Genomic DNA, 72089 nt, shown 5'->3' on the forward strand with positions numbered 1-72089 from the left:
TGATGTGTGATAATATGAGTGCCATCAATATTTCTAAAAATTCAGTTTTGCACTCTAGGACAAAGCATATTGAAGTGAAATTTTACTCAATAAGAGAACATGTCCAAAAAGGGGATATTAGTATTCAATTTGTTAAATCTAAGGAGCAATTAGTAGGCATTTTCACAAAACCATTAGCTGAGGATAGATTCTGCATGCTTAGGACTTGTCTAGAAATTTTGAGTTATGATTCCTTATTTAAAAAATACTAATGTATTTACTGGAGCTTTTTGTCTCATAAATAGGTATGAGACAATTCTGGGCAGGTGATGAACATTTCCTTCAAATCAGCGTGTTTAAGGCTTGTTTCAAGTGAAAGTTAATCTGGGCCAACCCCAAAATCAGATCTAGAGTGGTCCAATGTGTTTCCTTAAATCCAACCATCTCTGGACCCATATATGAATGTTACATTTTTTTTGTTATTGTTTTTGGTGGGCTGTGTGTTTAATTTTTTTTGAAAGGATTTTTCATTTAATGTTCTTGATCCAAAAAAAGATTTTCAGTTTGAGGCTTTTCAAAATTTAATATTAATTTTCTATTTTAATTTTTAAATCAAATCAAATCTTTCTTTTATGAGGTCAAGTCTTTTCATATCATTTCAAAAGGTGATGCAGTTGCATAGTTTTAGAAATCCACTTTTGGATACGGTTACCAGCACTCCCTCTCTTTCCTCTATAACTTCTCCTCAAACCCTTCGGTTTCTTCCCTCTCACTCCACTGCTTCTCTTCCATCAAAAGCCTAAATCTAACTAAATGGGGGAAGAAAGTTATTGCTAAAAGAGCACCGCGTGAAAAGATCCATAAACTTCCAGGATATCCTAGACCATCAACTCGCTCTCAAGACACCACTTTCACTCCCTCACCTTCTCCTCCTATTTCTCCTCCTTGCACTGCTCTCATGGCGCGGACCAAGACCATGCCACATTTTTCAGCCCCTGACAAGCCGACGCCACCGCCTAAGGTAGCGCCAACCAAACCAACTTCCTCGAAACCTAGTTCATCCAAGGGTAAGCGTCCTGCTATTGAAGACCCTGTTCATGAGACAGCAAAATCTAAGCCAAGGTCTGTTCCTGTGCGTTCACAAAGAGGTAACCCTCATCTCCCTCTCAAATCTGTTAGAGAACCCGACATTGATCCTTTTGCTCACAAATCACATTTCATGACATCTCACTCAAACTATAACCCTCATCGTTTCAAATCAGCCATGAACCACGACTTTTATGACGGAGTTATTAAGTATCGTACTCTGTGTCCCTCTTTTCTTGTGGATTTACCTAGCTTGAAAAAGAAAGGATTTCCTTTTGTTGAAAATTTGGAATTTTTAGACTGGAATCACCTTTTCAAAATAAAAAAACCTATGTATCCTCTGTTAGTCAAAGAATTTTATACAAACATGACTTACCATGAAGGAAGTGTGCACTCTTATGTTAAGGGCAGAGACATTATTTTAAATAATGAAACTATCAGTGATTCGTTGAAGTACACTGATGTTGTGCCATGTGCTTATACATCTGTAAAGTGGGATGAAGGAGTTGGTATCTCTTATCATGATGCTTTGACTCACATCTGTGAACATGTTTCTTTAATTAATGGCATCACACCAACTCACAAAACCCTAGGATATGAACGTGCTCAATTACACAGAATTGTCAACCACATCTTACTTCCTCAAAGTGGTTCATATCAAATGGTTTCTTACACGGACACACTTGTTTTGTATGCCCTAATCACTAAAACAGAAATCTCTTTTGCCTATTTGATGGCTAGTGGTGCACGAAATTGCAATCACACTTTTGCAATCCCGCACAACTAACCAGCAAGTGCACTGGGTCGTCCAAGTAATACCTTGCGTGAGCAAGGGTCGATCCCACGGAGATTGTCGGCTTGAAGCAAGCTATGGTTATCTTGTAAATCTTAGTCAGGATATCAGAAATTATCAAGATTGATTGTAAAAAGCAAAAGAACATGAAATAAGTACTTGTTATGCAGTAATAGAGAATAGGTTGAGGTTTTGGAGATGCTCCATCTTCTGAATCTCTGCTTTCCTACTGTCTTCTTGATCAAACACGCAAGGCTCCTTCCATGGCAAGCTGTATGTAGGGTTTCACCGTTGTCAGTGGCTACCTCCCATCCTCTCATTGGAAATGTTCAACGCACCCTGTCACGGCACGGCTATCCATCTGTCGGTTCTCAATCAGGCCGGAATAGAATCTAGTGATTCTTTTGCGTCTGTCACTAACGCCCCGCCTTCAGGAGTTTGAAGCACGTCACAGTCATTCAGTCATTGAATCCTACTCAGAATACCACAGACAAGGTTTAGACCTTCCGGATTCTCTTGAATGCCGCCATCAGTTCTAGTTTATACCACGAAGATTCTGGTTAAGGAATCCAAGAGATATCTACTCAATCTAAGGTAGAACGGAGGTGGTTGTCAGGCACACGTTCATAGTTGAGAATATGATGAGTGTCACAGATCATCACATTCATCCGGGTTAAGAACAAGTGATATCTTAGAATGGAAGCAAGCATGATTGAATAAGAAATAGTAGTGATTGCATTAATCCATCAAGACACAGCAGAGCTCCTCACCCCCAACCATGGGGTTTAGAGACTCATGCCGTGGAAAGTATACAATGAAACGTGTAAAAATGTCATGAGGTACAGGAACAATGTCAAAAGGTCCTATTAATAGTAAACTAGTATCCTAAGGTTTACAGAATTGAGTAAATGACAGAAAAATCCACTTCCGGGCCCACTTGGTGTGTGCTTGGGCTGAGCAATGAAGCATTTTCGTGTAGAGACCTTTTCTGGAGTTAAACGCCAGCTTTCATGCCAGTTTGGGCGTTTAACTCCAAGTTTTATGCCAGTTCCGGCGTTTAACGCTGGAATTTCTGAGGCCGAATTGCTACACCGGTTTGGGCCATCAAATCTTGGGCAAAGTATGGACTATCATATATTGCTGGAAAGCCCAGGATGTCTACTTTCCAATGCCGTTGAGAGCGCGCCAATTGGGCTTCTGTAGCTCCAGAAAATCCACTTCGAGTGCAGGGAGGTCAGAATCCAACAGCATCTGCAGTCCTTTTTGGTCTCTGGATCAGATTTTTGCTCAGGACCCTCAATTTCAGCCAGAAAATACCTGAAATCACAGAAAAATACACAAACTCATAGTAAAGTCCAGAAAAGTGAATTTTAATTAAAAACTAATAAAAATATACTAAAAACTAACTGAATCATACTAAAAACATACTAAAAACAATGCCAAAAAGCGTATAAATTATCCGCTCATCACAACACCAAACTTAAATTGTTGCTTGTCCCCAAGCAACTGAAAATCAAAATAGGATAAAAAGAAGAGAATATACTATAGACTCCAAAATATCAAAGAAACATAGTTCCAATTAGATGAGCGGGACTAGTAGCTTTTTGCCTCCGAACAGTTTTGGCATCTCACTCTATCCTTTGAAGTTCAGAATGATTGGCATCTATGAGAACTCAGAACTCAGATAGTGTTATTGATTCTCCTAGTTAAGTGTAATGATTCTTGAACATAGCTAGTGTATGAGTCTTGGCTGTGGCCCAAAGCACTCTGTCTTCCAGTATTACCACCGGATACATACATGCCACAGACACATAATTGGGTGAACCTTTTTAGATTGTGACTCAGCTTTGCTAGAGTCCCCAATTAGAGGTGTCCAGGGTTCTTAAGCACACTCTTTTTACCTTGGTTCACAACTTTATTTCTTTCTTTTTCTTTCTTTTTCTTCTCTTTTTTTTTCGAAAATTTTTTTTCTCACTGCTTTTTCTTGCTTCAAGAATCAATTTGATGATTTTTCAGATCCTCAATAACAGTTCTCTTTCTCCTCATTCTTTCAAGAGCCAACAATTTTAACATTCTTAAAACAACAAATTCAAAAGACATATGCACTGTTCAAGCATTCATTCAGAAAACAAAAAGTATTGTCACCACATCAAACTAATTCAACTAGTTTCAGAGATAAATTTCGAAATCATGTACTTCTTGTTCTTTTGTGATTAAAGCATTTTTCATTTAAGAGAGGTGATGGATTCATAGGACATTCATAGCTTTTAAGGCATAAACTTTAAATTTTATTAATTAAGAACAAGACTCAAATATAGATATAAGATGAGACTAGAAATAGAAAAACAAGAACAAAAACGAAAAATAGGCTCCTAATGATAGAGGTTTTCACAGAGTTAGGACTCAACAACCTTGATTTTGAGAAGTGGATGCTCCCTCAGCTTGAGAGGAGAGCTTTTGGCGTTTCATCTCTTGGAGTTCACGCCCCTGCTTCTCTTGTTCCTTCAGCAATTTGCAGAGCATGCAGTTCTGATTCTGCTGTTCTTCCTTCAGTTGCTCCATAGTTTCTTGCAACTTGGTGATAGATGCTTCTAGGCTGGCCCAGTAGCCAATTTCAGGGAATTCAGGGAGGAACTCCTGCGCCCTCCTTTTGATAGAGTTGTCTTGCACTTGTCCTTCCATTGACTTCTTGGTGATTGGATGTTCAATGGGTATGAATTCATCTACTCCCATCTTCACCCCAGCCTCTTTACAGAGCAAGGAGATTAAGCTTGGGTAAGCCAGTTTGGCTTCAGTGGAATTTTTATTTGCAATTGTGTAGATCTCACAAGCAATCACATGATGAACCTCCACTTCTCTTCCAAGCATAATGCAATGAATCATCACTGCTCTCTTGATGGTGACCTCTGAACGGTTGCTAGTGGGCAATATGGAACGCCCAATAAAGTCTAGCCAACCTCTTGCAATTGGCTTGAGGTCTCCCCTCTTGAGTTGGTTTGGGACACCCTTTGAATTGGTTATCCACTTAGTTCCAGGGAGGCATATGTCCTCTAGAATTTGATCCAACCCTTTATCTACTCTCACCATCCTCCTATTAAAGGAGTCAGGATCATCTTGCAGTTGAGGTAACTTGAAGATTTCTCTTATTTTGTCCAGATGAAAGTACATAACTTTCCCTCTGACCATAGTTCTGTAGGTATGGTAAGCGGTTCCAGTCATTCTCTGCTTATCTGTCAGCCACAGATTTGAGTAGAATTCCTGAACCATGTTCCTTCCAACCTTTGTCTCAGGATTGGTTAGAACTTCCCATCCTCTGTTTCGAATTTGCTCTTGGATCCCCGGATATTCATCTTCTTTCAGATCAAATTTAACTTCCGGGATCACTGACCTCAGACCCATTATTTTGTGATAATGGTCTTCATGTTCTTTAGTTAAGAACTTCTCTTGATTCCAAAGATTCTTTGGATTAGTCTCTTTCTTTCCTCTTAAATTGGTTTGTTTTCCCTTAGGAGCCATGATCTTGATGAATCTTGGCTTAGTGATCACGGAAAAGCACACCAAACTTAGAGGTTTGCTTGTCCTCAAGCAAAAGAAAAGAGAGAAGAGAGGGGGAGGAAGAGAAAATTCGAATGGTGTGGTGGAATGAGGGAGCCAAACGTGTATTTATAAAGTGGGGAGGGGAGTTTTCGAAAAAAAGAGAGAAATTTGAAAGAAGATTTGAGAAGATTTGGAAAGAAATTGAGAGAAGGGTGAAATTTTTGAACAATGTTTGTAATTGATTTGAAATAAATTTGAAGAATGGTTTTGATTTTTGAAGATTTGAAAGTGAATGATGAATGATTGAAGTGTGATTTTGTAGAAAAGTATGGGTGAGAAAAGGAAAGTTTGAAAAAATTTGATTTGAAAACAAAATTGTGGTCCCCCCCCACCTTGCTGGCGTTAAACGCCCAGAATGGCACCCATTCTGGCGTTTAACGCCCATTTGGTGCCCCTTTTGGGCGTTTAACGCCCAGCCAGGTGCCTTGGCTGGCGTTAAACGCCAGAAATCCTTTATCACTGGGCGTTTTTCTGAACGCCCAGGATGCTGCACACCTGGCGTTAAACGCCCAGAATGGTGCCCATTCTGGCGTTTAACGCCCAAAATGGCACCATTCCTGGCGTTAAACGCCCAGAATGGTACCCATTCTGGCGTTTAACGCCCAAAATGTCCCTTACTGGCGTTTTTTCGCCAGTAAGCTCATTTTCTCTGCTTTTTGAGCTGAATCCTTCTGTAACTCTGTGAATTCCTTCATTTTTGATACTTGCCTCTGTAAGAACTAATCATATAACTTCCTAATGACTGGGTTGCCTCCCAGCAAGCGCTTCTTTACTGTCTTTAGCTGGACCTTTACTGAGAATCACTCAAGTCTCAGTTTTGAGCATTCCTGCTCAAAATTGCTCTCAAGATAATGCTTGATTCTCTGTCCATTAACAATGAACTTTTTGTCAGAATCAATATCTTGAAGCTCAACATATCCATATGGTGACACTCCTGTGATCACATACGGATCCCTCCACCGGGATTTGAGTTTTCCTGGGAATAATTTGAGCCTGGAGTTGAAGAGCAGAACTTTTTGTCCTGGCTCAAAGACTCTGGTTGACAATTTCTTGTCATGCCATTTCTTTGCCTTTTCCTTATAAATTTTTGCATTTTCAAAGGCATTGAGTCTGAACTCTTCTAGCTCATTTAGCTGAAGTAATCTCTTTTCTCCAGCTAACTGTGCATCCATGTTTAGGAATCTGGTTGCCCAGTAAGCTTTATGTTCCAGTTCCACAGGCAAATGACAGGCCTTCCTATACACCAGTTGGTATGGAGAAGTTCCTATAGGAGTCTTGAATGCTGTTCTGTATGCCCACAGAGCATCATCCAAGCTCTTTGCCCAATCCTTTCTTCGGGCTATCACAGTCCGTTCTAGGATTCTTTTTAGCTCTCTGTTAGAGACTTCAGCTTGCCCATTTGTCTGTGGATGATACGCAGTTGCCACTTTATGGCTGATTCCATATCTAACCATAGCAGAGTATAGCTGTTTATTGCAGAAATGAGTGCCCCCATCACTGATTAGTACTCTGGGAACACCAAACCTGCTGAAGATGTGTTTCTGGAGGAATTTTAGCACAGTCTTGGTATCATTAGTGGGTGTAGCAATTGCTTCTACCCACTTAGATACATAGTCTACTGCCACCAGAATGTAAGTGTTTGAGTATGATGGTGGGAATGGCCCCATGAAGTCAATTCCCCATACATCAAACAATTCTATCTCTAATATCCCTTGTTGAGGCATGGCATATCCGTGAGGCAAGTTACCAGCTCTTTGGCAACTGTCACAGTTACGCACAAACTCTCGAGAATCTTTATAGAGAGTAGGCCAGTAGAAGCCACATTGGAGGACTTTAGTGGCTGTTCGCTCACTTCCAAAATGCCCTCCATACTGTGATCCATGGCAATGCCATAGGATCCTTTGTGCTTCTTCTCTGGGTACACATCTGCGGATCACTCCGTCAGCACATCTCTTAAAGAGATATGGTTCATCCCAGAGGTAGTACTTGGCATCTGAAATTAATTTCTTTCTTTGCACTCTGCTGTACTCCTTGGGTATGAACCTCACAGCTTTATAGTTTGCAATATCTGCGAACCATGGAGCTTCCTGAATGGCAAAGAGTTGCTCATCTGGGAAAGTCTTAGAGATCTCAGTAGAAGGGAGGGACGCCCCATCTACTGGTTCTATTCGGGACAGATGATCAGCTACTTGGTTCTCTGTCCCTTTTCTGTCTCTTATTTCTATATCAAACTCTTGCAGAAGCAACACCCATCTGATAAGCCTGGGTTTTGAATCCTGCTTTGTGAGTAAGTATTTAAGAGCAGCATGGTCAGTGTACACAACCACCTTGGATCCTACTAGATAAGATCTAAACTTGTCAATAGCATAAACCACTGCAAGTAATTCTTTTTCTGTGGTTGTGTAATTCTTCTGTGCATCATTTAGAACACGGCTAGCATAATAAATGACATGCAGAAGTTTGTTATGCCTCTGTCCCAACACTGCACCAATGGCATGGTCACTGGCATCACACATTAATTCAAATGGTAATGCCCAATCTGGTGCAGAGATGACTGGTGCTGTGACCAGTTTAGCTTTCAGGGTCTCAAATGCCTGCAGACACTGTGTGTCAAACACAAATGGTGTGTCAGCAGCTAGCAGATTACTCAGAGATTTTGCAATTTTCGAAAAATCCTTTATAAACCTTCTGTAGAATCCTGCATGCCCCAGAAAGCTTCTGATTGCCTTAACATTGGCAGGTGGTGGTAATTTTTCAATTACCTCTACCTTTGCCTTATCTACCTCTATTCCCCTGCTTGAAATTTTATGCCCAAGGACAATTCCTTCAGTCACCATAAAGTGACATTTCTCCCAGTTTAAAACCAGGTTAGTCTCTTGGCACCTTTTCAGGACAAGTGATAGGTGGTTAAGACAGGAGCTGAATGAGTCTCCATATACTGAGAAGTCATCCATGAAGACTTCCAGAAATTTCTCTACCATATCTGAGAAGATAGAGAGCATGCACCTCTGAAAGGTTGCAGGTGCATTGCACAGACCAAAAGGCATCCTTCTGTAGGCAAACACGCCAGAAGGGCAAGTAAATGCTGTCTTCTCTTGGTCCTGAGGATCTACTGCAATTTGGTTGTAGCCTGAATAGCCATCCAAAAAGCAGTAGTAATCATGACCAGCTAGTCTTTCTAGCATTTGGTCTATGAATGGTAAAGGAAAATGATCCTTTCTGGTGGCTGTATTGAGCCTTCTGTAGTCAATACACATGCGCCACCCTGTGACTGTTCTTGTAGGAACCAGTTCATTTTTCTCATTATGAACCACTGTCATGCCTCCCTTTTTGGGAACAACTTGGACAGGGCTCACCCAGGGGCTATCAGAAATAGGATAAATAATCCCAGCCTCTAGTAATTTAGTGACCTCTTTCTGCACCACCTCCTTCATGGCTGGATTTAGCCTCCTCTGTGGTTGAACCACTGGTTTGGCATTATCCTCCAACAGGATCTTGTGCATGCATCTAGCTGGGCTAATGCCCTTAAGATCACTTATGGACCACCCAAGAGCTATCTTGTGTGTCCTTAGCACTTGAATCAGTGCTTCCTCTTCCTGTGGATTTAAAGCAGAGCTTATAATCACTGGAAAAGTGTCACCCTTTCCCAGAAATGCGTACTTCAGGGATGGTGGTAGAGGTTTGAGTTTAGGTTTGGGAGGTTTATCCTCCTCCTGAGGAATTTTCGAAAATTCCTTTGCTTCCTCTAGTTCTTCTTGATCAGGTTGAGCATCTTTGAAGATGTTCTCAAGCTCTGATTCTAGGCTTTCAGCCATATTGATCTCTTCTACCAGAGAGTCAATAATGTCAGCGCCCATGCAGTCATCTGGTGTGTCTGGATGCTGCATAGCTTTTACAGCATTCAACTTGAACTCATCCTCATTGACTCTGAGGGTTACTTCCCCTCTTTGTACATCAATGAGAGTTCGTCCAGTTGCTAGGAAAGGTCTTCCTAGAATGAGAGTTGCACTCTTGTGCTCCTCCATTTCCAGCACCACAAAGTCAGTTGGAAAAGCAAATGGCCCAACCTTGACAATCATGTCCTCTATTATGCCTGATGGGTGTTTAATGGAGCCATCAGCAAGTTGGAGGCATATTCTGGTTGGTTTGACTTCTCCAGCCAACCCAAGCTTTCTGATAGTAGATGCAGGTATTAGATTGATGCTTGCTCCAAGATCACATAGGGCTGTCTTGGTGCAAGCGCCTTCTAATGTGCATGGTATCATAAAGCTTCCAGGATCTTGAAGCTTTTCTGGTAAGCTTTTCAGAATGACTGCACTGCATTCTTCAGTGAGAAACACTTTTTCAGTTTCTCTCCAATCCTTCTTATGACTTAAGATCTCTTTCATGAACTTAGCATAAGAAGGTATTTGCTCAAGTGCCTCTGCAAACGGAATCTTTATTTCAAGAGTCCTTAGATAGTCTGCAAAGTGGGCAAATTGCTTATCCTGTTCCGCTTTGCGGAGTTTCTGAGGATAAGGCATTTTGGCTTGATATTCTTCAACCTTAGATGCTGCAGGTTTATTCCTTACAGAAGTGGTTGAAGAGGCCCTTTTAGAGGGATTACTGTCAGCACTCTCAGGTGTCTGATCCTCCTTTGGCGTCTGAACGCCAGGATTGGGTGGAAAATGGGCGTTAAACGCCAGCTTTTCCCCCTTTTCTGGCGTTTGAACGCCAATAACATTCCTCTCTGGGCTCTTACTGTCCTCAGAGGGATTTTGAACAGTGGGTTGGTTATCCTCTGTCAATTGTTCCTTGTTTGGCTTTTTGCTCTTTTGAGCAGTGTTATTCAGTGTCTTTCCACTCCTCAGTTGAACTGCTTGACATTCCTCTGTTATCTGTTTAGATATTTGCTGTTTTGCTTGATTCAACTGCAGTTCTATGCTCTTGTTAGCAACTTTAGTATCATGGAGCATTTCTTTAAATTCTGCTAACTGTTCAGTCATCAGGAGCAATTGTTGATTAAGCTCATTCATCTGTTCTTGAGGATTAGGATCAGTGACTAATGCCATGACTTCCTCCTTTGGAACGAATTCATTGCTAGAATATAAGTATTGGTTTCTAGCAACCGTGTCTATAAGCTCTTGAGCTTCTTCAATTGTCTTCCTCATGTGTATGGATCCACCAGCTGAGTGGTCTAAAGACATCTGAGCTTTTTCTGTAAGCCCATAGTAGAAGATGTCTAACTGTACCCACTCTGAAAACATTTCAGAGGGGCATTTTCTAAGCATACCTCTATACCTCTCCCAGGCATTATAAAGGGATTCATTATCCTCTTGTTTAAAGCCTTGGATGTTCAGCCTTAGCTGTGTCATCCTCTTTGGAGGGTAAAAATGATTCAGGAATTTGTCTGATAACTGTTTCCATGTCTTTATGCTTGCTGTAGGTTGGTTATTCAACCACCTTTTAGCTTGATCCTTTACAGCAAATGGAAACAGTAATAGTCTGTAGACATCCTGAGCTACCTCTTTATCATGTACTGTGTCAGCAATTTGTAAGAACTGTGCCAGAAACTCAGTAGGTTCTTCCTGTGGAAGACCGAAATACTGGCAATTTTGCTGCACTATGATAATGAGTTGAGGATTTAGCTCAAAGCTACTTGCTTTGATGGGAGGTGTACAGATGCTACTCCCATATGCAGCTGTAATGGGGTTAGCATATGACCCCAGAGTCCTTTTGAACTGATTAACCCCACTTAAGTCCATAATGGACAAGAGGGAAATGATAATAATTGCAAATGGATAAATTTTGTTTTTGTTTTTTTTTTTTTGAATAAACCGAAAAAAATAAAATAAAACAAAAGGAAAATAAAATAAAATTTCGAAAATCAAAAAGAAAATAAGATCAAAACAAATTGAGAACTGAATCAATTAGCTAATTAAAAAGATTTTGAAAACAGCAATTAAAAGATATGATTGAAAAAATTTTTATGAGAAAGATTTGATTTTTGAAAAGAGGAAAGAGAAAAACAACAAAAAGACACCAAACTTAAAATTTTAGAAAATCAAATACTAATTTTTTTCGAAAATTTTGAAAGGAAAAACACAAAGAGGACACCAAACTTAGAATTTTTATGAATCAAAAAGGGACTAAGAACATGCAAAATTCGAAAATCAAAAGAAAAACAAAAGCATGCAATTGACACCAAACTTAAAATATGAAACTAGACTCAACTAAAAGACTCTAAACCAACAAAATAAAACAGTCCTAATCTAAGCAACAAGATAAGCCGTCAGTTGTCCAAACTCGAACAATCCCCGGCAACGGCGCCAAAAACTTGGTGCACGAAATTGCAATCACACTTTTGCAATCCCGCACAACTAACCAGCAAGTGCACTGGGTCGTCCAAGTAATACCTTGCGTGAGCAAGGGTCGATCCCACGGAGATTGTCGGCTTGAAGCAAGCTATGGTTATCTTGTAAATCTTAGTCAGGATATCAGAAATTATCAAGATTGATTGTAAAAAGCAAAAGAACATGAAATAAGTACTTGTTATGCAGTAATAGAGAATAGGTTGAGGTTTTGGAGATGCTCCATCTTCTAAATCTCTGCTTTCCTACTGTCTTCTTCATCAAACACGCAAGGCTCCTTCCATGGCAAGCTGTATGTAGGGTTTCACCGTTGTCAGTGGCTACCTCCCATCCTCTCATTGGAAATGTTCAACGCACCCTGTCACGGCACGGCTATCCATCTGTCGGTTCTCAATCAGGCCGGAATAGAATCCAGTGATTCTTTTGCGTCTGTCACTAACGCCCCGCCTTCAGGAGTTTGAAGCACGTCACAGTCATTCAGTCATTGAATCCTACTCAGAATACCACAGACAAAGTTTAGACCTTCCGGATTCTCTTGAATGCCGCCATCAGTTCTAGCTTATACCACGAAGATTCTGGTTAAGGAATCCAAGAGATATCTACTCAATCTAAGGTAGAACGGAGGTGGTTGTCAGGCACACGTTCATAGTTGAGAATATGATGAGTGTCACAGATCATCACATTCATCCGGGTTAAGAACAAGTGATATCTTAAAATGGAAGCAAGCATGATTGAATAAGAAATAGTAGTGATTGCATTAATCCATCAAGACACAGCAGAGCTCCTCACCCCCAACCATGGGGTTTAGAGACTCATGCCGTGGAAAGTATACAATGAAACGTGTAAAAATGTCATGAGGTACAGGAACAATGTCAAAAGGTCCTATTAATAGTAAACTAGTATCCTAAGGTTTACAGAATTGAGTAAATGACAGAAAAATCCACTTCCGGGCCCACTTGGTGTGTGCTTGGGCTGAGCAATGAAGCATTTTCGTGTAGAGACCTTTTCTGGAGTTAAACGCCAGCTTTCATGCCAGTTTGGGCGTTTAACTCCAAGTTTTATGCCAGTTCCGGCGTTTAACGCTGGAATTTCTGAGGCCGAATTGCTACGCCGGTTTGGGCCATCAAATCTTGGGCAAAGTATGGACTATCATATATTGCTGGAAAGCCCAGGATGTTTACTTTCCAATGCCATTGAGAGCGCGCCAATTGAGCTTCTGTAGCTCCAGAAAATCCACTTCGAGTGCAGGGAGGTCAGAATCCAACAGCATCTGCAGTCCTTTTTGGTCTCTGGATCAGATTTTTGCTCAGGACCCTCAATTTCAGCCAGAAAATACCTGAAATCATAGAAAAACACACAAACTCATAGTAAAGTCCAGAAAAGTGAATTTTAATTAAAAACTAATAAAAATATACTAAAAACTAACTGAATCATACTAAAAACATACTAAAAACAATGACAAAAAGCGTATAAATTATCCGCTCATCAGCTAGATACATGTTTGATTCTGTGAGAAGTGAGAAAGGTAAAGCACTACCTTATGGCATGTTTTTAAATTACGTATTTGAACATTTTGGTGTTAACCTTTCAAATGAGGATTATGAAAACAGACATTCATACCTAAAAGGGGGTGGTTCAGTGAAACAGCAAAAAGTACTAACTCGATCTGAGAGAGTGGTTCTAGATGATGACGATGATGATGAGTTCATTCCGGATGACTCTCCTCCTCCTTCCACCGAAGGTACTTCCATCTCTATTGGGAAGCAATCCGCTCTGCTGAATGTAGTCAAGGATGTGGTCCAGGAGTTTGTCTCCCAATCAAATCATATGATTACCATGAGCAAGGAACAAAGGAAGCTAGCTAGCAAGCATGAGAATTTTCTCCGAAAATCAAGGGATAGAGTGGCTGTATTTATCAAGTTCAATGATAACCTGAACCAGGATGGAGATCAGGCCACTGAGGATGAGGAAGAAGCTGTTTCGGAGGGGAATGGTTCTGATGCCTAAGTTTTGTCTCATGAATACTGCTGTTGCTGTGGTCTCATTTTATCTCATGAACTCTGTTTATTTTGCTACTTTTGAACTGTTCTATCTCGGATGACTGTAATAACTCTAAACACTACTGCTTTTTTAGAATAGTTGAAACTTTGGACTGTAGTCTAACCTTTTCTTGCAGGGATTAAGGTGCTGTTTTAGTTAACTTTACTTATTTCCCACCCTTGATGACAAAAGGGGGAGTAATAGGTGCAATTCTGGAATACTGAATGCAAAATTGACTGAAGTTGCTTTTGATGACTGTTTTTGTGGATTTAGTTTGACTACTACAGATTTTAATAATCTTGACTTGCAAATGTTTGCAAATATTGTGAATAAGTATATAGCATATGTTTGGCTCCATATAAGCATATGTAAATAGGAACAAAGAGGAAAGCATAAATCCAGGGTGAGCTAATTCTGAAAAGGAAAGGGGGAGCAACATAAAAGCAAATAAGAAAAATCAAAGGGATTTTCTAAATCTACTCAAATTTGTTTCCTTTTGATTATTGCTTATATCATGTTTGTCATCAAGGGGGAGATTGTTGAGTTGAGAAATCAACTAAATTAATTAGTGATGACAAACATTATTTTTGGGCAAAATAAATAATTAGTGTTGATTAATTATAATTACTTATTACTAATTGTTTATTGTTGTAGGCCAAAATTCAACAGCCCAAATGGAATGAAAAGCAATCAGCAAGACTGGTGGGCTGGTCAAACAAGCAAAGCCAAAAAAAAACAAAGCCAAAATCAAACGGGTTGCTTAATGGATGTCTGATCCAAGCCCGAGTTGATTTCATTTCCCTCCATCTTGCTCTCACCAAAGCAACGCTCCTCTCTCTGTTGTCTTAGTCAAATCAAAGTTTCAGAATAGTAAGAAAGAGAAAGAGAAAGAGCTTCTTCCACACGCCATTCACAGAAGAAGAAAGAAAGAGAAAGATCAAGCTTGAGAGGCCGAAGTCTAATCATCCAGAATAAACCAAATCAAGCTTAGGTCAAGATTAAAGGTAAACTATTTCCTCTTCCATGCATCAGATCTTCTTTTCTTCTTCCCAACTCTCTGCAAGTCCAAAAATGGCATTCAAGGGAAAGTTGCCTTCAGCCCCAATCTGCTGTGTATCCACGGTCTTAAACATGACTTGGGGACCAAGTTGGTTTTCAAGGGTCCAGATTAAGTTGACCACTAGAAGAGTTTTGTGGTTGCTGCGTTACGGCTTTTGGCCAAGATGAAAGAGTCAGAAGAAAAAGTTTCTACTCTAAGGTTTAAGGAGAAAAAGTGAATCTGTGGGTTGGTGAAGCTCAAGGCTCAAGGTGTTGACCTTGGAAGAAGAACCAAGAAACATGCAAGGAGATAAAAGAAGTTGGGTGCTCACTCAGAAGACAAGGAGAGTTAACCAGAGTATTGAGGTTTTGTTCTGAGAAGTATTCTTTGAGAAAGTTCAACTAACTGGACAGTGTATCCTAATCAAAGGTGCATTCCACCAGTATGAAGAACTGAATCAGAGGCTTGCTAATCTGGTTTTCGCATAGAACAAAGACTGTTGATGAAGTCAATCTCCTTCATGTTTTATTGATTGTAATGTACTTTTCTATGTTTATCTTTCTGTAATTTCTTGTGAGAAAATGCATTGTGAGAAAGCTCAAGTAAAAGCCACGAGTGGAAAAAGGCTGAGTGATACACTTGAGAGAAAAGCCTAGAGTTATTTCTTGATTTCTTTAGGTTGGTTAAGTGTCTTGTATCTTGTACCTATTTGGTATCCCTTTCTTAGTTGAGTTAGCACTAAGAGTGAATAGTTAGGTGTTAGCATAGCCAATGTCAAGTTAGGTTAGAACTTGAGTGTGAAATCGGTGTATGTAATACTTTTAACTATAGTGAAAATTCCTCCATTGTTGTGGAGGAGACTGGACGTAGGTTGCATAGCACAAGGCAACCAAACCAGGATATATGCTGGTGTTAGATTTTCTCTTCTCTGCTGTGTTCTATTTTTCTGATGTTCATGAGACAAAAATAAATTGTCTCATAAATTTCCACTGCTGAGTACAAACAGAATCAGATTTGAAAGTTTTGTTTAAAAAGGGTTATAACAACTGCAAAAAGGAAGGCATAGATTCAACCCCCCCTTCTCTAAGCCTACCACAACCTTCAATATGATATGAGAAATGCAAGTGGCACGATTTATATAGTGCAAAGTGTGCCAATGACAGACTTTTGTCTCATCACTTTTCAGTCAAGTAAAGTTAAAATCTTCTTACTCTCCTCCTCCTCGCTGTTTTTGTCAATTTTCAACACACCACTGGCCAAATCTACTAGGAATTAGAAATATTACGGCAAAGATTAATAATTTTATTTTGCCAAATACATGACTAAATATTACAAAATTAATGTTTAGGTTGCAATACTTTGTTAGTTTAGCAAAGATGAAATGATATTTGCACCATCTTAAGAAAGCATTATTATGCTACAACGTAAACCACTATTCAACTCCCTAAAGGAAAATATTAGATTTGTCATTACATCATTAAACACATCATTACAGACAACCATATACTCCTACCATCAAAGCCTAACAACCAAGGTTCAGAAAACCGGACCGGTCATCAAACCGCTCTAGTCACTGGTTTACTGGTTCATTGGTCTAACCGGTTCAACTGGTGGTTCAACCAAAAAAACTATTTTAAAATAGAATAATAAATAAATTATAAATACACATCCAAGCTAAATCTATTTTTCCCCTAAGGTTAGAAGAACCTTGTGACTGACTATCGTTAGCACTACGGGAATTAGGATTAGCAGCATCATCATTCGAAATAGGAGGATCGACAGGCATGTTATCAGCAGTTGCTTCTTGATTAATACTATTTTTCATAACTGAAATTAATAACAGCCACAACACAATGAAATTAAAAACAGCCACAGCATCATCATTTAATACAACACAATTCTGCCTATTCAGCCATTCAACACAACACAATTCAACCTAGTGCCTACAGCATTCAGCCATTCAACACAACACAATTCTGCCTAGTGCATATATCATTCATCCATGAAAACAAAAACTGAAAAACCTCAATTCCCTGGAAAACACCAAAACACCAAAATTGCAAAGCAGCAAAACACCAAAACAATACAACATCAACATTAGGTGGAATCAGAACCATACATTCTAATTTCTAACATAGAAGATGAAAGCTTGAAAGTTGAAACAAAGAAGATGAAATAGGGGATTCACTCACCTGGGTGCTGACGAAGCTAAGACCAGCGACGACGAAGGGAGAGGCCAGCGAAGACGAAGCGGCGGTGCTAAGGAGCAGGCAACGGCGATGGCAGCCTGAGGACCACGGGGATGCTGGGAGCCTGGGAATGCTTCAGAAGGGGCTAGGCTGAGATGAATGAACAGACGAACTGGGGAAGAGACCACGCGACGGTGGTGGAGGGCACGACTAGCAAACCCCGGCGATAGCGGTGGCGACTGGGCTGGGGTTTTCGAATGCTTCAGAAGGGGCTAGGGTTCACCGTTCACGCCTAGAATCTGGAGTGAGACTGAGATCAATGAATGGAAGAAGAGACCACGCAACGATGGCGGCGGTCACGACCTGCAAACCCCGGTGACGGTGGTGGCGACTGGGCTGGGGTTTTCGAATGGTTCAGAGGGCTAGGGTAGGGTGTGAGAGTAAGAGACAATGAGAGTGTGAAACTGCGATTTGGGAATGGGGAAGAAGGGGGTTCCGAGTGGTAACGGATCGGGCGGGTCGGGTTTCAGTTTTTTTTATTTTTTAAAAAATCATTAAAAAGGCGCCGTTTAAGTTTTTTAGAAGAACCGGCCGGTCACCAATTCGGTCCAACCGGCCGGTTTTTAACCGGTTCACTGGTTTTTTTGCAGTTTTCTCCCCGCCGGTTAATACAGGAGGACCGGACTGCATGCATTGCCGGTTTGCAGTTAAACCGGTCGAACCGGCCGCTCCGGTCCGGTTTTCAAAACCTTGGGTGTATGAGTAGAATATGTGTAACTTGGTATTAATCCTCACTTGGAGGTGTTTGTTTTTAAAAACTGCAACTTAAGAACTGAGACTTAGTGTTATATTTAGTGGTCAGAAATTAAAATTTCACATAAAATTTTAGCGTTTTCAATCTTTTTGAAAAATAGGGACAGAAAAAACTAAAATTTATAGAATTAAAGGCTAAGATTTTAATAATATTTCTTTTTAAAAATATTTTCATTTAACATTTCAAATTCTAAATTTACCTTCCAATCTTCATAGAGGTAACTAAGTCCAATACATTTTATACTAAACACAATATAGAGACTTAATTTAATCTTAATCTTTTTATCCTTAATTTTTAATCTTTATCTCTTTGTTTCAGTCTTCCTTCCAAATACAGTTTTATGGATGAACTAAAGGCAAGTGGTTGAGTAGAGAAATGCCCCATAGTTGATCTGGCTAGTGAGAAGCCTCTAACATGCTTTCTAAGTCGAATCGGATACATGTCGATCACTTCGAAAAAAGACCCAATTTATGTGAACTAAATAGTAATTTTTGTTTTTGGACAAATAATAGTTAAGATTATTTGAGTGTCGATCGGTTAGAGTATCTCTTAGACTCTTATTGGGCCTCCCCGTGCCACAGGCATGTGATGATAACATCAAATGGGCCTTGAGCTTTTCTCTGTTGGATGTCTGAACTGCAATAATGTACTTAATCACATGTTTGGTCATTTTTAAATTGATCAGCTGCCTTGGACAAAAATGTTACTCATTCATAGTTCCATAAAACTTACCTTTTGCAAAATAAACCAACATTACCAAAATTTACATGGTTAATATTACGATTTGATTTTCATAGTCACTAATAATAATGCGATCCTGTCATCATAGTAATAACGTTATTGTTGCTTAGAGCCATCTATCCTTACATATAATGTATTAATAAGAAGAACAAGTTTGTATTCAACACTTAAACTTACAAGCTAATATAGTATTCAAAATGTGTCATGCATAAACTTATCATCAACGGAATTGGAAATGAAACAAAATTGACATAAACTTAGCTTGCCGTAATTCAAAATCAGAAGTGAACCAATAATTTGTCTCCTACTTGGTTTAAGTTATGAGATAAAAAATAAGCCAGAGATTGTGAGACAATAAAAGCGAGTCTCTAAGGCAGTATTTGTTTTATGTCTATGTTTATTTATTTAATTATTAAGATACAAATTTTCAAAGATACGTATACACACAAATGGACACAATAGACATTTATTTAGTGTCTCTAACAAATACTGAGACACGAAAGAATGAATATGGAGACTAACTTTTATGTTTTTTAGTTAATCTCTTTACAACCAAATAAATCTAATATTAAATTATTCTTTTGTGTCTATATCTTTTATGTATATTTATGTCTATGTCTCAATTTTGAGACACCAACACCGAACTCTTTCTTTAAACATCTTTTTGTCCTTGACTACTTTTTTTCTCTTAGCACAGTAACCAAATGTTAGAGGGAAAAAAATGAGATAAATAAAGTAACAAATAAAATCCAACTACTATATATCCATTGTTTTAAATTGTGTATCGCACATCTGCTAATATACGGTCACAATAATGTGAATAATAGTTAAGATATTAATAAATATTCTGTTACATATTAAATTATCTATCGATTTAAAACTCTAAACCGATCCTATATGTACTTGTCACTTCAGCCTATTACGTCGGTGCAAAACATAATGTTCTTTCACCAAAAAACTATCCTATATAGTTCTTAGGTGTATAATATCAAGCATTGACCCTTGTTTTATCCTTTCAATGGTCAAAGCCAAATGTTTTAGTTGATGAGGATTATTGAAGAAATCTTTATCTATCTATATATATGTATAGCTTCACAATTCATCATATCCATCAAAAGTATAATAAACACAAATAATTCATACACAAAATGAAGAATAACTTTGGTTCAAAGGCATCATTCTTACTACTATGTTTTCTTCTCATAACAAACTACTTGTATTCTTGTAGGGCACAACAATGTCGCCCTAGCGGCAGAATTGAAGGGAAAAAGCCCCCTCCAGGGCAATGCAACCAAGAAAACGATTCGGATTGTTGTAAACAAGGAAAGATGTACACAACATATGAATGTTCGCCACTGGTGACTACTCACACGAAGGCATACCTCACCCTTAATAGTTTCGAGAAGGACGGCGACGGTGGTGGCCCTTCAGAGTGCGACAATCAGTATCATTCAGATGATACGCCGGTTGTCGCACTCTCGACCGGATGGTTCAACCACAAGAGTAGGTGTCACAAGAAGATCACCATTCATGGGAATGGAAGAAGTGTTGAGGCAATGGTGGTGGATGAGTGTGACTCAACCATGGGTTGTGATGCTGACCATGATTACCAACCACCTTGCCCTAACAACATTGTTGATGCATCAAAGGCTGTGTGGGAAGCCTTAGGTGTCCCTAAGGATAATTGGGGTGGACTTGAAATTACATGGTCTGAATAATCCAATGCTTAATTTTATATATTAATAATATAATCATATATATAGTACTATGTTATATGTGGATATATATATATGTAATATGTGTATGTGTATGTAAATATGTTCATTCTTGTAATTTTGTAATTGCCTTTATGCATAATTTATACATTTTATAGTATGATATTGGGTAGATATAAACTTGTATATATATGTTACCGTCAATTATATATATATATATATATATATATATATATATATATATATATATATATATATATATATATATATATATATTATTGTACATGATCTAGAACATAGAATTGCTTTTTGTTTTTTGATATTGGCAATCACGACCATCAGTGTCTTCTATTGCAAATCAGCACAAATAATTGAAATTTGAAAAAATCATAAAATATTTTAGTCGAAATGATAGCAAATGAGAGAATTATCAAAGAATTTTTAGAAATCACAACTCACAAATAGATGCAATGCGAGTTTTTTTTTTGTCAAAAAATTGGCAGTGGTAGGCATATTGATCGATATTGAACCGGTAGGCCTTGTTGGTCTTTGAATCAGTGTATATCTCGCCATAGTTTCCTAACATAAACATATACAAAACGAACCTCAGTTAAATCGCAAATGAATCAAATTATTTATCACAAATGAACCAAGCAAGTGAATCTAAATGACCAACAATACTGAACCGATCACAATTCATGTGCTGAATAAAACATTAAGAAAAACTTTTTTGCATGCAAAAGAACTCAACAGAACACATAACAATCAGATGAATCAAAATAACCATTTCGATTGAATCGAACACCAATCATGTGCTGAATAAAACGTGATAAATATTCAATCATCAAGAAAAATATTTTCTGCATGCAAAAGGACTCAATTGAACACTTGACAATCAAATAAATCAACATGAACAACTCCACTGAACAGAACTCAATTCATATTTGAATAAAATGCAATAAACATCAATCAACAGGGAATAAAAAATTTGGCTTACCACAATATCCAGCGGCACACAGTATATTTGTTCTTGAAACCGGCAACCTTTTATTTGGTTGAGAATCATGCTATGTGCAGTGAACCAATGACCACTTACAGGAAGAAAATTTATGAGATATACGATATAAGAGTCTTTAGAAAAATCATTAATGTTAACGCAATAGTCAAAAAATTTACCGTATGCTTTCCACATATTGTTCGGCATTAGAGACATGAAATGATATCTAAGCCCTTCGAAATTCGCTACATGCTTCAAGGCGAATACGGTATCATATTCGTTGGAACTATCTTTAGTTTCTTTGACATGTGTCATCCAGTGATAATACTTCTCCATCAACTCTTCCGTGATTTCTTTCTCTTTCTTCGAAGTTTTGTATCTTTCAACGACTGTGTGACTCGACTCGGCACTTGTTGCGTCAGTAAATTTCAATGCTACCGCCACCCCAGCATCTACCACCGTGTCTGCCAATATTTCGAGTTGACTCACTGTCGGTTGAGGGGGGCACTTGGTTGAGATGCTGGAGGACTTATCCCAAAGCTAAATGAAGGTGCATAATCTTCCCATTGTTAAGGACAAGCAGCATTGCAAGACGACAGAGGAAAGTTTCAAGCAATTAAGAAAAAACAGTATATCATATAACACGAAAGCTAATAATTAAAAATTATATTAATTAAAACTTACACATTCAATGGAGGTTTTGGCTCCGCCTTTCTCGAAGAAGATTTCTCGTCGGCCTGCTTTTTGGGTTCCAAAGGGCAGTTGTAACAAACAGAAAATAATAAATTTTTGGATTCTGATGAACCACAATAGAGCATGTAATGAACTGAAATTTACACAGATCTAAACAAGCAATAAAACCTACCCATCAATGTGTGGTTGTTCTTCCAATTGATCTGCCGTCGGAGCTTCTTGGCACGGTTGCTGTTGCGGTTCCAAAAGGTTGCTGCATTAAACAGAAAAGAGTTCAATAATGACCCCAAATTATTATCCTATACCATTAAATCTAATAGAAAGAATTTTATGTGCAACTTACTCATTAACAGAAGCTTCTTGTGTTTGAAATTCGGAAAGGTCATTAGTAAAGTCATCTTTTATTAGCTCTTCCTTAAGAGAACTCGGAAGAGACACCGCAATAAGAGCTCTAAAGAATGTAAACAAGGAAGAAGTTAATGTTGAATAATTAGAATAGCTTCTAAGAAACCAAAATCTGCACATTAAAAAACTCATATTTTCAAAGGTTGAGAACAAGTTTCTTTTCGAATCGCAATTATTTAGAGGTCAGGTTCATGTGTAGCGCTACTGACAATTAAACAAAAATTTGGTCAATACTTCACTCAATACACCGACAAGCACAAACATGCATATTTTAATCAAATGAATCAAAATTGCCAACTCCACTGAACCAAACTCCATCGATGTTCTGAATAAAACGTGCTAATTATTCAAACAGCTAGAAAAATATTTCTACATGCAAAAGAACTCTACTGAACCAAACTACATTCATGTGTTGAAGAAACAAAATTAACCAAAAATTATTACCTAAATCTAAAAGACCAACGTAAATATTTCAACTTACACAACTGGAGTTTGGAATCTCTGTTTTTGATGGACTTTTTTTCTTCTAAAACTTTTACCAGGATTTTCGGAGTAGTTTTCCTAATAAAAAATATACCAAATTAAAATCATCAACCAAGATTAAAAGCAGAGGATTAAAAACACATCAAATTCATTTTTAGAATCCAATGAACCACACTTAAACCTAGAATAAACCAAATTTACCTGGCATTTGCCAGTGTATTTACAAACGGTGTGGAGCTCATTTGAGTTTCTAAAGGTTCGCTGTCCAAATTTACAGTCGGCAGTCTAAGAAAGAAAATCAATATTATTCAGTAAATCGAGTTACAAGAGGTTTTAGTAAAGTTAGCAAACAAAGAAAAAGAACTCGATATAAGAAACCGAATCTTACGTCTCAGAAAAATCATTTTGGGCCTCTGTGGAGTCAAAGTCATTCGGAGCAATATTCGTATTTCTAGCTCCATCATTTTTTCTCTTTGATGTCTTTTTTTAACAGCTCCAACATCTATCTTTTTCTTTTGGCAGTGCTGTCCTTTACTTGTTCACTTCTAAAAAATTATAAAATAAGTACCAAGGAACCTAAAATGAAAGCATTGATAACCGAAGATATGATTCCAGAAACTTACTCCTTTTCAGATTCAGTTTGGGTCTCTGATTCTGTCAGAACAATCTTGCTTGATTTGGTTTTTTTTTTTTTTTTGCCACCCTCTCTGGTTGTTTTCTTTTCATTGTGGGTGTTTTTTCGATTTCTTTTTCTCTTCAACACACACACAAACACATCAAATTTATACCGAAGACAAATATCACAGTCGTAATTTACTTAACAAGCACACAGAAATAATTTTCAGCAAATAGAAGCAAAATCAAACCAGATGAACATTATACAGTCACTGCACTGAACTAAAAACAATCAATTTTCAAACTTACTGGTTTTCAAAATCACTTGTGCTCTCCGAACCTGTCGGCACAAGCTTCTTTTTTTGCTTTGTTTTTCAACTACCTTCTATGATTGTTTTCTTTTTTGTCTCTCTTTTTTCAATATCTTCTTCTTCTTTGTGATACATAAGAACCAGTGCATAAGAAAAATTTTAAACAAATAGCAATGAACATCAGATAGAGCTAGCAATTAATTGAAAATAGGCATTTTCAAAACTTACTGATTTTTGGATTCAGTTGGGCTTTCCGAATCTATCGAACTGCTCTGGTTTTGAGATTCACTTATTGTTTCCAAATCCATCGGAACAATTTTGTGTTTTTTCACCAGCTTCTGTTGTCTTGTTCTTTTGGCCGGCGGTATTTTGTCGGATTCGGATTCGGAAAAAGTGTCTTCTTCCGAAGAAGAATCCACAACAACAACTTTCTTTTCTTCTTTCTTCCTTTCCCTTTTTCTTTCCCCTTCAGAAAAGCTGTTTTCTTCTCCACCTTCTTTTTTTTGTTTTTTCTTCCTTTATTTTCTTTTTATATAGAAGTCCCTAAAACACAAATTTATTTAGTTAGCAGAGTATATTAGAAGCATCTGAAATGAGCAAATAGCTAACAATAAGGTTACTCAAAATGAGCAAATACATTGAATCGAACACCATTCATGTGCTGAATAATACGTGATAAACATTCAATGATCAAGAAAAACATTTCTGCATGCACAATGACTCAACTGAACACACCAACAATCAAGTGAATCAAAATGAGAAACTTTACTAAATCAAACAAAATTCATGTACTGAATAAAATGTGATAAACATTCAACTATCAAGAAAAATATTTCTGCATGCATAAGGACTCAACTGTACACAATAACAATCAGGTGAATCAAAATGAGAAACTCCACTAAACTGAACAGCATTTATATGCTGAATAAAACGTGATAAAAATTTAATCATCAAGTCCATATAATTCTTGTTTAATTTACCATTGTGTCGATTGCTTTATGAACAATCTGGTCGAGCATCATCTTCTTTATCCAGTGGGCTACCCACGGTGGCTTGGGAGCATCAAGTGCATCAAAGCGAGGGAACTTGGTTTCATGGAAAGAAATTAGCATAAAAAAATACAATTATCAACGGACTGTTTCTTTTTCTTTCTCTTGTTTTTGATTCCCTTCCTCAAGAAGCTGAGCACATGATTTGCCTAATTCCACTGTCGGATGTTGTCCACACGAACGGCAGGTGGCTTATGGATCGGGGAGGCCTTGCTTACCGTCGTTGACAGCAAGAAGCACTTCTGTACGAAGATGACAAAAGTCCTTCAGAATTTCTGTCTGTTCTCCTCCCCTTCAACACTCATATCGAGGACAGACTTTGTCAAAGACGCCAACGTAGCACATTTGAAGATGTCGATTATCTCCTTGTCTACCGCATTCAGTCTGCCGTAATCAACCTTTTCAGGAAAACGATTCCCTACAATATTTTAATAGCAACAAATCAGTCAAAAAGGCTTAGTTTAATTTTCTGTACCCAAATAAACCGAAATTAAAGAAAGAAATGAACCGAAAATAAGCAGAAAGTGGAAAGTGTATTACCTCCGTGGTTTATGCCCAGCGCAGCTGCTACCTTGTGAAGTACTATGTATATTTTTCCATGGAGAGTTTTCAGGCATCCATAATAGTCAACATAACGAGCAACTAATTCTCTCAAGAGGCTGTGAGAGATATTCATTTCCGGGATATGTGCCAACGCACTAAATCCCATTTCTTCAACAATATCTTTCTTTTCCTGACTCATTTCCTTGAACACCTTCACTATTGCCTTTGTTTGGCATCTGCAATCATGATTTTTCAGCAAAGTTTCGAAACAGAATGTCATGATATATTTATAATACAAAATAGATTTTATTCGAATCAAAGCGGATAAATATATTCAATGTGTGCATATGCTTATGTTATAGCGCGGCTTCTCCTTCTTTGTCACCATTGTCTTCTTCATTTTTGCTGTTAGGACAAAAAAATTTGGTCAATACTTCACTCAATACACCAACAAGTACAAGCATGCATATTTTAGTCAAGTGAATGAAAATGTCCCAGCCCACTGAACCGAACTCTCTTGATGTACTGAATAAAACATGATAAATAATGAAACAACTAGAAAAGTATTTTTGCATGCAAAAGAACCTATCTGAACACACTAACAATAAAGTGAATCAAAATAACCAACTCTAGTACTCCACTGAACTGAACGTCATTCATCTGCTGAATAAAACGTGATAAACATTCAATCAGCAAAAAATTATTTTTGCATGCAAAAGGACCCAACTAAACACACTAACAATCAGGTGAATGAAAATAACCAACTCCACTGAACCGAACACCATTCATGTACTGAATAAAACGTGATAGACATTCAATCATCAAGAAAAATATTTTTGCATGCAAAAGGACTCAACTCAACACAATAACAATCAAGTGAATGAAAATGAGTAACTCCACTAAACCGAGCAACATTTATGTGCTGGATAAAACGTCATAAACATTCAATCATCAAGAATGGTATTTTTTTTATGCAAAAGAAGTCATCTAAACACACTAACAATCAAGTGAATCAAAACTAGCAACTCTACTGAAGTGAATGAAAATAAGATCACATTTCATTCCAAGCCCTAGGTATGCTATAAAAATGGAATTAGAATACGTCCATCTACTAAACGAAGCAACTCAATCTAGTAAACCTAAAATGCAATTAGGAGAAACGCGAGATTGCAAAATTTTAAATAAACAGTAGTTTTTCTCATACCTTTCGCAGTCTCTGTTGCTGTTTTCGTTCGTTGTTGCTTTTTCTTTCCGAAATCTTCTCGCGATTCTTCTCTAGTAGCAGTTTTCGCAGAGAACACGAGTGAAGTTTGAGTAATTTTAAGAGAGATTCGAACTTTTTCAGTAGCGGTTTCAATGTTGAAGAAAGAACATTTTTTCACAATGAAGCGCGAATGAATGTTAACGTTTCGTATGTTTGGGCGCGTGGAGGTCATGTTTCATTTAATGAGATTGAATTTTTTTAATATTAGGCCAATGAACTTGGATGAAAAATTATATAAATGTGTAGTATGTCTTATATCTAATATGGTTGATAAAGGTTTATATCTTTAAAAAAATATATGATAACCGGGGTCTGCTATTCTAATCTCTTCGGCTTCTTTGTTTTTATTTTTATTTTTGTAACAAATTAAAGACCGTTGAAATTGGCCTCAAGCATTCTTTTAACATGTAAGTTCACAATTGACGCAGTCGTCATCACCTAATCGCGGTTCAGTCTTTCACTCGTTCAAACCTTACAAACTGGAAAAACTGTTAAATTAATTTAATTAAAGTACGTAACAAATTCCGCTCTTCATGATAAGTGATAACGTATTTGATTGTCTTCCTCAACTCCATCCTCTTGTTTTAGCAATTTCCAATATTTTTCTCTTGACTAGTTTAATTTCCTCCTTGCTTTCTAACACGTGTATCATATGATGCTTTCATCAACTAATAAGGTTAAAAATAAAAGGTGTTTAAAATATAAAAAGATTAAGGTATAAAATTGAATTTTTTTTAAGTTATAAAAAGAGACATATAAATAATTATAAATAAACCAATTTTTTGGTAGTACAAAAAATGATGTCTAGCGATGACCAATTATTGACCCACAAGTAGATGTGACACCTAACGAAAGAATTATGAAAAAAACTTAATTAGTACTGAAAATGATAAAACTTACTTATTTGAGTTGTTTTACTTTTTTTTTTTTTAGATGAGGATAATAGATAACTAAATTTACAATACATGACTTGAAAAAAACCCAATTTACAAGAAAGATGAGAAAAAAAAGAAAGAGAAAAAAACATCCTCCATAATCTATAATACTTTTTTTTTGTCTGAAACTCTTTTCTCTTTTTAATGTTTTTCTTTTTTTTGACAAAATTATATTATTTCTAATAGTATTCATGAACACTAACATATCTTATAAATTATAGACATTTAATTTAAATGTTATAACATTAATTCAAAATTATATGAAAATTTTAGATTTTAAAATTTTAAATTTTAATTATGTAATACGTTTTTGAATAATTATCCAAAAATGTCTTCGAAATTTTTAATATTGAACATTTGAGTTTTTTAAGTTTCAAAATACATAAAACAATTCTTAATATTTATTTTTTTTAAAAGAATCCAGTCTCCTTTCAATTTAATTCTTATAATCAAATTCAAAATGACTATTTTAAAATTTTTAAATATTTTTAAGGATTATTTTGAGATTTTTAAATTCTTAGGAACAGTTTTATATTTTACTCTTCGAATCAAATTAAAGAGAGACTAGATCGTTTAACAAAAATAAATGTTAGAGACTGTTTTATCTATTTTAAAATCTATGAGACTAAAGTCTCTGATTTTAAAATGTCCAATGATTGATTTAGATAATTACTCTATATTTTTGTTTATATACAAGGATTTTTTAAATGATTTATGTTAATTAAATTTAATTGTTTTTATTTTTTAAAACCAAATTATTTTTATAAAAGGATTTTATTTTATTTATTTATTTTTATATGAGTTTAAAATTCTAGTGTTTGTGGATTTTTAGTGTTTATAAATACCAACAAAAATTTATTTTAATTTTTAAATATAATTTAATTTTTGCCTACTATAATGATTGGTCTTCCCAAATTTAAAAAATTTAACTCATGTAATACCTTAGTATCTATAAATAATGTTTAATAGAGTAACTCAGTCAAAGTTTCTTTAAAAAAAGTATGTGTTCACAATCAATTAGCAATTTTTTTATAGTCATCATAGCCATAGTAAAATTATAAGTAGCAGACCTTGTAAATATATTTTTAAAATTTATTTAAATCTATTGGATTTTTTGTTATGATAGAAGAGAATTATACAGAATTACAAAAGTGAGAATTAAAGAAGTGTGAATTCACTGTTTTCTTATATTAGAAGAAACTGATTATTGTATTCTATTCAGCCCTCTCAAACTCAAGGGAGGTATAGAAACTACCTTGAGTTTGGTCTTAAATTTTTCAAAAACAAGTAAAGACAGAGACTTAGTGCATATGTCAGCAACTTGTTTCATACTTGAGACATGTATAATGCATAATTTTTGTTGATTTACTCTGTCCATAACAAAGTGAATATTGAGTTCAAAATGCGTAAAAATTCATAATTAAGGTGATTTATCTTGAATTTTAAAAGATGATAATCTGTTTATAAGGTAAGTGGCATACAAAATAGCATCATCTCAATGAACAAGAGGAATAAAAGCTCTAGATAACATAGACAATCCAATTTCTACAATATGTCTATGTTTTCTTTCAGCCCTCCTATTTTATTGATGGGTGTAAGGGGCAAGAAAATATGTGTTCTATGCCATGAGTTGTGAAAAATTTCATAAAAGAGTGAGAGAGATATTCCCTTTCATGATCTGCCTATAATGCTTTAACCTTGAGTCTAGTGTGATTTTCAATTTGAGATTTGAACTAAATGAAAGTTTGAAGAGCATGTGCTTTTGAATGTAATAGAAAAATAGAAGTGTATCGAGTAAATGCATCTATAAATGAGTATAGTAACTAAAACCATTATGGGACAGATTTGGGAAAGGATCCCAGATATCAGTGAATATCATTTCAAGAGGCATATGAAATTGAAAATCATCTTTAGCAAATGGCAAAGAATGCATTTTTCCCATATAACAAAATCTGTATAAACTATCTTCCTTTATTGAAACTAAAACAGGTATATTATAAAAGTTGATGACTTAACAATTTTTTATGAAGCATGACCTAACCTATCATGTCAAACAGAAATAGATGAACATTTAGCACCAAACACACGAGGATAAGAAGAAACAGATGTAGAATCTAAAGAATTACAATAAAAATTAGGTATAACAGTGGGAAGAACTCGAACAACATTACTTGAAGGACAAGAAACAATAGCACAAGTCATAAATTAGAAATAGATGATGGAGTTTTTAGGCACTCCTTGAAGCAGAATTTGATGAGTGCCCTGAGATTTAATCACACAATGATTAGCATGAAATTTAAAGAAATAATTGTTATCTTGAGCAAATTTTTGCACATTTATTAAATGTTTAGACATATCAAGAGCATGAATTAAATTTCTCAATAAGAACTTTCGATTTGTATCAAGAGATATCAAATAACCATGACCAATGTGTGAGATATATGTACCTATTTCATGTCCTAACAAGACCTGATCTGGATCTGTAAATTCTGAAGTAGAAAGTAAGTGTGATTGATCAGGAATTATATGATGTGAGGCTCTCGTATCTGAAAACCATGAATTTTTAGAGAAGTTTGAAGTAGTGACCATAAAAAATCTTGGATTATGAAAACTTGATAGGGGTGAAGAAGGAGAAAATGATGAATATGTTGAATTTTGACTAGAACAAGATTGAAGAAGAAATTGTTGATCATATCTGTGAAAATATGAAATGACAGTGTAACTAAACTTACCACAAAGTTGACATTGTAGCCTTGATGAGAATGAATTCAAAAATCTTGATCTTTGACCATAACCTCTAGTAGCTCCTCTTCCTCCTCTTGCCTGAAAAGCTCTTTCAAAACCTCTACCAAATGATGTTTGAATAAAATTGAATTGTATTTGTCTCAGATTAATTTTTCTAAATCTCTCAAGCATATCTTCATGCCCAAAAAGTAAAGATTCTACTTTCAAAAGTGTGATAGTTTTATATTTTGACATAACTAATGAAAGGAGTAGAAAATATTCTTTTATTGACCCATGAGAGCATCAATGTGCTCATTTAGAGTGAGTTCATGGCCAATTGCAACTAAAGAGTCTACCAAAATATGAATCTGTTTGAGATATTCTATGGCTGATAAGCCTGCTTTCTTGATGGTTTGAGTTTTTGATTTTAGTTGTTTTACTTGAATATTGGAGGTTTGAGAAAAATAATCTTGAATCCTCTGCCATTCTTGATAAGCAAAAGCTAGTTCAACATCTTATTCTTATGCTGCAGATTTAGTGTTTGATTGTCTCTCAGCTTCTGTTAAAAATTTCTGAAAAGTATTTTTTAGAATTAGATGATCTTTGAGTGAATTTGCTCCAATTGCATGAAAAGTCAACTACTGTCATATTTTGTAAAAGTACTTATCAAGTTTGTCAAGAACATATATGAAATGGAAGAATTTGTTGGTGGAAGCTCTAGTGTTTAGTGGAATGATTTTAGCCATAGATCTGATCAAGTTTTGGATACCATGTTGAATTTTTGTTTATGATGGATAGAATTATGCATAATTGTAAATGTGAGAATTAGAGAAGAAGTGTGAATTTACTATTTTCTTATACTAGAAGAAGCTGATTGCTGTATTTCATTTTTCTGCCGTTATATTGAAGGGTGAACCCTTTCATATATCATAGTCTCTAGAAGTAGCGGTGGCAAAACGGGTCGAGCCCGCCGGGTCGATCCACTAAACCAGCTAAAAAGGCGGGTCGGGTTAGGATTTGGAGCCTGCCAAATTAAAAAAACCCGCCAAACCCGCATCGCCAAATTGGCAGATTTTGGCAGGGCGGGACGGGCCAGTCTGCCGGGTCGAAACTTTTTATTTTTCTTTTTTTATTAAATAAAAGAGTGGTTACTATTATAAAATTAATAATTATAGAATTTTTAAACACTTTTTTTTTATTTTTTGTTTTTATTCTTCTTTTAGTTATTAACTTTATTTATTTTATTTTATAATTTCGTATATATGCTCAAATTATGTTACTTATTTTTTAAAATAAAGATAATTTTATTGACAAATATTATTTTGAACAATTTTATTGAAGTTAAAAATTAAAAAAAAATAGTAAAAAAATTATATTATAATTTGACTATTTTTATTTGTATTTTATTTTTTAATTATTATTTTTTGGTTAATTTTAATGAATTTTATTTTTCAAAAAAAAGAGTCAAGCGAGCTAGCCCGCCAACCCGCCAATCCGCCATAAAGCGGGACGGGTTAGTATTTTGAACCCATTTTAGTTGGCGAGGCGGGCCGGTCCGCCCCATTTATAAGGTGGGCCTAGGCGGGGCGGGGCGGGTTGGGACGGACCGACCTGCTTTGCCACCCCTATCTAGAAGTCTCTTAACTAACTCTCAAGTTAGCTAACCGTTTTTCTTCTCAACTAAGTCAGTTAGAAGAGGATCACTCCTTTCACAATCTTTATATAGTCTTCTTTCTTTTTTATTTATTTTATACTTTTTTTTAGGAGCCGGGATAATAAGTATAGAACTTAAAATTTTTCGATTATAGATATTCTGATATCATGTTATAATAACATTATTTTTTTAAAAAAATTTAAACTATAAAAAAAATAATTATATTTTTAAAATATTGGAGATAAAACCTATATAATTAAGTATTTTTAAGATTTAAAATATATATAATTAAGTACCAATAGATCACCCAGGTGTTTGCTTTACGTGGATACTTTATTTTGGCATTTTGCCAACTATAGTTTCTTCTTGAACCAAAAATCATATGAGAGAATAGATCACATCCTGTTTGGGATGGACTGTGGATACCAATATTCGTTTTTTCTGCCAAACATGTTTCTCCCCAACCAAATACCATACAAAATAGAGTACGAAAGAGTATAGTTTTAATTTATCTTGGGTTTAATTATAGTTCCTAATAATAGTTACATTAAAAGAAAAATAGACTATTTTTATCTTTGGGTTGAGGTTTAGGGTTAAATATCTAAGAATATTTTATTTTTTATATCTAATATAAACATCCAATTGTATTCTTTTAAATTATAAGAATTTAATTAAAAATGTTGTAAAAGATATGAAAAATAATTAATATTTTATTTAATATATAATTGTTATTTTTTAGTTAACTTAGCATTAAAGTGATATGAATTCATTATTAAATTATTTAAGCAATAATACTTACCTTTAGAATTAAACTAGATTAATAAAACTTTTACTTTTACTTTTACTTTGTTTATATGTTCAGCGATTTAGATTTAAATTTAAACACTTGAAAAATATATCAAATATTTCATTTTATTTTTCAAGATTTTGGATAATAGTAATACATAATAATATATTTTAACTAAATTTTAGAATTAAAAAAAAAAACAGCTATGCACAATAAAAAGGAATCTAGGCGCCAAGATTTAATGCAATTAAAGAGAAAATCTTAAATTGCCGACTTTAAAGGTATATCTTATCTTCGAATCCAACGTCCGTCTTCCGTTGTCGTGTTGAATATGAATTTTTCCTTTTCTTTATTATTACTGTTTATAACTGATTAGCCCAAAATAAATAAAACTCTATTGATACTCTACACATATTAGTATCCAGATCTTTATTATAATTTATCGATTTTAAAATAGATCGAACACGGTTTAACTAGTCTTACTTATTTAAATAAATAACTAATTTTTTAATATTTGTTAGTAATTTATAAAAAAAATCTTAACAATTTTTTTAATAAAAAAATAATTATCTACCATAAAAAATAAAATTATTTTAAGAATTATAATTCAAATGATACAGTCTCTTCATACTCATTTAAAAAGTCACAAATTTAAATCTCTTTATCTTTAGTAAAAAAAGATAAAATCATTTTAAAAATTAATTATTAATTCTATATTTACATTTATAAATATCTTGACACCTTTAGACATTTTTCGAATTGTCGAACACTACCCAAAAAGAATTTGAAACTCTCGGGTCTAAATCCAGGTAACTCTCAAAACTCTTATTATTATACATTTTACAGTGCTTTTGATATAGAATCGGTCGAATATGACGAAGATATAACAATTATGATTAAGTTAAGTAATTAATCTTGGTAACGTATATACACAAGATGGTACTATTTTGAAACCGTCCATCCATTCCTATATAAAACATTTGAAATTTCCTCCTTCTTCTTATAAGCACCTTCCCTCTATAGATCCTTATCGCGTTACCGTCGCGAACTTTGACTCTTTCATTCATATACATTATATATAATATATTATAAGAAATTAAATGTCACTCTCACACGTCTAAGTTTAAGCCTTTAACGCAACACGTATATAAATACACATAAACCAAGAGAAAAATACACACAACATCTATATATCTATCTAGAGATTTTTCAGTTCATCTAGTTTTGTTTAATTATTTTGAGCTTCAACCTTTGAAGCATGATGCAAAATCACCAGCAGCAGAAGCAGGGATTCGGCGGCGGAATCATTGGGCCGCAGTATTGTGCTCCATATAATGTTGACCTAGCAATTGTGAGGAAGGTGTTGACTTTGGCTGATAGTTTTAGTGTTACTGATATTAATGGACAAACCCTCTTCACCCTTAAGGGGTCCCTTTTGACCCTCCGGGACCACCGTGTCTTGCTCGACGCCGCCGGAACACCCGTTGTTACTCTTCGCCGGAAGGTTTGTCTTCCACCATAGATATTATTTAAGTTTAGGATATTTTGATTTCATATTTTTTCATGAATAATATAATTTCATTTTGTTCATCATAAAAGATTTGAACCTTCGAGAATTCTATTAATGAATTATAAATATAATCTAACTCGATATCTATAAAAAAAAAAATCAAATCTGGATAGCTAAAAATTTTGTTAAAAGATTATCTAAATTAAATAGTTCGTTGGGTATTTTTTCCGAAACTTTTAGATAATGAGTTAATTTATTTATGATAATATTTAAAAAACTTGATTCATTCTTTTTTTTTTTTGGTGGATGAATTTGATTTATTCTATAATTATATTAGAAGTCATAAACAAGATAAGTTTTAATTAGTCTATATAACGCACCGATGATAGTGTTGTAACAAAATTGATCTTAATTAATTCTTAAATTAAATATGGAGGAGTTGAATTTGAGAAAGTTATTACTTATTAGTGCAATTAGTTATGATGCTTCATCTTGAATTTGGGTATTAATTGATTTCCATTAAACTTCTCTATCTAATGCATGACTTGTCATCATTATTATTTAAATGAAAGCTTATGATATTAATCCAAATTTAATTTGAATTTGTGTAGCTTATGACGGCACATGATCGGTGGCAAGTGTTCAGGGGTGATAGCTCAGATATGAAAGATTTGATCTTCAGTTTAAAGAGATCATCTTTCTTCCAGCTGAAGACCAAATTAGACGTGTTCTTAGCCCATAATACAGAAGAAAAAGTTTGTGATTTTAAGGTTAAAGGAAGTTGGTTCGAGAGATCTTGTGTAATTTATGCTGGTGAATCTCTCAACATTGTGGCACAGGTAATTAAGCCTTCAATTCTATAATTATATGTATGTAGTTAAATTTGAATTAGATTAAATGGCTAAATTTTAACGGGTTTAATTTTTACTACTTGTTAATGTAATATAATAAAATTTTAGTTTAGTGATTTTAAGTATATGAAAGTTAAGCCCATGTTAATAATGTAATTTCTTTTCGTTTTTTTCTTTTCCTACAATCAAATTATAATATTTACAATGCAATATCATTTGGCTGCAGATGCACAAGAAGCACACTGCTCAAAGCATTATGTTTGGGAAAGACAATTTCATGGTCACAGTGTATCCCAACGTTGACTATGCCTTCATAGTTGCCCTAATTGTGATCCTTGACGAAATCAACCAAGACAAGAACAGTGATTCATAATGATCCAACTTTGTTTATTATGTTTATGTAGTTTTCTTTGTTTTGGTTCTTTCAATTTCTTCTAGACGTTCACATGATACAAAAAGTAGAGTGAACAGATTTTGTGGCCGGTCATATATATTTGTTTGTAAATTTATTTGAATACTTTTTTTAAATTTTTATTACTTACGAGGTATATATATTACAACCACCAATAACTCCATTTAATAACACATTTTCGGACATTGTCCTTTGGGATTTAAGGCGATTTGTTAGTTAAAAAAATGGACTAGCTTCCTATAATCTAAAAATGAATGACTGAAAATATTCCTACGTATAATTCGCTATTATCATGACTTAATTTCCGAGAAAAATCTCCATGTACTAAACGAGCAACAGGAGAATTTTTTTTCAATATCTTTTAATAAAGAAATATAATTGAGATGTCAAGTTAAATGGTAAATATAAACCATGTTAGCAACTCTTAAGAAACTGAAATGCTTTTATTTCGTTGGTACATGAAACTCGTTCTCAAAACATATTGTAGTTGAAGTTCTACACTACCAGTTTCTTAGTGAATGAGACCTCATGGATCACTAAACATGAACAAGACCCAAGTTATTTGTAAGAACTAAGAAGGAACACTTCTAGTTCTCTCTTCAGACTAAATATCATCAAGGTACTTTGAATGAAGACCAATTCACTTACTGTCCAACATACCTTCTAGTTCTAACTTCTATCACAGGTTAAGTCCCTTTTTTTTAAAGAGTTCGTAAAGCTTTCATTGAAAAGATGTACCGCTAAAACCTTCAATGCACTAAAGTATCAAAACCTTGAAAGTCTTCACACTGTTGTTTCCACGATCGAGACTGATCAGGTATAACCCAAAGATATTAATCCCTCCATTGTTAGATTGATAATAACATTGGCACATTCAAAACCTAATCATCCTAATATTAAATTATTTCAAAATAAATTAAAGGTCAGTTCAAATTGACTTTTAAAAAATGCTTATTTTTTCTATTTTTTGAAAGAAAAAAAATCAATAGACAAAAGTCATTTTACATTTGAATAAATTTTTTGAAAAATATTTTCAAATATTAAAAATTTCTTTTACTTCTGTTTTTTTCCTTTTAAAACAAAATATTATTTCCTTTTAGAAAAAAACAAATAATTTAGTTTTATTTTTAATAAAAGTACTTTCTAAAAAATGTATGAAACATGTCTAAAACTTAAAAAAAATTAATTTTTTTATATAAAAATAACTGTCATTTAAATAAGCCAATCCGAACCAGCACTAAATTCTTTACACATCAAATTTGTCAATCTGACAGTAGATAGAGAGTAGTAAGAAACTATTTGGAACACGAAAAGAAATGAGGGAAGTAGGATAAAATAAAATCTTATTACATGTTACTTAAAAGAAGGGCCCCTAGTTCAAGAGAAACTGCAAGCATGAATGAGCCCCCACTTTCAGGGCTAAAATTTACAAGTTGAAAAAGGATGGAACACAACACGCAAGGCAAGAATGAAAATTATGAACGAAAATGATATATTTACACATATTTACGAAGATGACATTATTTGCCAGAGCCTCCAATAATTATGCAGGATTATCCTGTCGAGTGCAACCATCTACCATGGAGGCTAATGAATATAATATAATTTTTTTGCATATACTATCAGTAGAAATTCACCCTACCAATATTTAAGATGTATTCACAGCGGAAAGGGATTGATGCAGCATCACAGGATTATCCAAACTGCAACAAACGTATTGTGGCACTCCAGAGACATTTGATGCAACTGTTCAAAGTTAAACAGCATATATCGTAGAGGAAAGAAAGAATGCTGATTCATCTTGCCTGAGTGTGCTCATCGGCATAGATGACACATGCGTCTGCAGCACCAGCAGCAAGCAATGCTTGGTACGGGTGGAAACCAAGGCAGCTAACAGAACCAATTTTCTGGGCCATTAAGGTAGGGTAGTATCGAATGCTGCCAAGTTGGTCACCCTCAAGGCTAAAGACTTTAATAAGTTGCTTTGCGGAGCCACTGGCAATAATGGGAGCATGTCTATGTACAGCTAAAGCGGTTAGTGAACCTCTGTGAGCATCGATAGTGAGATAAGCACCCTTATGATTCCTGATATCCAGGAATTGGATATCCCCAGCCTGAGAAGCACTAACCATCTGAAGGGGAAAAAAGCAATAGGATATGATACTAAGATCAAATTCATAGGCTATAAATATTAAAACAATACCAAGATCTATAAGCATTACAGGAATATTTCATTGGGGAAAAACGATACTATAAAGATCTTGATTTACCTTTCCGGGATCTAGTCCAGGTTGGAAGCCAATTCCCACAACTCTTTCTACTCTCTGTCTGTGTGGCCGTAATTCACAGACAACCCTGCGAAGCACCGTTTTCGTTACAGAGATATTAAAAGAAAGAAAATGATTAGGAGTCCTAACTCATCCTCCTAAATTCTAAATAAAGAAAGTTTCGAATTTTTAATCTCTTTGATGTTTTCAAAAAGTAACACATATATTAGTGCCTATCTGGATATATATTAACATTGTGCAAACACTAACACAACAATGCTGTTCAGTTCAATCCATCAGGATAGGACATAGGAGAACTGATTATCACACTTATTTTCATCATGGTAGAGAAGTTCATCTATGGGGTGCTTACATTTCAGGTTTCCTGACATCATAAAGTCTAACAGAACCATCCACAAAACCCGCTGCAAATTGTCCTCCATGTACTTGAGATGCAGCCTGAAACATAAGAATACAGTATTTAATGGAAAGGGGAGAATTGATTGCCGAGAATGACAACCAGGTACATAAACACACAAAAATGCCCTAGAAAAAAAGTTTAGGTGCAGAATTGAAGGCAGTTCATCCAAAAGAAACTTGAAGTCTTACAACTACAAGCCAAACAATAAATTTTCACAATACTCAAGTACGGCTGGGCTTTCAGCTACAGGCCTATCACCTCATATTCCCCTGGTTCAACAACCAAAAAACTGAATGATCCTAAGACACAAAATTGATATGTATATGTACATGTATATGTATTTGCAGATGTATAAATTATTCCAAACATCATATAAGGAGACAAGGGAATAGATCCATGACAACAATCAAGCCAAATAACCAAGTCATATGAAATCGTCACTAGGCAATCCATTCACAGAGAACATGATGCAAAGATGAGGCTAACCAATGCTGTGATACTGCAATCTGATGATGAAGGTATACGATTAACAAGCTGTTCCTTGTCCAGATCCCAAAGCATAATAGGTGACAACTCACTCGAAGCATACTGGTAAATGTGACAAGCAACAAGACAATTAAATTAAACACGTCACTAAAACAAAAATGTGTGAAGAAATGGAACTCTTTGAGCAGAAGTGGAGGGAGATCAAGGCAAGATAGATTCCACACACTCCCAAGAAGATAAAAGAACAGCATACCAGATAACCACATTGTTGTTGCCAATCAACATTCACATTCAGACTACTCCTACCAGATTTATGACCATGAATGGAAGAGAATGCAGTGACAAGCTTTTGGTCACCCTTCAGAGTATAATCTTTCCAAATCCGAATGTCTCCATCGCCTGTGTCATGACAAAGATTTCAAAATAACTCTATATGCCAACAGTAGTTTGAAATAGAAATAACATTAAGAAACAGGAGGAAATTACATGAAGCAGCAAGAAGCAAGCTATCATCAAGCTCATTCACCAGGCAGAGCTTACAAATCCTCTTGTCTGGAAAATCATGATTGTCAAAACTGTTAAGGGGTGCAGCTTGTTCATGGTCCCATACCCTGTGGTGAACTCCAATCAGCCAACGTAAGTATGACAAGATAATATAATAGAGCAAGCAAAACCAAGTAAACATCTAGAACCACAACGTTTTGGTAGCCTATGCAGAATACCAAATTTCCGTAATATTTAAAAGAAATATGATCACTCTTTTGGCCTTTTTCCAGCCTTAGCAATACTAAAATTCAGCTGACTGTCAAACTGACTGAAACTGAGTTTTACCAACTTCACAACAAAATAAGCCCATATATAATATCTATAGCATTTGAATCTTTGATAGTTAAAAAAAGTAACGGCCCCCATTCAGCTATGTAATATTAATTAATTCTTCATACCTGATCCGCTCATTCTCATCAGCAGCTATCACAATAGGAGAGAAAGGCTGTAACAGTATTGTTTGTGTGCCTTTTGTGTCCCATTTAGCAATTGGATTGGTTAGCCTGCTAACAGCTGACAGAATACAACACCATATATAATTCAATCACAAATGTGGTTTATAAAATAAAAACAAATAACTTATTCACTACAAACAAAGCATAAAAAATATACCAGAGTGCTGGCACTTTGATATCTGCTCCAATGCAATTTTTTCCCTCTCCTCTCTTCTGGCCAATACTTCTTCACTATCATCAGAAGGAGTTAGTAGTGGCCTGGAAAAGTGCCCACAACTCCAATTATATATAGTTGATTGTGGAAGAAAACTGTTATCTGAAGTCCCAGACACTCCTCCGGAGCCTAGAAGGGGATCAGCTAATCCAGAATCTGGAGAAGTTATTATATGGGGCCTAAAATCCAAAGAGCATACTCTTCTCATTCCAGTTAAAACGTTTGCACGAGGTGGGCTGACTGGAGGAGTTCTGAAGGTTAGAGGCAAGTGACCTGCCACCACAGCAAACATAATAAGCAGGGAGGCCAATAGCATATTGTAGAGAAATAAGTACGAAAATCAAATTTAATGCAGAACTTTGTTGGAAACAATCCATAATAACTAACTACTGGGAAAAATAGAAGAAAGGAAAAATGATGAGAAAAGGAAAAATGATGAGATCCACCTCCGTTCATATCAAACCATGAAGATGACCGAACTAGACTTGCCACAGGTTCACCTATCCGAACACCAGCAGACTTGGACGGTTTTGCTACCACTTGTTCAATACCTATTATTGACAGTATCCGGCGACCGAGGTTTGCAATGCGAGGAGATGGATCTTTTGCTAAATCACACATAACAGCTACACATTCTGAATACAATGCATTGTCTAAGGACTTTGGTCCAGTATGGTTAGCAACTCCGTTGCTAAAACTATCATTCTGTATTGCTGAATCAGAATGATGAGATGAATTATCAGACAAAGGGGACCCATGCATAATTCCAGAACCAGCAAGAGGACTGCTAGAAGAGACCCGCCCATCATGGACTACTGAAGAATTGTCGCTTCCAATCCTGGAAAGGCGCCCAATTTGAGATGAAATAATACTTCCATGAGGCATATGCTGGTTCTGGTTAGTATGCCCACCACCAGATCCATTCACATTTGCCAGTGAAGGTAAGGATTTCGGCAAACTGTTACTCTGAGGTTTCCAGTAAGCAGCAGCAATGGACTTTAAGTGCTTGTTATGACCAAAGGCAAAGCGTCCCAAAGCTGACAGTCAGAAGAAAACAAATGTAATGATTATTTTATAAGATACAAAAATAGTTGAAAGGCTATTTACCTTCCGTCTAATAATGATTATAATGACACAAAATAGTTTGTAGACATAAGCACAATTCAATTCAGATGTTAATCACCTACCCACTGCTACCTCTGCCCTCACCAGTGGACTCCCATCTGAAGAAACACTCAAAAGGTTTTTCACTATACTAAAATCAGCCCTACACTTTTCATCATCATCACAATCTTCATCCCCGCCAGCACCTCTGCAGTAATCAACTCCCACATTGAGAAGAGTACCTAGCGCAAATACAGCAGAAGCCCTAACCTGGGACAGATGAAAAAAATTATCATGTCTATGATTAACGTTTTGTTTCATTGAAGAGAAACTCAATGCATCAGCAAATTTAATTAGTAAGGAGGCGGACCTCTGGTTGGGGTTCAGACAGTAGAGAAACATATATAGAAACAGCATCTTCCTGCAAACCTATTATTTGGGCCTCTGTGAAATCATCCCACAGTTTTCCCAGACACAGGCAAAGCCACTGAAGGAAAAGGGGTTCAGTTTGTGAATCATTGGGAGATGAAGACTGAAGATGCTTTAAGCAAACATGGATTAAACCAGCTTCAATACAGGCTTCTTGACCTCGTCTGTAGCCATCAACAATTACTGCTAAAACAAAAGCAGCCATTGCACATTGCTCCGGATATGCTTCCATTCTATCAAGAAACTTAATAAAATATATATGACCTCCATCCTTCACTAGATCAACCTGACATGACTGTAACATAACATAAACACCAAGGGTGCATAAGAGCTTCATAAACTAAATAAGCTGTTAGATTAACCCCATTTAATCTGCAACAGGCTCGTATTTAATATGAAACTTTGTAAGGGTAGTAATATATTCATAGGAAAAAAGTTGGTGGATTAACGCAATATGGTGTTATACATATTGCTATATTAATGAAGGCATTGCAGTATCGACAAATTAAGGGCAATTATTGTGGCTTCAACAGCATATAACTGCGAAGAATTAAAAAGTAGAAAGTGTTATAAGGACAAAAAGAACTAGGCTTTAGTTGTGCCCTAAGGACACTTGTTAAGGTTATCAATGTGGAAAATCATCCAGCAAGCACAAGACCCACTTTACTATTTAAATCTATAACTACAGAAAATGATTAAGTTCCTACAGAGGTACCTTGTCTAGTGCGAGAATTTTTGTCCATATGAAGACAAGAATCTGACGAAGTTCTGGTGTTGTTGTTTGTAAAAGCTTCAGAACATAAGGAAATATTCCAACAGACAGTGCCTGTTCATAGGAAACCACTATCACCATATAACATTACAAACCTTTCTACAGATATAGAACAAGATGTACCATAAACTTTGACATGGTGTTTTTTTTTTTTGTTTTTTGGGGGGGGAGGGGAGGAGAGGGGAGGGGGGGGGGGGGGGGGGGATTACCAAATCTACAGCCCATGGTCCCATGTCAAGAAACCTTCCAAGGAGAACTAAAGCCCTAAATCGATGGCATTGACTAAGCAAAACCTGAAATAAGAACAGTGATAACCTTCAAATGAATGAAATGATATAAGCAGATACCTACAATCTTCCCACAAGAATAATATGATTGTGAAAAGGAAATGAAGTATAACTTAAGGATTAGGAACTGGAGACCCAAACGTGTGCCACACCTGGAGAACAATAGGCAACTGCTCTGGTGGCTTCTTATGTTCAGAACCATGGTCAAGCCATACCTCAAATGCTGTTAACTGCTCACTGAAAAATGAACTAGGCTGGAAAAGAAGAGAAAGGGGGGACTTCAACAAGTAAGCTCAAAACCAATAAATAAAATCTTAAAATATACAATTAATTTCCTATCGTTAATTTTCAAGGTTCAGATAGAATCTCTATTTCAAAAGTATTTAAGATTCCCAAGATACCTGAAACTCTGCATTAGGATTCTCAACTAATGACGGGAGTTGCGACAAGCAAAGCTCAGCAGCCATGTCCCATGCATCCCTATAGAGAAAACAAAAATACATAAAGATTTAACCAAAATAAACAAATAACTAAATTTTCAGCCCATATGATATTATCACAAAAATTATCATCCAAGATACCACATATGATGCTGATGGCTTGGCGGCAATATTGGAAAAGAAACAGGAGTACAATTTGCAGATCGCATGATTCGCTCAGCCAGCAGAAAGTTTCTGAATAAACTTGCAACTAACAAGTCCTGTCTGAACAGTCTCTGAAAGAGATCTGCATGTCAAAAACATCAGTAATATTATATGCAAGATACAAATGAAAATTACTTAGAAAATTGGATTAAAGAAGAGGCAATTCAGTAGTGTAGCAGCAACCATGGGCAGGGCTGAGACATACCATGAGGAAGAACATTCCAGGCAATTGTGTCAGTTACTGCAGTAAAAATCCAATTTAGTTCTCCCAGAAGTGTTTTTCTATCATTTGGACGACCAGGGATCTTGTCTATAAGTGAATAGTCAAGAGACCCACGAAGTAATGAACGGGTACAAAACCTAGGAGCAATATTTTTTGTTAGAAGTAAACAATTTCACTAAACAAATAAATATGCAGAAAAATAAAATTGGCTATTAGTTTTTTTCGTGTGTGTGTGTGATGTAATTTGTCTCCTCCACTTCGTCAGATGTACATGATTTTCACCACCTGAATATATTAAATAATGGGACTATGGGAGGAATTAAATACATCAAGAAATACATTTAAAATAAGAAGAGAAGCTTCACCATCGCAATGCCATCTTAATAGGTGTCGTAAGGCATGATGTAAATACATCAGCAGGGAATTCTGCACTCTGAGGCAATTGCTCATGTGCCTCGCATGCTGCAAGCAAAATGCAATCTCTCGTGGTTCCAGGGGAGTTAGAAGCATTCCATTCATTAAGCTAATCAATACCAAGTCCAAGAGCCAAAAATATAAACGAAAAAATTAGTTCCCATAGTAACAGTTCTATTCCATCCAATATGTTATGTTAAAATAATTGACTCTGAATACCTCAATGAAAGCATTAACAATACCCCCAGCAGCAGAGCAGTCAAAAACATATATTGAGGGGGTCTTCAGCCACGAATCGAGGTCAGCAACTCGTAAGGGGATATACTGCGTATAACTCTGCACGAGTGCATGTGAAATGATGAAAATGAGAATAGGAATAACAATAAATTGTTGATTCGTTACTAATTATAATATATGGACTGAGAGATAATAAGGAAGTTTTCTGATAAGATTTCATCACTTCAATCAAGTTTAGATTCATTATCATCCTAGAATCAGGTCCATTTTATTTTACTATATTGTCTAATTTAGAACCATCAATGAACAAATGTGTCTATATTTTCTCTGCCATCACAAGTGTTTTAATTTATAAACAATTTATGGGCCTCTATCTCTTCAACTTGAATATCTTGGAGAGATTATTTCCGACATGGTTTAGAAGCTCTATGACCAACTTGTCTAAAGTGCGGTCCTCATCAATAAGTAGGAGGTAGATTTTAGCACAGGATAAATTGTGCCTGTGACCAATGAGCTCATGTGAATGTGGGTGTGAGATATCAGAGTACTCATGCGTCTCTCAAAACTAAAGCTTTTGCAAGAACTAAATTATGAAAACCTGTGCACACTTTTTTCAGATTCTATAATATCTCCCTCACCTCCATTTTACTTTCTTCTATAAGTTGCCAAATAAACAAAATGCTGCTGAAAAGATTCTACGTTCATATTTCCTATGAGAATAGTTGCAATGCTATATAAGAAAGAAAATATCAAACAAAGAATGTAGTGGAAAAAGCAGATTACAAAACCTAAAGGCTACCCACAGTCACTTTGGTCCTTGATTCACATATACCATTCCTCGACTTAATTTATTACTCTAATGAAAAACTGGCTAACACAATTATTAACTTGAGTTTTAACCACAAAACGAAAAGAAACAAAAAAAGAACAGAAAAGGAAAAATAAAAAGGTCAACAAATGATATGAAAAGAGGAAAAACACGTTTTTATATAAAAGCACATCCTTGATACATAGTATAAGAAGACCCACATATCTAGGATCTTGACGCATATACGGGAGTAACAATTCTCATTATAAGAAAGGTTTCCATTAATATATGCCTTAGGACAACAGTTAAAATATGAAAAACAGAAACTATAAAATGTAAAGTAATGAAAGTATAAATATTCATTGTCTTAAGATTTGATGAAGTATTCAATAATTTCTTCTATAAATAATTTGGATGAGGAACAAGACCAAATGCGAACAAAATCCAAGCAACATAAGTGTCTTCTTATACTATTTTTTCCCCCTCACATTTGGACCCTCCATTTTCCCTGTTTAGTATTATTTATCCAATTTTTTGATGTAGAACAGGTTATTATTAATTTATGAGAACTTGCATTATTATTTGTGATAATTTAGGGACTTTACATACCTATATTCTCTATTTCTCTAGCCAAGTTATTTTATTAGTACTAATCTAACTTCCAATTCAAATATGTTTGTTACACGGTTTAGTTCATTCACTTCACAGAGAGACATAACATAACTTGACATATAAATATTCAAATATATGTGCTCAGTTCATATATCTGTCGTCCCTGTGCATTGGCCAGACATGATAATCGCCAGTTGAAACAACGTAATATATGACCTACCAAATAAATATCTCACATCAAGTATTATAGGACAGAAAAAATACCTTATTGAAGACCCAAATTTCACCATTGGGAGTTGGCTTTGGAACACCATGGCCATTGTAATGAAATAATACTCTTTCAGACTTTGCATATCTACGGCATGTAATACAAAGCTTTTTCACCTCATCAATTGTTGGATCAAGTTGACACTTGATCCGAGCCTGTTGACAATTCATGCCCACAGGATTAACTAAACATTAACATCAAAGAGGAATATGACAATGGATTTAACAAGCTAAACATTTCCACCTTTGGTTGCCACCTTTCATACTGATTGCTCAAACTTTTTCCAATTAACTCCAATGCTTTCTGAGGTGCCATGTTAAAAGGATCTGCAGCATTTGCCAAGATGAAAGTGTAAAGCGAGAGTTAGATCTCTTCAAGAAGAAAATCTGTATGGACAGTAAATCTAAAAGTTTGGGCCTAAGTTTTCAAACAAAAAGCAGAAAGTGATGCAAATTATTTAATCAGAGTGAGCATATTCCAGTTTTATAGTTGTAAGCATCCAGAGGTTAGATATTGCATATCATTTTTCCTTGGCAACCAAATAACTCATTATAACAGAAGAAAACAGAAAGAGAGAGAAGAGTGTGTGTATGTGTGTGTGTGTGTGTGTGTGTGTGTGTGAGAGAGAGAGAGAGAGAGAGAGATACATGAAACCAGATAAATAAAAGCATACCTATTGCAAAGATTTAGTTTTTGCACTTTTTTAACATTCTCATTAACCAATTCATAACTAACACAATATAATTGGATTCGCAAACAAAAACTCAATGAAAGAACACAGAAGAGCAAGTGTAAAGAGACTCCAACCATATTGAATAAGTGTAATGGTGCAACCCACACATATTTGGGTTAAATGCCAAAAAATGCAATGCCAATATCTGATTTTGACTGACAAGCAACTGGAACATAACAAGTACACATTTATGGACAAAACGATACAAAAAAGATGAAATTATACACAATGTTGGTTCAAAATACTATCTAATCAACATAAAATTGCCAGAAGACAAAAAACATGAAAACGTTTTATTAGAACACCAGAGAAAAAAAATTTGAAAACAACTGAGATCAGAAGAGTGAAAAAGAGACCTATCCAGCACTCCATTCTAGCACAGGGAGATATCTTTATTACATCTGGTGGATCAACACTAATGTTTAAACATAATACAAGAGCTACACATCCCGTCTTCATCTGCACCACAAAATTGGCAATAAATTAAAGCAGACTTCTTAGCAAACATAAAATATAGGTATCTTCCTGGAGCATTCATCATCACAACTAGAAAAGAAACAAGAAAAACTAATGGGCAGTCAAGTGCACTGCTCACCACTATTCTAAAGTTGTTACCCTCATGAGTGGAGAGACATGGTAAACATGTCAAAACTTGTCACTACCCAGTTAGAAGGAAAAAACTTTAATTATAAGCAAAGGACTGTCATCAAACAAGCAGAAAACACACAGGATGGAAAATTGTTCTCATTCTAAATAAGAATAAAGAATGAAACATAGGATGCCTCTCAATGGGCTACATGGCTAAAAGATAATAATACCCTTAACAAGGTAGGACCTATATTATCACTTCGATTTATCATTCTCCATTTTATGACACGTCTTCAGGTAAACAAAAACTGCATATTTCTTCAGCCTTGATAAAATAGTCCCATTCTTGGTGCAAAGATTAATTTTATCATAATCATTATTTGTACACAACATTGTCTTTATTAGATTGACAGTTACACTGCCATAGTTTTCATGCTGTCATGCCTACATAAAATAAGGAAATAGAATGGACCACTGGAATGACCAGAACAATCCTACCTATTCTCATTCAAATGATCAGTGAACCATCAAGTAATCATAATGTCACAACGTTGAGGACAATGAAATTCAACAGATGAGCTCGCAATTTGCACAATCAAGACCAATTTCAACCATCCTACAACCTTAACAGCCAATATCAAAAACAAACCACTACAAGCATCATTATTAAACAACAACAACAACAAAGTTCTTTCACCTTTGCACAAGCTCTTAAGAGAAAAAAAATTACTTTTGCTCATTCCCCCCATAGCACAATGAACTATAATAGATAAAGAATGTGTTCCTATAAACCTTTTTAATATTTAAAGGCATGAAAAAAAACAGCCAAAAATGTGAATTCATTCCCCTAAACATTCAAATCCCAACAGAGTGAACTATAACATTTTTACTTAAACCCTAACACGTTTGCTCCCTCAGCCACAAGACCTACAAGACAATGAATTATAACAGATAAGTTTGTGTACTAGCTTCTGCTTATAACCAGAAGCCTACATTTTGAATTTTTTCCCTAAAAGTACTCGAATCCAAACAGAATAAACGAATATTTTCACTATAGTCCAGCCATTTTTATTCATTCAACCAGAACATAATACCTATATCAGATAGTGTTTCAAGATTCACTTCTTCTGCATTATATGAAAAAAAACATATAAAATTTGAATAAAAAAACAAAAAACAGCAACCATAAGAACCAATTTGGTAACTAAAAAAAAGTTCATATCCAAACATTATGAACTATAACATTCCCACTCAAATCTAACGAGTCTCTCATTGAGACACAGAATAATGCACCACAACGGATAACTTTGTGCTTCGATTATCTTCTTTTCTACTCAAAATAGTTTACTGTAGAGCACAAAAACTGATTTTTAAACCCTAAAAATACTCAAATCCAAACACATCATAACAAACTAACGATACTAATACTTATATCAAAATCTCTTACTCTTTCCTTCGGGCGCCATTTCGAGACCAACCCGTTGACAGCAGGTCCGGCTGGCGTGGAGGCTTCGAACGCCTCATGCCGCAGCTCGCACAGCACGACGGTCTGCGGCAGGTACGCCATGCTGGTGGCAGCTGTTACATCACCATTACCATAACCTACACTCGCCGCCGCTGCTGCGGCGGTGGAAGCTTCCGAATCGCGCCTCCTAGAACCAAAATCACCGTCGTCTAGCGCGTACAACGAGGAAGACGACGAAGCGCAATCGTCGAAGTGGTTATGGCTATGACTCTGGCTGTGGCTATTAGAGACGACGATGAGAGGAGATTGAGAGAACCGCGACGATGCCATCAAATCCCCCAATGCCATGCAAATCGGAGCGAAGTGATGGTAACGGAAACGATCATATAACCGAAGATACAGAGAGAAACTCGATGAGAGAGAAACAGAGGAGAAATAGAGAGAGAAGCTAATCAACGAAGCCGCTGAACCAGCGGCGCATGAAGATTCTTCGGGAGAGGAAGGAGAGAGAATCCAGCTCGAAAGGGAAGGAGTGAGAGTGAGAGCGAGCGAGAGAGAGCAAAATAGAGAGTTAAGACTGATTTCGAAACCCTAGAAAACGAATAGAGGTGAAACCCTAAGTAGTGGTGGCGGTGACGGTGGTTTTCATGGTGGTTGTTGTTTCCGTGGTGGAGGTGGCGGCGCATAAAACGAGAACTAACGATACTCTCTGTTCTGAAGGGTGAGGGGAATGAGATTTTGTGTAAGGGGGGAAAATAAAATAAAATAAAATATTTATTTATATATGTGACTATGTGAGAATTTTTTTTTTTAATTGTTTCTGAAATTGGATGCGCGTGCTCCTTGCTGGCTACAGTTACTCTCTTTCAGTAGTCTATAACTGTTTTTGTTTGTTTTCTTTATTTTATTTCTTCTTGTTTTCAGATGAAAATTGAAGCTAGTTTACATCATAGTTCATACAAAGGGGATGAGTTAGTAGCAGGCTAATTTTTTTACATATTGACAAAGCTTTGGTGTAACGGTGGCTTATGGAACTTAGGAGAGTTTTACACTGTTGTGACCACAGTTAGCAGATGGGAAAAAATCGGACGGTTCGATTTTCTATAAGTGAGAGGGGACACAAATCGAACTGTCCGATTTGTCGTTGTTGGAGGTCTGTGTGCAAGGAAATCGAACCTACCGATTTTATGTAAGGATGGTGAAATTTTTTTGTCCAAAGAAATCGGACCCACTGATTTCAAGGAGACCAATTTTTTTTTGTGGGCCGTTCCACTAATCGGATTGTCCGATTTTAGGCTTCAAAAAAGTTTGAATCATCAAAAAAGCGGTCGGACAGTCCGATTTCAGTTTAATACATACCCAACCGAGAACTGAGCAAACTCACTTCATCTTCTTCTTCTCACATTCTCCAAATCTCTGAAGCTCGCCTCTGTCTTTCTTTTCTTCTCTATTATCATGGATGATAGAGTGAGATTAAAAGTGTATTATCATGGCCAAATTTTATTACAAATATCTGAAAGAGTGAAATTTGTGTGTGAACATTCATTTGATATTATAATTCCATTCACACTATCATTTGAAGAATTAAAAGGTGTGATTTATGAGAAGATGAATTCTCAAATATGTAAGAGAGTGTCGTGTATTCTGTACAAATATCATATATCTGTATTTGGTGGATTCGTTCAATTTCAAATGAAATACGTGACCGATGAAGCGAGCATGCAAGAAATATTTTCAGTATATCTTGAAATTCGGTCACGAATATCGTTCATCAAACTGTATATTGAGTTCGAACAATTTGCGGTGGACTGAGATATTGAATTGGAAGATTACAACAGTGATAGTGAGGAAGAGTTTGAAAGTAACTATGATGTCGTTGATCCGGTTGTAGACGAAGATCAAGCTGACGATGCTACAGCAGTAGATGTGACGGATGTGACACATGCACTAGCAAACCAGCAGCCGTTTGAGGAGCCGACTTTTATGCGGTCGTTGGATTTGGAGGTCATGCATGTACCGAAGTTTTCTCAATATGTAGATGCAAGTATGTATTAATTTTAAATTATGATTTATACATAAGTTTTTAGTTTGAGACATATTTAAGGCACATATAGTCATAGGTAAAATATAGCATACAATTAGTAATTGTTTATATTTTAATTATGAATTAAACATGTATGTTGAGGAATTTAGTATTTCCCATTCTTGTGGTGATTGTTAACTTATTAAATATCATTTGAATGATTTATTCTTGATTTACAGATCATAAGGTTTATTAATGCGACACGTATTTAATAATTATTTATCGAAATATAAATTTTGTGGTGTGATTGCAGCAGAGTTCCCTCTTATGATGGATGGAAAATTCACCGTGGGAATGGAATTCAATTTTAGGGAGGCAGTAATTAAGGAGATGAAATATTATACCATCCGTAGAGGTGTAGATTATCGAGTGCTTGAGTCAAAACCAACAACATTCTATGCTAAATGTACCCAGTACGGCGCATGTTATGTTTAGCTGATTAGGGTGAGCAAAATGTCTAGGAAGTACTGTTGGGACACAAGGAGGTACAATGGTAGTCACACCTGTACTAGGGCCACCATTTCTCAAGATCATTCAAAACTAGATTTCAACACAATTGCGGAAGCAATAAAGCCATTGGTAGAAGTTGACCTATCTATAAAGGTGAAATCAGTGATTGCAAAAGTATAGTCGAAGTTTAACTACACTATAAGTTATCACAAACCATGGTTGGCAAAACAAATGGCAGTGGAGTCAATTTTTGGAGGTTGGAAAGCTTCGCACGATGCTTTGCCCATTTGGTTCGAGGCCATGTATCACAAGGAGCCATCAGCAGTCGTTCATTTTGAAACAATGCCTGCGTATCAGGGAGACGACTTGGTTCCTAATTGGTGCGCGAAATTGTGATCACTACACAACTTTGCACAACTAACCAGCAAGTGCACTGGGTCGTCCAAGTAATACCTTACGTGAGTAAGGGTCGATCCCACGGAGATTGTCGGTATGAAGCAAGCTATGGTCACCTTGTAAATCTTAGTCAGGCAGACTCAAATGGGTATAGTGATATACGAATAAAGCATAAAGATAAAGATAGAGGTACTTATGTAATTCATTGGTAGGAACTTCAGATAAGCGTATGAAGATGCCTTCCCTTCCGTCTCTCTGCTTTCCTACTGTCTTCATCCAATCCTTCTTACTCCTTTCCATGGCAAGCTTATGTAGGGTTTCACCGTTGTCAGTGGCTACCTCCCATCCTCTCAGTGAAAATGTTCCTATGCTCTGTCACAGCATATGGCTAATCAGCTGTCGGTTCTCGGTCAGGCCGGAATAAAATCCATTGATTCTTTTGCGTCTGTCACTAACGCCCCGCCTGCTAGGAGTTTGAAGCACGTCACAGTCATTCAATCATTGAATCCTACTCAGAATACCACAGACAAGGTTAGACCTTCCGGATTCTCTTGAATGCCGCCATCAGTTCTTGCCTATACCACGAAGACTCTGATCTCACGGAATGGCTGGCTCGTTTGTCAGGCGAGCACTCGGTTGTCAGGCGATCAACCATGCATCGTGTATCAGGAATCCAAGAGATATTCACTAGAGCCTTGATTGCTTGTAGAACAAAAGTGGTTGTCAGTCACCTTGTTCATAGGTGAGAATGATGATGAGTGTCACGGATCATCACATTCATCAAGTTGAAGAACAAGTGATATCTTGGACAAAGAACAAGCGGAATTGAATAGAAGAACAATAGTAATTGCATTAATACTCGAGGTACAGCAGAGCTCCACACCTTAATCTATGGTGTGTAGAAACTCCACCGTTGAAAATACATAAGAACAAGGTCTAGGCATGGCCGAATGGCCAGCCTCCCAATGATCTAAGAACTAGATGTCCAAAGATGATCTAGAGATCGAAAATGATCAAAAGATGAAAATACAATAGTAAGAGGTCCTATTTATAAGAAACTAGTAGCCTAGGGTGTACAGAGATGAGTAAATGACATAAAAATCCACTTCCGGGCCCACTTGGTGTGTGCTTGGGCTGAGCAATGAAGAAATTTCGTGTAGAGACTCTTCTTGGAGTTAAACGCCAGCTTTGGTGCCAGTTTGGGCGTTTAACTCCCATTTAGGTGCCAGTTCCGGCGTTTAACGCTGGAATTTCTGTGGGTGACTTTAAACGCCGGTTTGGGCCATCAAATCTTGAGCAAAGTATAGACTATCATATATTGCTGGAAAGCCCAGGATGTCTACTTTCCAACGCCGTTGAGAGCGCGCCAATTGGGCTTCTGTAGCTCCAGAAAATCCACTTCGAGTGCAGAGAGGTCAGAATCCAACAGCATCTGCAGTCCTTTTCAGTCTCTGGATCAGATTTTTGCTTAGGTCCCTCAATTTCAGCCAGAAAATACCTGAAATCACAGAAAAACACACAAACTCATAGTAAAGTCCAGAAAAGTGAATTTTAACTAAAAACTAATAAAAATATACTAAGAACTTAACTAAAACTACTAAAAACATACTAAAAACAATGCCAAAAAGGGTACAAATTATCCGCTCATCACAACACCAAACTTAAATTGTTGCTTGTCCCCAAGCAACTGAAAATCAAATAAGATAAAAAGAAGAGAATATACTATAGACTCCAAATTATCAATGAAACTTAGCTCCAAATTAGATGAGCGGGACTAGTAGCTTTTTGCCTCCAAACAGTTTTGGCATCTCACTTTATCCTTTGAAATTCAGAATGATTGGCTTCTTTAGGAACTCAGAATCCAGATAATGTTATTGATTCACCTAGTTAAGTATGATGATTCTTGAACACAGCTACTTATTGAGTCTTGGCCGTGGCCCAAAGCACTCTGTCTTCCAGTATTACCACCGGATACATACATGCCACAGACACATAATTGGGTGAACCTTTTCAGATTGTGACTCAGCTTTGCTAAAGTCCCCAATTAGAGGTGTCCAGGGTTCTTAAGCACACTCTTTTTGCCTTGGATCACAACTTTATTTCTTTCTTTTTCCTTTCTCTTTTTTTTCGGTTTTTTTTTTTCGCTTGCCCCCTTTTTTTTTGTATTCACTGCTTTTTCTTGCTTCAAGAATCATTTTTTTATGATTTTTCAGATCCTCAGTAACATGTCTCCTTTTTCATCATTCTTTCAAGAGCCAACAATTTTAACATTCATGAACAACAAATTCAAAAGACATATGCACTGTTCAAGCATACATTCAGAAAACAAAAAGTATTGTCACCACATCAAACTAATTAAGCTAGTTTTAAAGATGAATTCGAAATCCTGTACTTCTTGTTCTTTTGTAATAAAAACAGTTTTCTTTTAAGAAAGGTGATGGATTCATAGGACATTCATAACTTTAAGGCATAGACACTAATGATCATAAGACACAAACATGGATAAACATAAAGCATAAATTTTTGAAAAACAGAAAAATAAAAAAAACAAGGAGATTAAAGAACGGGTCCACCTTAGTGATGGCGGCTCTTTCTTCCTCTTGAAGATCCTATGGAGTGCTTGAGCTCTTCAATGTCTCTTCCTTGTCTTTGTTGCTCCTCTCTCATGATTCTTTGATCTTCTCTAATTTCATGGAGGATGATGGAGTGTTCTTGATGCTCCACCCTTAGTTGTCCCATGTTGGAACTCAGTTCTCCTAGGGAGGTGTTCAGTTGCTCCCAATAGTTTTGTGGAGGAAAGTGCATCCCTTGAGGCATCTCAGGGATCTCATGATGAGTGGGGTCTCTTGTGTGCTCCATCCTTTTCTTGGTGATGGGCTTGTCCTCATCAATGGGGATGTCTCCCTCTATGTCAACTCCAACTGAATAACAGAGGTGACAAATGAGGTGAGGAAAGGCTAATCTTGCTAAGGTAGAGGACTTGTCCGCCACCTTGTAGAGTTCTTGGGCTATGACCTCATGAACTTCCACTTCTTCTCCAATCATGATGCTATGAATCATGATGGCCCGGTCTAGAGTAACTTCGGACCGGTTGCTAGTGGGAATGATTGAGCGTTGGATAAACCCCAACCATCCTCTAGCCACGGGCTTGAGGTCATGCCTTCTCAATTGAACCGGCTTCCCTCTTGAATCTCTCTTCCATTGTGCGCCCTATTCACATATGACTGTGAGAACTTGGTCCAACCTTTGATCAAAATTGACCCTTCTAGTGTAAGGATGTTCATCTCCTTGCATCATGGGCAAGTTGAATGCTAACCTCACATTTTTCGGACTAAAATCCAAGTATTTTCCCCGAACCATAGTAAGATAATTCTTTGGATCCGGGTTCACACTTTGATCATGGTTCTTGGTGATCCATGCATTGGCATAGAACTCTTGAACCATCAAGATTCCGACTTGTTGAATGAGGTTGGTAAGCACTTCCCAACCTCTTCTTCGGATCTCATGTCGGATCTCCGGATATTCACCCTTTTTGAGTGAAAAGGGGACCTCGGGGATCACCTTCTTCAAGGCCACAACTTCATAGAAGTGGTCTTGATGCACCCTTGAGATGAATCTTTCCATCTCCCATGACTCGGAGGTAGAAGCTTTTGCCTTCCCTTTCCTCTTTCTAGAGGTTTCTCCGGCCTTGGATGCCATAAATGGTTATGGAAAAACAAAAAAGCAACGCTTTTACCACACCAAACTTAAAAGGTTTGCTCGTCCTCGAGCAAAAGAAGAAAGAAGAGAGTAGAAGAAGAAGAAATGAGGAAGAAGGGGTGAAGAAGTGATGTTTAGGTTGTGTGAAAATGAAGGGGTGAAGAAGGGTTTATATAGGAGAGGGGGTGGGGTTCGGCCATTATGGGTGGGTTTGGGAGGGAAAGTGGTTTGAATTTGAAGGGTGAGGTTGGTGGGGTTGGTGGGGGTCCTGTGGGGTCCACAGATCCTGTGGTGTCAAGAAAAAGTCATCCCTGCACCAAATGGCATTCAAAATCACGTTTTGAGCCATTTCTGGCGTTAAACGCCGGGCTGGTGCCCATTCCTGGCGTTTAACGCCAGGTTCTTGCCCTTTTCTGGCGTTTAACGCCAGTCTGGTGCCCCTTTCTGGCGTTAAACGCCCAGAATGGTGCCAGACTGGGCGTTAAACGCCCAACTGCTAGCCTTACTAGCGTTTAAACGCCAGTGAGTTCTTCCTCCAGGGTGTGCTGTTTTTCTTACTGTTTTTCATTCTGTTTTTGCTTTTTCAATTGATTTTGTGACTTCTCATGATCATCAACCTACAAAAAAAACATAAAATAACAAAAGAAAATAGATAAAATATAACATTGGGTTGCCTCCCAACAAGCGCTTCTTTAATGTCAGTAGCTTGACAGATGGCTCTCATGGAGCCTCACATTTTCTCAGAGCAATGTTGGAACCTCCCAACACCAAACTTAGAGTTTGAATGTGGGGGTTCAACACCAAACTTAGAGTTTGGTTGTGGCCTCCCAACACCAAACTTAGAGTTTGACTGTGGGGGCTCTGTTTGACTCTGAATTGAGAGAAGCTCTTCATGCTTCCTCTCCATGGTGACAGAGGGATATCCTTGAGCCTTAAACACAAAGGATTCTTCATTCACTTGAATGATCAGTTCACCTCCATCAACATCAATCACAGCCTTTGCTGTGGCTAGGAAGGGTCTGCCAAGGATGATGGATTCATCCATGCACTTCCCAGTCTCTAGGACTATGAAATCAGTAGGGATGTAATGGTCTTCAACTTTTACCAAAACATTCTCTACAAGTCCATGAGCTTGTTTTCTTGAGTTGTCTGCCATCTCCAGTGAGATTCTTGCAGCTTGTACCTCAAAGATCCCTAGCTTCTCCATTACAGAGAGAGGCATGAGGTTTACACTTGACCCTAAGTCACACAGAGCCTTCTTGAAGGTCATGGTGCCTATGGTACAAGGTATGGAAAACTTCCCAGGATCTTGTCTCTTTTGAGGTAATTTCTGCCTAGACAAGTCATCCAGTTCTTTGGTGAGCAAAGGGGGTTCATCCTCCCAAGTCTCATTTCCAAATAACTTGTCATTTAGTTTCATGATTGCTCCAAGGTATTTAGCAACTTGCTCTTCAGTGACATACTCATCCTCTTCAGAGGAAGAATACTCATCAGAGCTCATGAATGGCAGAAGTAAATCCAATGGAATCTCTATGGTCTCAATTTGAGCCTCAGATTCCCATGGTTCCTCAGTAGGGAACTCAGTAGAGGCTAGTGCACGTCCATTGAGGCCTTCCTCAGTGGCGTTCACTGCCTCTCCTTCCTCTCCAAATTCGGCCATGTTGATGGCCTTGCACTCTCCTTTTGGATTTTCTTTTGTATTGCTTGGAAGAGTACTTGGAGGGAGTTCAGTAATTTTCTTGCTCAGCTGTCCCACTTGTGCCTCCAAATTCCTAATGGAGGACCTTGTTTCAGTCATGAAACTTTGAGTGGTTTTGATTAGATCAGAGACCATGGTTACTAAGTCAGAGGGGTTCTGCTTAGAATTCTCTGTCTGTTGCTGAGAAGATGATGGAAAAGGCTTGCTATTGCTAAACCTGTTTCTTCCACCATTATTGTTGTTGAAACCTTGTTGAGGTCTCTCTTGATTCTTCCATGAGAATTTTGGGTGATTTCTCCAAGAAGAATTATAGGTGTTTCCATAGGGTTCTCCTAGGTAATTCACCTCTTCCATTGAAGGGTTCTCAGGATCATAAGCTTCTTCTTCAGATGAAGCATCCTTAGTACTGCTTGGTGCATTTTGCATTCCAGACAGACTTTGAGAAATCAAATTGACTTGTTGAGTCAATATTTTATTCTGAGCCAGTATGGCATTCAGAGTATCAATCTCAAGAACTCCTTTCTTCTGACTAGTCCCATTGTTCACAGGATTCCTTTCAGAAGTGTACATGAATTGGTTATTTGCAACCATTTCAATTAGCTCTTGAGCCTCTGTAGGCGTCTTCTTCAGATGAAGAGATCCTCCAGCAGAGCTATCCAAAGACATCTTGGACAGTTCAGAGAGACCATCATAGAAAATACCTATGATGCTCCATTCAGAAAGCATGTCTGAGGGACACTTTTTGATCAATTGTTTGTATCTTTCCCAAGCTTCATAGAGGGATTCACCATCCTTTTGTCTGAAGGTTTGGACTTCCACTCTAAGCTTACTCAATTTTTGAGGTGGAAAGAACTTTGCCAAGAAGGCATTGACTAGCTTTTCCCAAGAGTCCAGGCTTTCTTTAGGTTGAGAGTCCAACCATATTCTAGCTCTGTCTCTTACAGCAAAAGGGAATAGCATCAGTCTGTAGACCTCAGGGTCAACCCATTAGTCTTGACTGTGTCACAGATTTGCAAGAATTCAGCTAAAAACTGATGAGGATCTTCCAATGGAAGTCCATGGAACTTGCAATTCTGTTGCATTAGAGAAACTAATTGAGGCTTAAGCTCAAAGTTGTTTGCTCCAATGGCAGGGATAGAGATGCTTCTCCATAGAAGTCGGGAGTAGGTGCAGTAAAGTCACCCAGCACCTTCCTTGCATTGTTGGCATTGTTGTTGTTTTCGGCTGCCATGTCTTCTTCTTTGAAGAATTCGGTCAGGTCCTCAACAGAGAGTTGTGCCTTAGCTTCTCTTAGCTTTCACTTCAAGGTCCTTTCAGGTTCAGGGTCAGCTTCAACAAGAATGCCTTTGTCTCTGCTCCTGCTCATATGAAAGAGAAGAGAACAAGAAAATATGGAATCCTCTATGTCACAGTATAGAGATTCCTTGAGGTGTCAGAGGAAGAAGAAAGATAGAAGACAGAAGTAGAAAATTCGAACTTATCAAAGAAGATGGAGTTCGAATTTTGCATTAAGGAATAGTGTTAGTCCATAAATAGAAGGATGTGGGAAGAAGGGAAGTGATTTTCGAAAATTAAGTAAAGATTTTTGAAAACATTTTTGAAAAACACTAATTGATTTTCGAAAATAAGAGTGGGAAAGAAATCAAGTGATTTTTGAAAAAGATTTTGAAATTAGAAGTCAAAAAGATTTGATTAAAAACTATTTTGAAAAAGATGAGGTTAAGAAGATATGATTGGTTTTAAAAAGATGTGATTGAGAAAATATGATTTGAAAACAATTTTAAAAAAAAATTTGAAAAAAAATTAATGACTTGCCTAACAAGAAAAGATATGATTCAAACATTAAACCTTTCTCAACAGAAAAGGTAACATACTTGAAATGTTCAATCAAATCATTAATTGTTAGCAAGTATCTTTGAAAAAGGAAAGAAATTGATTTTGAAAACATTTGATTGAAAAGATATGATTTGAAAAAGATTTGATTTTGAAAACTTTGAAAACTTGAAAAAAAATTGATTTGAAAACAAAATCCTCCCCCTTGTGCCATCCTGGCGTTAAACGCCCAGAATGGTGCACATTCTGGCGTTTAACGCCCAAAACTATACCCTTTTGGGCGTTAAACGCCCAACCAGGTACCCTGGCTGGCGTTTAAACGCCAGTCTGTCCTTCTTCATTGGGCGTTTTGAACGCCCAGCTTTTTCTGTGTAATTCCTCTGCTGCATGTTATGAATCTTCAATTCTCTGTATTATTGACTTGAAAAGACACAAATTAAAAATATTTTTGGATTTTTTTTTATAATCAAAATGCAACTAAAATCAAATAACAATGCATGCAAGACACCAAACTTAGCAGTTTGTATACTACTGACACTAATGAGAATGCATATGAGACACACAAAACACTCAAGTCCAGAGAATTCAAAGATCAGAGTAAGAAATAATCAAGAATTACTTGAAGATCCTTAAGACACATGAATGAATGCATGCAATTGACACCAAACTTAAGATGAGACACTAGACTCAAACAAGAAACATAAAATATTTTTGGTTTTTATGATTTTGTAATTTTTTTGTGCTTTTTTCGAAAATTAAGTGGAAAAGAAAACAAAGGTATCAAAATTCTTAATGAAAATTCCAGGAATCATGCAATGTTTAGTCTAAAGCTTTAGTCTAAAGGAATTAGACATGGCTAGCCAAGCTTCAGCAGGACATTGCATTCAAGAGCTAAATTGATGAAGATCAATCAGCTTTGGTGATGATAAGAACATCACCTTGAAACACTAGAATTCATTCTTAAGAACTCTGAAGAAAAATACCTAATCTAAGCAACAAGATGAACCGTTAGTTGTCCATACACAAAACAATCCCCGGCAACGGCGCCAAAAACTTGGTGCGCGAAATTGTGATCACTACACAACTTTGCACAACTAACCAGCAAGTGCACTGGGTCGTCCAAGTAATACCTTACGTGAGTAAGGGTCGATCCCACGGAGATTGTCGGTATGAAGCAAGCTATGGTCACCTTGTAAATCTTAGTCAGGTAGACTCAAATGGGTATAGTGATATACGAATAAAGCATAAAGATAAAGATAGAGGTACTTATGTAATTCATTGGTAGGAACTTCAGATAAGCGTATGAAGATGCCTTCCCTTCCGTCTCTCTGCTTTCTTACTGTCTTCATCCAATCCTTCTTACTCCTTTCCATGGCAAGCTTATGTAGGGTTTCACCGTTGTCAGTGGCTACCTCCCATCCTCTCAGTGAAAATGTTCCTATGCTCTGTCACAGCATATGGCTAATCAGCTGTCGGTTCTCGGTCAGGCCGGAATAAAATCCATTGATTCTTTTGCGTCTGTCACTAACGCCCCGCCTGCTAGGAGTTTGAAGCACGTCACAGTCATTCAATCATTGAATCCTACTCAGAATACCACAGACAAGGTTAGACCTTCCGGATTCTCTTGAATGCCGCCATCAGTTCTTGCCTATACCACGAAGACTCTGATCTCACGGAATGGCTGGCTCGTTTGTCAGGCGAGCACTCGGTTGTCAGGCGATCAACCATGCATCGTGTATCAGGAATCCAAGAGATATTCACTAGAGCCTTGATTGCTTGTAGAACAAAAGTGGTTGTCAGTCACCTTGTTCATAGGTGAGAATGATGATGAGTGTCACGGATCATCACATTCATCAAGTTGAAGAACAAGTGATATCTTGGACAAAGAACAAGCGGAATTGAATAGAAGAACAATAGTAATTGCATTAATACTCGAGGTACAGCAGAGCTCCACACCTTAATCTATGGTGTGTAGAAACTCCACCGTTGAAAATACATAAGAACAAGGTCTAGGCATGGCCGAATGGCCAGCCTCCCAATGATCTAAGAACTAGATGTCCAAAGATGATCTAGAGATCGAAAATGATCAAAAGATGAAAATACAATAGTAAGAGGTCCTATTTATAAGAAACTAGTAGCATAGGGTGTACAGAGATGAGTAAATGACATAAAAATCCACTTCCGGGCCCACTTGGTGTGTGCTTGGGCTGAGCAATGAAGAAATTTCGTATAGAGACTCTTCTTGGAGTTAAACGCCAGCTTTGGTGCCAGTTTGGGCGTTTAACTCCCATTTAGGTGCCAGTTCCGGCGTTTAACGCTGGAATTTCTGTGGGTGACTTTGAACGCCAGTTTGGGCCATCAAATCTTGGACAAAGTATGGACTATCATATATTGCTGGAAAGCCCAGGATGTCTACTTTCCAACGCCGTTGAGAGCGCGCCAATTGGGCTTCTGTAGCTCCAGAAAATCCACTTCGAGTGCAGGGAGGTCAGAATCCAACAGCATCTGCAGTCCTTTTCAGTCTCTGGATCAGATTTTTGCTCAGGTCCCTCAATTTCAGCCAGAAAATACCTGAAATCACAGAAAAACACACAAACTCATAGTAAAGTCCAGAAAAGTGAATTTTAACTAGAAACTAATAAAAATATACTAAGAACTTAACTAAAACTACTAAAAACATACTAAAAACAATGCCAAAAAGGGTACAAATTATCCGCTCATCACTAATATTCGTGTACTACACTGAATATTTTGGAGTTATTACCCTTGTATTAGAGCATTCAGATATTGCAAGCCAATAATATAGGTAGACAGAACTCATTTGTATGGAAAATATAAGGGTTGTTTGTTGGTTGCAGTTTCACAGGATGGCAACAACAATATCATGCCTATTGCATTTGCGATAGTGGAGGGAGAGATATATGAGGCTTGGCACTTTTTTCTTAGTAACTTGTGACTAACATGTTGTGACACGTGATGGTGTGGGTCTTATCTCCGATCGACACGATTCGATCAGGTCAGCTATTGCTCATAGTGACGGAGTATGGTCTCCTCCCAGAGCATTTCACATGTTTTGTATTAGACACATAGAGTCCAACTTCTTGAAGAAGTTCAAGGCTCCGTATCTACAGAAGCTTATCGTCAATATTGGTATCATAGTTACTATTATAGTTATTTTTAAACCCAGTTATTATAATGAACGTTGTTTATCGTGGGTCTATTGTTTTATTGACAAGATATTCGAAAACGGTTCGCGAATACGAGATGCGTTATCAGCGTTTACGCGAGCGGGGTGAGACTTATACCAACTGGTTAGACCGGATTCCACGTGAGCATGCTTTGGCATTTGATGTGGCACTTCATGTACATCTGAATGTGAATATCATCGACCAACACTAAACGATCTTTCAATCATCGAAACTATGTCAACTTGATGAAGCTTTCTCTACAATCTGCTTTCCTAGGTGCAATACCAAACTGATCCAACCATTCAGCCTCTAATGCCTTAAAACTACTGAGTGTCGGTCCTATAACTGGCAGACCGTTCGTCGGAAGACCAAAAATTATCGCCATGTCCTCCAGCGTCACAACACACTCACCAACAGAAAAATGGAATATGTGAGTCTCAGGGCGCCATCTCTCGATCAAAGCATTTACCAATGCCGACTGACATTAGACAATTCCAATCTAAAAAATGTGATAAAAGCCAGTCTCACGTAAATGTCCCTCCATAATTTGATTGTACCGATCCGTCAGTATATACTGGTCACATTACAACATCCGTGAATCCTACAAAACATAGCCATTGACCACATTAAACAAATATAACCTTATTTAATTAACAAATTAAATTTAACAGAATCAAATTTTCATTATCACATAACGAGTAAAACATAATCATGTTAACTATATTATTAACTACTCAAATTTATTTTATAATAACAACTCTTATTCCTAATTTTCTATTTATATTTATATAGCAATAGTAATAATAATAATAATAATAATAATAATAATAATAATAACAATAATAATAATAATAATTTTACTATCGTACCTAAATCTTAATAAAAATTATTACTACAACAAATTTATTACTAATAATTAATACTAATAATTAATGTCTTTAGTATCATACACGTATAATATAATTTTAACAAAAAATATTACTATATTAATAACAACTTATAATAATTAATTTGTTATATCACACGTATAATCTTAATAAAAATTATTATTACAATAAATTTATTAATAACAATTAACATTAATTATTTTATTATCATACCTACACATTTTAATAAAATTATTACTAGAATCTATTAATAACAATAATTAATTTATTATCATACATCCATAATCTAAATAAAAATTATTATTACACTAATCTCTAACATTATCACTATAATTTATTACTACTAATATCTAAATTTATCACTATTATTTTAATTAAATTAAAATATTTAAAAATTACTACTATACTAATCTCTAATATTATCACTATTATTTTAATTAAATCAAAATATTTAAAAATTATTACTACTACACTAAACTCTAACATTATCACTATAATCAAATACTAATCTCTAACAGTATCACTAATATTTTAGTTAAATCAAAATATTTATAAATTATTACTTCACTAATCTCTAACATTATCACTATAATAAACTATTAATCTCTAATATTATTACTATTATTTTAATTAAATCAAAATATTTAAAAATTATACTCTAACATTATCACTATAATAAAAAACTTACACTAATCTCTAACATTATCACTATAATAAACTACTAATCTCTAATATTATCACTATTATTTTAATTAAATCAAAATATTTAAAAATTATTACTACACTAAATTCTAACATTATTACTATAATATACTATTAATCTCTAACATTATCACTATTATTTTAATTAAATCAAAATATTTAAAAATACAAACTTACATAATTATGATGATCAAGATAATTAACAATGTGAAGCTCCAAACGATTGACGTCTTTTATTCTCCTTCTCCTTGGCATTGTTAATTAGTGGTCCAATTTTTTTCTTCAAACCGGTTTCATTGATGCATGAATGGTGGAGAGTGAAAGTGATGAAGGTGGGGTTGGAGATAAAGAACGAAAGTGAAATGAGGGGTTGGGGTATTCAGATAGATGATATATAAGCATATGGGCTCGGGTTGTTGCATGTTTTCCACGTTGCTGGGGGCACAAATCGGATGGTCCGATTTGTGTATCTGCCCAACCTCTAATCAGACCGTCCGATGACTGTTCTTTAAATCGAACTGTCCAATTTTTTTATTGCCGCCGTCACAATCGCGTGAAGCATCCTGCACTCCTATAACCCGATTTTACACCATATTTCTTCCAATATCAAAAATAAAAATGTGGTTAGTACTTAGTAGCATAGTAGCTTAATTTCGGATTTAATTTTTAAAATTAGTTGATATTATGATTTTAAATGAAAATTAATTTTATAAAATTTATATTAAATCTCACAATTTTATTATGAATTTATATTTTACATATTTTATTTTTTATTTTGTGTAAAATTTGAAATTTTTATTTTGTTTTTTTTTTTTTATGCGAGAGAAAAAAAAATGCATAAATTAAGTAGAAAAAATATTTAAACATAAAACATAAATTGTACGAGAAAATAATTTAAGTGACATATAAATATAAATAATTTTTATAGTTTATTTTGTAGATGAATCTATTTTTTTATGTACATCAAATTAAATTTCAAACTTTCTAGATGCAAATAATTAATCCATGAAGGATGAAATAAGGACCAATCCTATGAAGAGTTGAATAAGAATTAATCATATGAACAATTTCTTCATATAAGTAAGAAGGTTGTTTAAATTTTACACAAAAGAATACCTCATGTTGATGAAGACAATGATAGATTACTTCGTTATGCTGAAAGCTGAATGTTAGACACAAAAGTTAATTTAAAATATAAAATATAAAATAAAAAGTTATATTTATTTCAAGAATCTCGTATTTATATCATTAATCTTTCGTATCATTGGTATATCAAGAGATTTAAATTAACATGATCTATTATTTCATTTGGATTATATTTAAACTTAATATAGTAAGATTATTAAATCGGTATAAAATAGTCGTTCATATTTCACATTAATTATTGATATTTGATACTCTCGTGGTGTGGTAATGTGTATTGATGTACACTTTTTTTCCGCTTTCATAATGTGTTAGATTGAGGTTAAACTTTATATATAGATGATTTTAGTATGAAACACAAAAATATTTGACTATTTTAATGTTTTATATTATTATAGTGATACTTTAAAATGTTATTTTAAAATAAAAAAATTTAATTATAAAAAATAAAATATTATTAATATTTTATAAAAAATATTTTTTAATTATAAAAAATTTAAAAAATTATATTTTAATTATGAAAAGACAAATTGACGTTTTGTAAAAGTTTATAATAGTGTATAATACATAATTTAATTTATTAGGGAATTCACCTAATAATCTAATCTAATATAAAAAAGATTTTAGATTGACGATACTAACAATGAGTAAATCTCCAAAATGGTCCTCTAAATTGGGCTCGTACACCAATATTGCTCCTCAGTTTCTAAATGCTCTAAATGCACCCTCCGATTTGAGCTCTGTGCGAAATCCTAGTCCTTCCACCCAATTCCGACATGACTCAGCAGCCAGAGTGCTGAGCTGGTGGTTCCACCACTTCCATGTGGGCTTCATCACCCTCCACCATCACCATCGTTCCTCCTCTTCTCCCAACGGAGCCATTACCCTTCTCTCTTCTTCCAATCCTCCTTTCTTTTCTCCCTTCCTCAAGCATTGCAGCCTTTCCTTCTCTCAGTTCACCAGCCTTCAAATCACTACCTCATAACCACCGCCGCAACCTTTTCTCTTTTCTTCTTCCTCTCTTCTTTTTCCTTCTTCCTCAAGTTTGGAGAATATTTCTATACACTTTCAGCAACAATCAGAATCCAACAAACTAAATTAACCTATCATAACCACCTAAAATCAATTAAAACAGATAATTAAACTAAACTAAGCCTAAAATTGGTGAAAATTAAAACTAAATTCTAAATAAACCTAAACTAATAGGGGAAGTTGGGGTGGTCAGACAGGGAAAGAAGGCAAACTGAAACGTGAGGAAGGAGAGGAGGGTTAGTCATCACTCATCATGGGTGATGGAAATGACAAGGAGAAGCAGACGAGGGGAGGACATCGGCAGAGTAGTGGTTGCAGCGGCTATTGCGGTAGCAGTAGTTCGGTGATGAGGAACAAAGATGAAGGTACCCGACTCTTTAGTTGAGAAGAGGAAATGGGGGAGGAAGATGTGGCGGCGCTGGGTAAAGGCCACAGGTGATGGTGGTGGCAATGGAGATGCTGGAAGCTGCGATAGGGCTAGGGTTCAGTGCGTGGAAGAGGGTGATGAAGATGGCAGATTGGCGGCGACAGTAAGCTCGGGTCCGACGAAAGTGATTCGCCAGGAAAAAAGCTCGACGTTTCTGGACCTGACGGGGAAGGAGAGGATAGAGGGAGGAGGTTGGACGCGGTGGTCGCAGATGGTGGAGGCTATGGTGGCTCGCGCTGGTGGTTCAGCCTTAGGCCAATGGAAAGGGTTACAATGCTTGAGGAAGGGAGAAAGGGAAATGAGGATTGGAAGAAGAGAAAAGGGTAATGGCTCTGTTGGGAGAAGAGGAGGAACGATGGTGATGGTGGAGAATGATGAAGCATACGTGGAGGGGGGTGGAACCGCCAACTCAGCGTTCCGCTGCTGAGTCATGTCGGAATTGAGTGGAAGGACTAGGATTTCGCACGGAGCTCAAATTGGAGGGTGCATTTAGAACATTTAGAAACTGAGGGACAACATTGGTGCACGGGCCCAATCTGAAGGACCATTTTAAAAATTTACTCTACTAACAAAAGTTTTTTTTATTTAAATAAAATATATTAATTATTTACTCAATTAAATTGATTTATAAAAATTTACTTTTTCAAATATTCAATTACAAATTTATTGGCAGTAAAAACAAAAACATGATATACGAAATTTGGATTGATGTTAGTATCAAATGTAGCACCAAAAAAATTTATTTTCGTTGTTGTTCTCAGCATAAGCGGCATACAATTTCGTTTTTGCTAATGGCGAAAACTAAAAGGTGCTTTTGCCCCTATAAACAATAAAATTGTAGTAAATTTTGTTCTTAAATTCGTATACTATGACAGTGAAAATGAAAGTATTAACATTTAAAAATTTCTCTATAAATACTAGAGCAGCGTAACACAATCACACACCACACCTTTATATATCATTTTTCTCATCTCGATCTCTCATTCAATTTTTTCTCTTAAAATTATTATAAAATAGTAACTGAACATATTAATGTTGTTGTTTATCCTAATGTAACAATTAGATGTAATGATGATAGTACATCTTTTGAATATAATGATCGAGTTACAATGTAAACATAGCAATTATAGTCATTGATTGAGTTGGAAAGTTTAATTCTAGTGAATTTGGGTTTACTAGGAAGAAAACACATAAAGAAAATAGGATATTAATTTTTATTTGTCGATGAAAGTCAAAGAATGCATTATAAAGTGTTTTGGCTTACGAACATATTTGTGTTATGTTCAAAGTGCATAGGAAGATTGCGGTTCAACAAGCAATGAAGTTTTACATTGAGGTCGTGTACATAGGTGAAAATTCTTCATCTTCATGTTCAAACATGTCGAGTTTTACGCTGAGAGCGAGCCACAGTCAAGTCAAGGAACCAACATTGGGTGCCAAAGGAAGCATCATTTGTACCATCGAATGCCGAATTTTCAAAAAACTCCGAGATAAATGAGGACTAAGTTGAAACTGCTTATGAGAATGACAATGATAATAAGATGGAGTCCATTCCAAAAATACGAGATTCCGAATTTACACAATCATGATTTATTTTACTACCATCACCTCCTCTTTCTCCTCAATTGCAAGTTTTTATTTTACATTGGACCTTGATGCCATGAAAATTGATCCATTGTCTTTTGATCCCAAGGACCCCGATGACTACAACTAGGTGGGAGTATGGAGTTATGACTCGGACAAAGATTCTATAACAAAGAATCTGGACACCTAACCATAAAAGACTACAATATTCAGAGAAGTGCTGAATATTGGATAATTGAATATGATCAAATAAAATACCACTGTCGTTGCAAGTATTATGTAACTGGTTGTAGATGGATCATTTGGATTATTAATAAGCAGAATCTTAGATACTAGGAGGTTCGTAAATATAAAATACAACATACATGTTTGGCAACAACTATATTCCAAAATCACGCATAGCTGGATAGCAATTTGATCTATAAAGTAATCTTTCTCATGATAGAATGTAATCCATCTGTTTTGTTAGGGTATTTCAAGGCAATATGAAAAGAGTCATACAACTAACTTCTGATGTTGTTAAACGTGATAAAGCTTGTTTGGTCAATATGATGCACTATCTCCAACTTGTTCTATATTATCAAGTCATTTAGTTGATTAATGTTATTATTGCGCGACATTTTTTCTCACTCTTTTTTTCCTCTCTTCTTTTCTTCTCTTCTCTTCCACTTCTCTATTCTTCTCGGCATTGCAACACCTCTCCCTCTCACACAAATAAAATTTTGGCAAGTGATATAGTTTCAAAAAGCACCGGCAACGAGTGCGTTATTTATAGTCGTTATTATCTTGTTTTTCGTTAGCAATGGAAGTGCAAACGCATGCCTTGATTTTTGCGGTTCAAAAAGTGAAATTGAACAAAATCTTTTTAACAACGTTTTTGCAATTAGTATTTGTGCAAATATTATAATATACATTTTCGTTTTTCGTGCCAACAAAATTGTAACTAAATACTTAAAACGATAAATCTAAAAATCGATTTATTTGGATAAATAATTAATTTATTTTATTTATATAAAAAAAAAGCCCTACCAACAAAGTGTCTTAGCTATTTTTATCCTTATTTCTTTTTATTACAAAATGAATATTATATATATTCTTTTTATCAATTTGCCAACCAACCCCATGGCAAATGTAATTACTAGTTAGTATATGGAAAATGGAACAAATAACTAAATTGTAGTGAGTGAATGTTAGTTAAATTCATGGTAAATTATTTAAATGAATTGTGTTATTCATATATGTGATAAAACTAGAAAATCTGAGGAATAAAAATTACATGATCTTTCAGATAATTTTGCGGACATGAAAGTAGTGATTTAAGGCGAGGGTATAAATTTGAGTAGAAAACATGTTTTAAACTTTTAATACAAAAATATATATATAAATATATAATAGTTGATTTAAAAACTGATTTTTTTATGTGTATATAATATTATAAAGAGATTATGCTTTATTGATCTTTAATTTATCTATTTTAAACTTGTGAATAAGAAGATTCTCAATTAAAATTAAACTCTCTTTATTTTTTTTCCGTTTCTCTAAAATTTTCCTTTTCAAGAGTTTTTTTTTTCAACTTTTAACAGAGAGGAAGGCTGAAAACTAATTCTCAAATATTTTTTTGGTAAGACACACAAAAAAAATGATTTTTTGGTGGCCAAATTCCAAATTTTATTTTCGTAGAGATTTATAAATTAACCTAAATTTATCATATGAACAAAATAAATTAATAAATAAAACATATGTGAATTTGTCTTACGTTTTCTTCTTAGTCGTATCTCTTTTTATAAAACTCTTCCTCTTTTAATTTTAAAATTGTTAAATTCAAAACATTTATTCATCTATTTAATTTGGTTAATAACTATGATATATGGACACAGATATGAAATCCAATGTGATACAAGATACACAACACACATGAATTTTAATTTTTTTAAGATATGGTTATATAAAATATAAAGTATTTTTTAAATAAATTATAATAATATTTTGATATTTTATTAATATTAAAGTATAAATTAATTTTTTAATTACTTTTAATATATTTTTTAATTATATAAAATATTTGAAATAATTTTTTTTGTAAATAATAATATATATTATTTCTAAATTCATTTCAACAATACATATTAAAAATAAAGTTAGACATACTGACACGTGATAATATTTAAATGTGTTTAAATGTATTCGAAAAATAATTTTTTATTTTTTATTAAAATACAATTAAATACGAAAAATGTACATGTCAAACGAATATTAATGAGTATTATGTTTGAAATGTGTGTGACACGCTAAAATATAATATATATATATAATAAACATAATTTTATAGTTGATTTTTAGTATTCATATTGAATTCTTTTTATGATCTAAAATAAACCGTGCGTCACAGTTTTACATAAATTGATCGTGTCCCCTTTTTTTTTTCTTATTAATATATACATGAGTGTGTCTAAGGTGTAGAAACACATTATGAAGTCAAAGAATTAAGGTCTTTGATAGTTGGATTAATCATAAATAAAATACTTGGTCCAATTCCAATCCATATATATCCACAAATGGTTTGTGACAAAACTATTGCTCCATTTTCCTCATCACAAACTACTATTCATCTTTTTCCTTTAAACCAAAAGCAATCCACACTCTCTCTTTTCCACTTTGAATCTTATTTAGACCACACATTTCTTCCATTAAAACACTTTCCAATTAAATTTACAACTTAAATTTTTGGTTGTAAGGTAAAAGCATCTTTTGAATATGGTGATAAATAAGTGCGCCAGCGTGTCTTTCACATGTAATTTTTCCCCCTACCCACTTTCATTGTCCAAATCAATTCATCCATTTTGTGGTAGGGCCGATTGTCTTACAAATATGCTTATGCTATTAAACTTAATTTTAAGTGAATGTTATCATAGAAATGAAAAAAAATAAAAATATTATATGTGTTATTTTTGTGTATATTTTTTATTTGTATTAAAAATAATTAATGAAAAATAAGAATTTTTTTTTTCATATCATAAAAAATACAGAAAAAGTATGAAACAAGTACAAATATTATTTGTCAAACGAATAAATAGCTTTGAGTTAGAAGAGTAATAAAACACAAAATAAGCTATAATTTGTTTTTCTAAAAACACAACAACATTTACAGAAACACTAAGTCCTATTTAAAATAATCATACAAGCTTATCTTTTCATTCATTAGCCTGTATTTGCTATGAGGTACTAGGATTGAAATGAAAAGTCTAAGACCCAGCTTCATATTTAGTAGTTATAAGCTGAAATTAAAATTTTAGTTTCAAAATGCAAAATTTCAATATCTTCATTACCTCTAAAAAATAAAAACACAGAAAATTAAAATTTTTAGAGATGAAGACTAAAATTTTATTAGCTTTTCTTTTTTAAAATGCCTTCATTCAAAATTTTATATTCCAGGTCTACACACTTTCACAACCCTTCACCTCTCATCCGAATCCCACCCCACCTCTCATTCTTACTATTACACTTCCGCTATCACTGAATTCTACCACTACCAACAACAATAATACTAAAAACAATAATAATCTCATAAACATATATGAAAATCAAATACAACAATTTTAAAATAAGAATATTTCAAAATTAGAATAGAAAAGAGAAGAACGTTAGGACAGAAGATTAAAAAAAAGGAGGTTGAAGAGAGGAAGAAAAAAAGAGGAGGAGACAACGATGACAAAGAAAAATACCACTGCCAAATAAGGAATGAAGGGAGCACATATCAAGAATTCGAACTTTCTTCAGTCCAGAACTAGAACAAAGGTAGCGCGATGAGCACAAAGAATAGAGGCGACATGGTGGACCAGCAACGACGCGACCAATAAGTATTTGCGATGCAACAGAACACACGACATAACACATTATTGCAGTCGTTGTTGTGGAGAGAAATCGTCGCTGCTGGTTCGCTGGAGAAAAATAGAAAGACATACAGAAGAGTATGTATGAGAGAAAGAGGGGGAGGGGGAGGGGAGGAAAAAGAAGAAAAAGCTAGAGCCTAGGAGGATGGTTGGGTAGGGTTTATTTTAATTTTTTTAATTAGTAAGAGCATTTTAATAATTTTACTTATTTAAATTTCTATTTTTATTTTAAATCAAATAAGATATTGAGATATGACACAATCATTTATACATTATACCAAATATAATAAAAGAAATTTAATTTAATTTTTGTTTTTTTTTTCTAAATAACACCTTAAGGTTAAAACTCAGTGTTTACTTACTCATGAGTTATAAGTGGATTTAAATTCAATTAATTAATAGTTCAACCTTAAAATTTAAGTGTATATATATTATAAGATTTTGATAATACTTAAAGATTGTAATCAAAATCAAAGTATATTTTTTATATTTTAAAATACTTTTTATTTTAAAAATAATAAAAAAAG

General features: G+C 35.5%; 3 protein-coding genes and 1 non-coding gene across 5 annotated transcripts; 3 read left to right on the top strand and 1 right to left on the bottom strand.

Annotated features, from left to right (window-relative positions):
- The first annotated feature begins 19751 nt into the window (after positions 1–19751).
- On the top strand, positions 19752–20498 carry LOC130963015 (kiwellin-1-like). Its single transcript, XM_057889168.1, has one exon. It carries the CDS (start codon positions 19777–19779, stop codon positions 20344–20346), a length of 570 nt encoding a protein of 189 aa, XP_057745151.1. The 5' UTR covers positions 19752–19776; the 3' UTR covers positions 20347–20498.
- Positions 20499–33970: 13472 nt separating this feature from the next.
- Positions 33971–35779, top strand: LOC130959956 (protein LURP-one-related 15-like). The gene is made up of 3 exons (XM_057885354.1): positions 33971–34307; positions 34925–35152; positions 35391–35779. Exons 1-3 carry the CDS (start codon positions 34062–34064, stop codon positions 35535–35537), a joined length of 621 nt encoding a protein of 206 aa, XP_057741337.1. The 5' UTR covers positions 33971–34061; the 3' UTR covers positions 35538–35779.
- A 1268-nt stretch (positions 35780–37047) lies between these two features.
- LOC130960883 (regulatory-associated protein of TOR 1-like) lies at positions 37048–49284 on the bottom strand. Of its 2 annotated transcripts, XM_057886386.1 has the most exons (23): positions 48532–49284; positions 46853–46955; positions 46007–46089; positions 45760–45918; positions 44058–44174; positions 43790–43947; positions 43407–43561; positions 43139–43283; positions 42959–43037; positions 42710–42811; positions 42480–42563; positions 42214–42324; positions 41440–41793; positions 41153–41339; positions 40412–41002; positions 39909–40238; positions 39695–39809; positions 39237–39361; positions 39004–39149; positions 38751–38852; positions 38217–38302; positions 37847–37931; positions 37048–37708 (listed from the first exon to the last, which is right to left on the bottom strand). In XM_057886386.1, exons 1-23 carry the CDS (start codon positions 48895–48897, stop codon positions 37373–37375), a joined length of 4119 nt encoding a protein of 1372 aa, XP_057742369.1. In that variant the 5' UTR covers positions 48898–49284; the 3' UTR covers positions 37048–37372. The 2 variants fall into 2 exon arrangements, with proteins under 2 accessions (XP_057742369.1, XP_057742370.1); XM_057886387.1 differs by lacking the exon at positions 46853–46955 and having other exon boundaries at positions 48532–48637.
- An 8312-nt stretch (positions 49285–57596) lies between these two features.
- LOC130963951 (small nucleolar RNA R71) lies at positions 57597–57704 on the top strand. Its single transcript, XR_009080066.1, has one exon. It is a non-coding gene; the product is annotated as a small nucleolar RNA R71 (small nucleolar RNA).
- Positions 57705–72089: the final 14385 nt, after the last annotated feature.

The sequence above is a fragment of the Arachis stenosperma genome, chromosome 2, assembly GCF_014773155.1.
Source record: "Arachis stenosperma cultivar V10309 chromosome 2, arast.V10309.gnm1.PFL2, whole genome shotgun sequence".
Lineage (NCBI taxonomy): Eukaryota > Viridiplantae > Streptophyta > Magnoliopsida > Fabales > Fabaceae > Arachis > Arachis stenosperma.

Coding starts and splice junctions, on each gene's coding strand:
- LOC130960883 (XM_057886386.1), bottom strand. CDS start 48,897: ATGGCATTGGGGGATTTGATGGCATCGTCGCGGTTCTCTCAATCTCCT. Junction 43,284..43,406: donor CTGGAATGTTCTTCCTCATG/GTATGTCTCAGC, acceptor TTTGACATGCAG/ATCTCTTTCAGAGACTGTTC. Junction 38,303..38,750: donor ATTGCAGTATCACAGCATTG/GTTAGCCTCATC, acceptor CTTATGTTTCAG/GCTGCATCTCAAGTACATGG.
- LOC130959956 (XM_057885354.1), top strand. CDS start 34,062: ATGATGCAAAATCACCAGCAGCAGAAGCAGGGATTCGGCGGCGGAATC. Junction 34,308..34,924: donor TTGTTACTCTTCGCCGGAAG/GTTTGTCTTCCA, acceptor GAATTTGTGTAG/CTTATGACGGCACATGATCG. Junction 35,153..35,390: donor CTCTCAACATTGTGGCACAG/GTAATTAAGCCT, acceptor ATTTGGCTGCAG/ATGCACAAGAAGCACACTGC.
- LOC130963015 (XM_057889168.1), top strand. CDS start 19,777: ATGAAGAATAACTTTGGTTCAAAGGCATCATTCTTACTACTATGTTTT.